Genomic DNA, 71,844 nt, shown 5'->3' on the forward strand with positions numbered 1-71,844 from the left:
GTGGTAGTGGTAGTAGTAGTCATAGCAGCAGTAGTAGTAATACTTGTACCTATCTTAATATTTCCAAAACGCTGCATCCTGTGTGCTGTCTTACCTACAGATGAAGCAGCAAACGAGTCTGACCTGATTTTTCGTAGTCACGCAAGAACTCAGCAGATGGATGGGATTTTTTTTCCTTTCTTTTGTTTTTTTTTTTGGCATGGTGGATAAAAGAGCAGAGTATGCACGTGCAATTATTTATTTGGACTTGAAAATGAAATTAAATAGCTTACAATCGGTTCCAGCGTAAGCTCGTGCAAACAAATGAGGATCCAAGCGTTTGATGGGAGAGTTGTTACCAGAACCAGCACCGCTACACAAGCTGATGAACGGAGGCCAGGCAGGCAACACATGCGTAGAGGAGAGTGACGAAGGTATCTCTTTAATCACTGCCTATGATAGTAACATCTATGGTTCAGTAATACTTACAAATAAAGCAATAGATAAATAAATAAATAAATATTTGTGGGTCTAGCTGATGGATAAGTGTGTTTGTGCTGTAGTGCTGCTAGGCTGTGGACTGGCCTGGCTTAGGGAGCTCGTCATAGCAAACTGCAGCCTTCTCTTTTCAAAATGCTCTGCAGAGCAAATTCCTATAGGCCGGCCTGTATAGGCACACATGCACACATGGGTGATACGCGTCCTGGGTCTTGCTATTTCTTCTTCATGTTATTGTTCTTTTACTGTTCGTTCGGTAACACTTACAATAACTACACAAAATGAAGCATTAGTTAAGAATTAGTAACTACTGAATTCATCCTTTGTAAAGCAAGACGGGCACCAATGGTTAGTGAGCGTGTTAATAGATGGTTTATAAATGCTTATTAATACTGCAATTCATGATTAGTTCATGCACAAATGTACATCTAAATGGTTTTGTTGATCGCGTACTTACACTTTCTAAAGGATCTTATGATCCTTTAGACTTTTGTGGGTCTCAAGGTGCTGCTGGCCTTTCAGTAGTCCTCACTGTAGATGAGCTCATACAAAATACTTAACTAACAACTACCTGGATTAATCATGAATTGCGGCATTACTATGTATTTATAAACATCTATTAACACACCCATGCCTGGCTTCCCACCCACAGACAACAGCCCATTGTGTCTGTAATGGCCACGGTGAGTCAGGACCTCGGTTTAACGTCTCGTCCCAAGGACAGCATCTCCTACAGCACAGTGTCCCCCTCACTGCACTGGGGATTTTTGTACTTTATTAGGACCAGAGAGAAGACTGCCTCCTACTGGCCCACCAACACCACTCCCAGCAACGACTCCATTTTCCCAGGAAGTCTCCCATCCAAGTACTAGCCAAGCCCACACCTGCTTAGCTTTCATCACACAGCAGAATCAGGGCGCGTGTTGGTATGGCTGCTGACCTTCTACCTCATATCATTATTGATAGTAGTGTTAGTTGTTGTAGAAGTCAGTAACATACTGTCATGTCCTGTTTGCAGACTATAGTTATAAAGTTTCATCAAAGTCTGCGGGCAAAAAATGTGGGTCTGGCCCGTAGGCGGAGGAACATGTTGAACGGGAGTGAATTCACCGGAGGTGGTTTGGAGCCACAAACTCATCGGGATTTAATCTCGGGAGTCCGGTGGCTCTCTCCGGTTCCTAACGGGAAGTGTGTCTGGCGAACAAAAGAAGACTGAAGGGTTTCTGATGAACCGATTGATGGTTCGGTGTTTCAAGTCTGGGAGACGCACATTTGAAATGCATAGCGTAGTCAGACTTTAAACAGGGCAAAAATGAGCTGCGTACATTTGATGATCCGGGGATCAGTTGTGAAGGTTTATTTATTTATTTTAGAGTGAGAAACCTCAAATTAGAGTTTCAGCCCCGGGTCTGTCCTTACCGTGTGAGTTTGCAGCTTCTGGTGGTGGTATGGTACGGTATCCAGAGATATGGAGTTTCACGGTTTTGACTTATTCATGAAGCGCAAGTTAAAGGCCTCGAACAAGAATCAAATAAATTATGGAACGTCTTTGTTTTCTCTCCTCAGAGGTCTCCTGAAAATATGAAGCGTGAGTTGGAGGCGTCCCCAGATAATGGAGAGTTTGATTCACTAAGCAACGATCCCCAAACTCCAACAGCTTGGCGGGGAAACGCTGAAGGATTTCTAACTAATCTGGACACGGTACAGAGGAACACGGCACTTTCAAAATAGTCCTGCTGCTCCAGACATACGAGCAAGCTCTCAGCTGTGCAATGCAGAATGACTGGATGCTAGTCGGCTGTAGTCCGCAACAGTCCACCATGTAGGCCTGTTTGTGCTACCAGCTCTGATACTGTTGTCTGAGTACTCTGATTGATGTAAGACACGCTGGACTGGTGAACACCTGACATCATGGCACGCCTCACCGTGTGTGTAGGCTTGTGGGGGCAAGGAAAGTAAACCCAGGGGGCTTGAAAACGAGAGAGATGGACAGACGGACAGAGAACAAGAGACAGACAAGACAAAGACAGAGAGGGACAGCCAGAGACACACAAAGAGAGAGAGATAGACAGACAGACAGACAGACAAAGAGAGAGAGATAGAGACAGGCAGAGACAGACGGACAGAGAGAGACAGACAGACAGACAGACAGACAGACAGACAAAGAGAGAGAGATAGAGACAGGCAGAGACAGACGGACAGAGAGAGACAGACAGACAGACAGACAGACAGACAGACAAAGAGAGAGAGATAGAGACAGGCAGAGACAGACGGACAGAGAGAGAGAGACAGACAGACAGACAGACAAAGAGAGAGAGATAGAGACAGGCAGAGACAGACGGACAGAGAGAGACAGACAGAGACAGACAGACAGAGAGAGCGAGAGAGACACAGACAGACAGACAGACAAAGAGAGACAGACAGGCAGGCAGGCAGGCAGGCAGACAGACAGACAGAGAGAGACAGAGAGACAGACAGGCAGGCAGACAGACATGCAGACAGGCAGGCAGACAGACAGAGAGAGACAGAGACACAGACAGGCAGGCAGACAGACAGAGAGAGACAGAGAGACAGAGAGACAGACAGAGAGACAGACAGACAGACAGACAGACAGACAGACAGACAGACAGACAGACAGGCAGGCAGGCAGGCAGGCAGACAGACAGAGACAGACATGCAGACAGGCAGGCAGACAGACAGAGACAGACAGACAGATAGGCAGGCAGACAGACAGAGAGAGAGACAGACAGAGAGAGACAGAGAGAGACAGAGAGAGACAGAGACAGACAGACAGACAGACAGGCAGGCAGACAGACAGAGAGATGTTTGTGCTTATGGCCACATTATGAAAATGAAGGCTCTTTTGGTTGATTCTGACAATGACAATGTTTTCAGATTGGTAAGTCGTGGGGATCAGCCTGATCCGAGGGATCGGGGGCTCTGCTGCAGGAGTCGGTGGGTTTTTGCTGGAGGTGAGAGGATTCTGACTTACTGAAAAGCAACATTTATCATGGTGCTCATTTTGTTACGCGCTGGATGGGAGAGTCTCTCTATCGTGTCTAATAAAGGTTACAGGCATATTAAAGTTTATTGCAGTTTCTATTGAATCTGGTCAGCGGGAGCAATGATGATGATTTAGACAGGCATGGCGGAGCGTTTGCTCTCCCATAGAGCACCACGGATACTCCACGATGGCTCAAATGGGGTGTGATGGGGAGGGGACGGGGTATTTTATAGACTTGAGTGGCCATCCACATTTTCAATCCTAACCCTTGGATTTATTTGAGATAAGCACGGCGGCAGTTATTCGTTTGGCTGACTATCGAGCCTAGTTAAATTATCATTGATAATTTGCCGGGAATCATCGCTGAAGATTGATTCAGAATCCCGCCCCGCCGACACGAGCGACTCATAACTTTTTGCAGCCTCCCACATATTGGCCTGTGTTTTGTCCAACAGCGTTCCTGCTCCGAGACGGCGTGGAGGTTATCATGGGTTTGGCTGAAGGGCGTGCGTTGAATATCCCCGGGGAAGCCATGACTAATGAGGACCTGTTGGCCCAGGGAGATGAAAGGTCAGGATCTGCCTGGTTCATCACGAGGTTTCCACCCACGGCGTTTTGAAAATTGATTTCTTTACCATGCTATGGCTCGTCGCAGGTTTAAAGACGAGGGGATTTCAAAGGAGATGGATCTGGAGCCATCAAAACCTTGGCGCAGGTTATGAGCATCGCAACGCCACAATCCTCGCTTTGAATCTGCCGTAGAAATTATAGAACAGACACATCTGAGGCATGTGTAAGTCTACTTGTTCGTTCCCTTCGGTCATTTGTGCCTTGATGCATTTAACATTACAGAGGCTGAAGATAACCCACCTGACACCATATGCTTTCGACTTTCAAATGAGGTTTGGACTGCCAAGGCGGAAACCGCTCTCCCTGAAATGGAAATTGTGGATTCTCTCGACGCGTTCAGTTTGCGGAAAAAACACTGAGGTGAAGGTATTTCAAGGGCTTAACCGATAATGATCGGCTGTTTCCCTCCTCAAAGCTTACATATGATAATCACTCCTCGCAAAAAAAAAAAATGTGGCCTAGGATTAGCTGTGAATGCACTGTGTGCAAGCTCACGTCATTTCCACGCAGTCCTGTCCTGTCCCTGATGACGGCATGTACATCCAGCTGGAATTGGTCCCCGGGCGCCGAAAGAAAGGGCTGCCCACTGCTCCCGGTTTCCCCTGGAGGAAGGACAGACAGCAGAATGGGGAAAATGCAGAGGGAACGTTTCTTCAGCCACCACTGCCTGCATGAATGTGTGTGTCAGCTGTAAGAAGAATAAAGTCTCTCCTCGAGGTATTTTGCTTGTATAACCTCCCTTTGGGTCTGCTGTTGTAGCAGAGCTCCATGGTGATGAATGTTTTGTTGCAGTAGCCCACTTATCAGGTTACCCCGCTTCCCCCTACACCAGACCTTGTTATTCCAGATGACATCTGAGCCAGTATGGCTGTAGTTATATTTCTCCCACTCATTATTAAGTTTCCTTTATTAATCCCCTCGGGGAAATTCATTTACTGCAAATTAACCCATCCTAGCTGTGATCAGTGTAGCTAGGAGCAGTGGGCTGCCGCCTTCATGCGGCGCCCGGGGGGACCAACTCCGCTTCTTTCCCCGTTGCCTCGGTCAGGGGCACAGACAGGAGTATAAACCCTCACATGCATGTTTCTTTTTATGGCGGGGGAAACCGCAGCACCCGCAGAAAACCCACCGCAGACATGAGGAGAACATGCAAACTCCGCACAAAGGACAACCTGGGATGAACCCCCCCCTCAAGGTTGGACAACCCCGGGGTTTGAACCCAGGACCTTTTCGCTGTGAGATGACAGCGCTAACCACTGGGCCACCGTGCCGCCCAAACGCAGGCTCATGTAGGCTTGTGTATCGCATTAGGAGTCTAAGCCTGAGGAGGACACTTAACTATAAGTTTGCACTGACCGAGAGTCGAGCCCAGGTCTCCTGCGCTAAAGACAGTGTTGCTGTACATCCCAGTTAACAGCAACATCAGAAAGAAGGAGCATGAAAAGACAGACAAATACCAAGGGCTGAAGGAGGAAGTGGAACAGATGTGGAAGGTGAAGTGCAAAACGGTCCCAGTGGTAATAATAGGAGCACGAGGGGCTGTGACCCCCCCCCCCCCCCGAACTGGGAGAGTGGCTCCAGCAGATTCCAGGAACAACACCTGAGGTCTCTGTTCAGAAGAGTGCAGTCCTAGGGACAGCTAAGATACTGCACAGAACCCTCACACTCCCAGGCCTCTGGTAGAGGACCCGAGCTTGAGGAACACACACATACTACCAGCCCCCGGCGGGGGGGGGGGTATCTCTGTGTGCGTGTGTGTATGTGTGTGCATGTTTGTGTGTGTATATATATCCATCCATCCATCCATTATCTAAACCGCTTATCCTGCTCTCTTCATGGGGATGCTGGAGCCTATCCCAGCAGTCATTGGGCGGCAGGCCGGGAGACACCTCGGACAGGCCGCCACGCCATCACACAGGGCCGACGTACACACAGACACACATCCACACACATTCATACCTAGGGACAATTTTAGTATGGCTGATTCACCTGACCTAAATGTCTTTGGACTGTGGGAGGAAACTGTAGCTCCCGGAGGAAACCCACGCAGACACGGGGAGAACATGCAAACTCCACAGAGGACGAACTGGGACGACCTCCAAGGTTGGACTACCCCGGGGATCGAACCCAGGACCTTCTTGCTGTGAGGCGACCGCGCTAACCACTGCACCACCGTGCCATGTGTGTGCGTGTGTGTATATATATATATATATATATATATATATATATATATATATATATATGTATGCTCAGATTTGTTGGGACCTTACAGCTCACTGAAATAGTGCTTCATTCCCCCTGAAAAGTGATGAAATTAAAAGCTATTTTGTCATGTACACTTGCACGCCTTTGGTACATCATAGAATAAAGCAAAGAAGCTGTGAAAAGAGACGAGTTATTGCTTACTCTACAAAGATATTGCGAAATGGCATGGACACATTTGCTGATACCCCTTCGAACAGATAATAAATGATTGGATTATGGTGATATTTCAAACTAATTAGTTTCTTTAATTAGTATCGCACACGTCTCCAACCTTGTAATCAGTCAGTGTGCCTATTTAAATGGAGGAAAGTCGTCACTGTGCTGTTTGGCATCACGGTCTGCACCACTCTGAACACGGAGCACAGAAAGCAAAGGAGAGAGTGTGAGGAGATCAGAACGAAAATACTAGACGGGCGTGGTAAAGGTAAAGGCTACGAGACCATCTCCAAGCAGCTGAATGATCCTGTTATATCAGCTGCAAATATCATTAAGACGTTTAAGGTCCATAGAACTGTAGCCAACCTCCCCGGGCGCCACCGCAAGAGAAAAAACCCGACCCCGGACTGAACTGAAGGGTAGTGTGAATGGTAGCAAAAGCACCAAGAATAACTGCCAGCGAGATACGAGCTGAACTCCACGGTGAAGCCACGTCAGTTTCTGATCGCACCATGTGCTGCTTTTTGAGCCAAAGTGAGGTCCATGGATGAAGACCCAGGAGGACCCCACCTTTGAAAGAAAAACATAAAAGAAGTCAGACTGGGAGAATGTCCTTTTCGACAGGCGAGTCAAAACTGGGGCTTTTTGGCAAGTCACATCAGCTCTATGTTCACAGAGGGAAAAAAAATGAAGCTTTCACAGAAAAGAGCACCATACCTACAGTGAAACAGGGAGGAGGCTCGGCTATGTTCGGGGGCTGCTTTGCTATGCCTGGCACAGGGTGCCTTGAATCTGTGCAGGGCACAACGAAATCTCAAGAATATCAAGGCGTTCTGCAGCGAAACGTACTGCCCAGTGTCAGTCGCAGGTCATGGGTCCTCCAACAGGATGATGACCCAAAACACACAGCTAAAAGCACCCAAGAATGGATGACAACAAAACATCAGACTATTCTGAAGTGGCCTTCTATGAGTCCTGATCTGAATCCTGCTAAACATCTATGGAAAGAGCTGCAACTTGCAGTCTGGAGAAAGCTAGCTGCAGCAGTTTGCTCAGGAAGTGGGCCAGAATACCTGTTAACGGGTGCAGAAGTCTCACCGAGAGCCACAGAAAACGTTTGATTGCAGCGATTGCCTCTAAAGGTTGTGCAGCAAAATATCCGGCTAAGGGGTCCCATCATTTCTGTCCATACCATTTTCATTTGTTTTAGTATTTTACAATATTATGCTGAACAAAAAAAAAATCAAAAGCAAAGTCTGATTTCTATGAAACATGGAATAAATAATGGTGGATGCCAATTACTTTCGTCCGTTTCAAGTTATTTCAGAGTAAAATGTGCGTTCTTCGTTTTTTGTGGAGGGGTACCAACAAATTTCTCTCTCTCTGTAATTTCACAAATGGCCATTCATAAGTAACCTTAATATTGAAACTATCCATGAGATAGACTTTCTATTATATTTGTTGTGCATATGGAAGATTTCTCCCTTGTCATCCCGGAAAACAATAATTTTGAACCGAGCATCCAGACAGTCTTCAGTTCCCGGGGCAAGGCTACCTGTTCCCACCGACACGGTCTCATTTGGCATGGTCGCTTCACTGTGACACATGTCATAACATACACATGCGTTCGAAAAGGATCTTTTTTTAAGGGTTTTCATTTTTTGTTTATTAGGAAAAGCAGCATGGTGGCACAGTGGTTAGCGCGGTCGCCTCACAGCAAGAAGGTTCGAGCCCCGGGGTAGTCCAACCTTGGGGGCCGTCCTCTGTGTGGAGTTTGCATGTTCTCCCCATGTCTGCGTGGGTTTCCTCCGGGTGCTCCGGTTTCCTCCCACAGTCCAAAGACATGCAGGTCAGGTGAATCAGCTGTACTAAATTGTCCCTAGGTGTGAATGTGTCAGCCCTGTGATGGATTGGCGACCTGTCCCGCCTGCCGCCCAGTGACTGCTGGGATAGGCTCCAGCATCCCGTGACCCCGATTGGGATACGCAGCTTGGATAATGGATGGATGGATGGTAAAAGGTCGATGCTAGATCCAACGGGGTGTAGGCACAGAAGTAGATGTGACTGGTTGTTGGTTAGGGTTTAAACTTTTTGAATTTCCATTGTTAGCAAGTGTTAACGTTAGCTATCGTTACAGTAAGATCTAGCAATGTTAAGGTCAGTTGTAAGCTAGCTAGCTAAATGTTTCAGTGCGCATCGTTTGTTTCAAATCAGTGTGCTTTGAGGTTCTGCGCTGTCTATTGGCCGATGCAACAGCCAATCACGGCTACTTCCGTGCCTACACCCCATTGGATCTAGCATCAACCATAGTAAAAGCAAATAAAAGCGCTGGAAAGAGAGAAGCTAAAGAAGCAGGAAGATGCTTTAAGGGTCTTATAAATATCCCTGACTTCCTGTTTCCCTAACAAGCAGCTTCTCTCTCTCACTGTGTGTTGGGTTGAACCTGACCCCGCTGGGAGGCTCCTGCTTCGGTGACATGGCAGCTCTGAAAAAGCATCGGGACTGGTTGGACCAGGGACCCCACGTTCACGCTTCCTCCTACCAGCTGCTCCGTTTGACCCTGAACCCCAAACACCAAAATCCACGTCCAAACCCAGGGCCACATCCACCTCACTTTCACCTCTTGCATGCAGTGTCGTAGGAGCCGGGATCAAACTGGGTTCCCCTGCCTTACGGTTCCACAGTTACTGAACAACGACAATGGGAGAAATAGGGCACGTAAACAGCAAATTATAAAAAGTACAGAATCTGAAACCGATGAAAAATATTTGCCCGTGACCTTGTTTCTACAATGAAAATGAGCCAATCACTGAGGAAGAAATTCCCTTCGAGACGGGTATGACCGAAGCAGTCTCTCATCAGCTAGTAAGTCAGCAGCTTGCCTTCTCGTGGAAATCTACACGAGTGTAGAAGACCGAAGACTGTTGATGAAATTGGAAATTTACCTTTGTGGACTCAAAATGTGAGAAACTGTAAACCTCATCGTTTTTGTACGCAGGAGCGAGTTCTGATTAAATCATTGTCACGGTAAAAAGGTCATAGAGCATGTCGTTTTCTCTGTCATGTTCATCGTCACAATGAGCTGTGGCACCAACTGTACTGATATTTGCTTTACTTAAAGTGTACGCTTTGCCGTCACAGCTGATTAAGGCCAAAGGTTGGATGCTACCACCAGCGCCAGAAACGATCCAGACGCGTACGGCAGAAGAGGGCAGAGATCAACCGCTTTGCTCTTGAGTGTCCGGTCTCTGGTGACCTATCATAAGAGTGTCAGTCCATGGAAGGTCATGCCCCAGTTAAGCCTCACCTCACAGATGGAGCGATGGAGATGGCTGATGGAAAACCAGCAGCCTGCCAAGCGGACCCCCTGGGGGGCCTGTGTGGCCATTTCATTCAACAGATTGTGCCCTTGAATGACAATTTCTCATTTGCAACTGCCTAAAACAGCTCACGGTATTCATTCAGCAAACTTGAATTCAATACCAAATTTGTATTAGATAACATATCGTTGGCTGTGTGGGTAAAAAGAAAATGATGACAGATATCCACTATCTTTTTTTTGTTTGTTTGTTTTTTTAATCAGAATGTTCATAAATAGTTTAACTATTCACATAATTTTACAGTGAGGACGCTAAAGCATCTTCTGACCGAATCATAGTGACCTTATGGAATTACCATTGATGAACATAACCATAGATCATGTCTCATATTCATATGCGGTGCAAAAATGCTTAAGGCCCAATAGTTTGCCAGGCTGATAGTATATTAGTTCTAAAGCATCCTAGATACAAAAGAAAAGGTATAAAACATAAGATTTCACGGTCTTTTATGTACACGTATTCAACAATATGACAAAAACATTCATGAGGGGTGTGAGGAAGAATCTTTAGGGAAATCGACCGACAGGTAAAGGACAGCAGTTTGGAATTTCCTGCTCGTAGGGAAGGAAAAGCCTGTTAAACCTGAGAGCCCTGTAGCACAAGCCATCTTACAAATCTATTTTGCAGAGAAAAGGCTTAAACTAGAGTTACATATTGTGCAGCATGCCCCCCCCCCGCCCCCTTGAAATCCATTAAGGGAATCTAGGCATCCAAATGACAGGCCCTTATTGCCCATTTGCTACCTGGCTGATGAACAACCCTTAGTGCCTCTATTAGCCTGCCTCAAGTGTCCTTGTCAGAGCACTCCTGCATGATTCACCCCGTTTTCGCTCTAACCTCACTTAGTATGCAAACTCTTTATATTCAGAATGTTATGATGTTAAGGGAAAATCCAATTATTATCTAAAAACCAACCCTCGTCCAAGTGGATCACTCCTATGAGAAAGTAAGCCCCGCCGATACATAACCCGCAATTTAAGTCAAACAAGTTGATCAAACTCAGTACCGAAAGAAGTCACCTCCACCTCCCAGTTTGCTTTGGACTGCAAGATGCACCGCTGAACCTCTGCACGCCTGTAACTCTTTGAGCTTTTGTTGGGGAATCTTTGGCCTTGTGTGTGGGCTTTTGCCATTGACAGCGCTCCCAGACAATCCTCCGGTCATCTCTCCCGTGGCTGTGCTCAGAAATCCCGATTCAAGACGGGAGTCACAGCATCGCTCTGCGATCCAGAGGGTGTGCACCGACCATCACTACACATGTCTGCAGGTTACTTATTCACAGACAGTAGCAGGTTGATCTGAAAACAGGGCAGCAGAACATAAGGGTTATTCGTGTTTAGCCAGCGTGTCTGTTTCTCAAATGAGGTTTGGTGCATCTTAAATCTGTTAGACGCCTTCTGGGTGCGCTCTGACACTCCGGCTCACCTGCTCCATGGAGGGGCAGGCAATAATTTGAAGGTCTTCGCCGCTGTATTCCTCCTGAAGCAAGGCATGCAGTCTCTGGAATACCTGCTGGATGTTATTCTGGGGAAAAAAGGCATCCTGTTACTGACTGCTGGAAGGGAATTAATACTACATTTCCATCTGGCCTAAGTCCCTTCCCTTGCTTGTTTCCATGTCAACCGCAGTAGTTTGTCTCTCTCTCTCTCGCTCTCTCTCTCACACACACTCAGGCTCGCTTTACCCAGCACTTTGATGAGCAGTATGTAGGAAAGCACAAAGATTTCACTATCAGTTAATGTCAGCTGAAAATATATTGGTGATAACAAACATGCTGTGTTATCATCATGGCAGTATCAAGGCTTTAAGAATGACGTGGGAATAGATTGACTCAGATGATCTGTACTCCACCCTTGTACTTCCTGCCACCCACCCGAACAGGCTTGAAAAGAATGAATTCTGTGTCTTTGTTAGCCAAGTACAAGGACATGCTCTGTAATGTGCTTGGCAGTTTGCTCTTCATCACCCGGTATGTCGCCATCACTATATCGTTGATCTTTGCTGAAAAGGGGAATGGGGAGGAAAAAATTATCAGTGGCATACCTTCTAGCACATGCTACAGAGGCTGCAATGAATTGTGATGCCAATGGCAATTCCTGAAATAAATCTTACCTGGCTGTGCCCATGGCTGCTGGGAAAGATTGTATGTGGGGCCGCCTTGGATGGCCATAGTTTTCAGAGCAGCCACCTTGAGTGTAGACACAGCCACAGTGCAGATGAAAAATTCAGCTGAATTGTTTGAAGGTCATCCATGCAAATAAGTACAACAACAATCTTTGGAGGACAAGGGAGTGTTCCAACTGTAGTCTCAGATCTGAGAATCGGAGCCTATCACTTGATTTGACAATGGTGCAACCAACAGAGCCAATCCAAAAATATGCTTTTGTATCAGACAAAGGATAGCATTTGTCCCAGAAAACTGAAAACACTGCACTATATAGAAAGAACGACTGACAACAAAATGCGGCAGCAGAACTATTGAATGATGAGCTGCAAAACTGAAATTGGTGGAGAATGCAGTGGGCTATCACACACACGCACAAACACACACACAATACAACTTGATGGATCTGGATTCCTATGTTAAATGGCGAACTTTGTACCTTTTCGTTTTGTCAGTATAATACTGTGACCTTCTGTGATCAGTGGACAGGCAAACAAAGGTTTTAAAAGGTAGAAAAGAAAGAAGAAAAAAAAAATACCGAAGGTCAGGATGTGCAGTCAGTGCCTAAGGCTAAGTCTGCCTGTTCTCTCTAACAGTTACCTTGGTGAGTAGCTCCTCAATGTTACCCACAAATATCTGTGTCTGCTGCTGGATGAACTGCTCACAGCTGAGCTTCAGGTGCCGGTCCACATCCTTCTTAGAGTCAATGTAGTGCTCCTTTATCTCTGGTGTTCCCTGGGGGCCACAGGGGAACAAAAAAGATTTAGTTCCATCGACTGGTGTGTCCCCCCCGGCAGGGCGCTATCAAAGCAACTAAAATGTATATGAAATATATATATTTCTGAAGAAAAAAGAACTCTACCTCTAACAGGAATTCAAGTATGGCGTTGTGACTGTTCAGTCGGAAGAATTTTGGAACAGCCTTGGGGTTTAGGATTTTGAAGGCAGCATCTGAACACAGAGCAGTGATTAGGCCTCCGTTGGAATAGAATTAGACTGCCCTCTAGTGCCGCAAGTTATACATGACCTTGACCATGGTGTGACGAGGGCATTCATGAGCATGTCTGCCCTCTGAGCCGTCAGTTAATATACATTACAGTGTTAGATTACATTGTTATTTCCACATTAATTGTTTCCATTGGTGCATGTGATGGCCACAAGTTCCTTAATGGCCACAAGAATATAATAACTGGCTTTATGGAACACAACAACACCCTCTTCTCTGCCTTTAATTATCTCACCTCGAGTCTTCTTCAGGTCCAGCGAGATTTCTTTGATGGCAAAATCGGTATGGAAGGGAGCAATCTGCTCACGCATTATCAGCAGGTGTTTGATCAGGAAGAGTTGCCCATCTATTTGTGTCTACAGAAGATGAAACCACACTGTTAAATCCACTGCAGGCAGCCATCAGCAAAGGGCATCCGCTGGCTAAGCGAGTCACATAGAATACATAAAAGCATAGGTTTGAGATGATGAAGGATAAGCTGGATAACTGCTAATTAAACAAAGCTGCAGTGGGACAAGTCACTGCAGGGAAAAGGTGGTTGGCAACATTTATTGCTCACATAGCGACTAAAACATGGGGATAAAAAGACATTTTCAATGTGGGGTGGAAACATTCAGAGAAATTGGTGTTGCTATATTAATCTAAAGTGTTGGTTTGAAATGTGCAAGTTACCACAGATGGCACTTTTGATGGTGGGAAAAACGGATTAATAAAGGACGGTCTGTTGGGTGTTGTGATATAGAACCATCAATCTAAAAGTCTGAATCACATCTGCCTAAAGTAAGAGACCTCTTGTTGAAAGCGTTTAAATAAAATACAACCTATTCTCATGGACAAATCTTCTTCGGCTGCTCCCATTAGGGGTTGACACAGCGAATCACCCGTTTCCATCTCTTCCTGTCCTCTGCATGTTCCTCTGTCACGGCAACCACGCATGTCCTCCCTCACCACATCCATAAAACCTCCTCTTTTGTCTTCCTCTTCAGCATCATTCTCCCAATATACCCAGCATCTCTCCTCTGCACATGTCCAAACCATCTCAATCTTGCATCTCTTGCTTGGTCTCCAAACTGTCCAACCTGAGCTGTCCCTCTGATATACTCATTCCTAATCCTGTCCTTCGTCACTCCCAATGAAAATCTTAGCATCTTCAACTCTGCCACCTCCAGCTCCACCTCCTATCTTTTCATCAGTGCCACTATCTCCAAACCATATAACATAGCTGGTCTCACTACCATCTTGTAAACCTTCTTTTTAACTCTTGCTGGTACCCTTCTGTCACAAATCACTCCTGATACTCTTCTCCACCCCCTCCACCCTGCCTGCACTCTCTTCTTCATCTCTCTTCCACACTCCCCGTTACTTTGAATGGTTCACCCCAAATATTTGATGAACTCATCCACTTTCGCCACCTCTACTCCTTTTCTTCATCATTCCACTGCCTGCCTCTAGTTCACACATATGTATTCCATCTTACTCCTACTCACTTTCATTCCTCTTCTCTCCAGTGCATACCTCCACCTCTCCAGGCTCTCCTCAACCTGCACCCTACTCTCGCTACAGATCACAATGTCATCCGCGAACATCATCGTCCATGGAGACGCCTGCCTGATCTCGTCCGTCAACCTGTCCATCACCACTGCAAACAAGAAAGGGCCCCGAGCCAATCCTTGATGTAATCCCACCTCCACCTTGAATGCATCCATCATTCCTACCTCGCACCCCACCACTGTCACACTGCCCTCAGACATATCCTGCACCACTCCTACATACTTCTCTGCCACTCCCGACTTCCTCATACAATACCACACCTCCTCTCTCGGCACCCTGTCATATGCTTTCTCTAAATCCACAAAGACACAACGTAACTCCTTCTGACCTTCTCTATACTTCTCCATCAACATTCTCAAAGCAAACATCACATCTGTGGTGCTATTTCATGGCATGAACCCATACTACTACTACTACTACTACTACTACTACTTTCGGCTGCTCCCGTTAGGGGTCGCCACAGCGGATGATCCAATGTGGCATGAACCCATACTGCTGCCCGCTAATCATCACCTCTTCTCTCATGCTAGCTTCCACTACTCTTTTCCATATCTTCAAGCTGTGGCTGATCAACTTTTATACCTCTACAGCTTTGCACATCACCCTTATTACTGAAAATCGGTACCAGTATACTTCTTCTCCACTCCTCAGGCGTCGTCTCAGTTTCCAAGATTTGTGTTAAACAATCTAGTTTAAAACTCCACTGCCATCTCTCCTAAACACCTCCATGCTACCACAGGTATGTTATCTGGGCCTTTCCACTCTTCATCCTCTTTATAGCAGCCCTCACTTCCTCCTTGCTAATCCACCGCACTTCCTGATTCACTATCCCCACATCATCCAACCTTCTCTCTCTCATTTTCTTCAGTCATCAGCCCTTCAAAGTACTCCTTCCACCTTCTCAGCACACTCTCCTCGCTTGTCAGCACACTTCCACCTCTATCCTTCCTCACCCTAACCTGCTGCACATCCTTCCCAGCTTGCTTCCTCTGTCTAGCCAATTGGTACAAGTCCTTTTCTCTTTCCTTAGCGTCTAACCTCTCATACAACTTGTCATACGCCTTTTCCTTTGCCTTCGCCACCTCTCTCTTCGCTTTATGCCACATCTCCTTGTACTCCTGTCTACTTTCTTCACCTCTCTGACTATCCCACTTCTCCTTTGCCAAACTCTTCCTCCACAGACTTTCCTGTACTTTCTCATTCCACCACCAAGACTCATTGTCTTCCTTCCTCTGTTCAGATGACACACCAAGTACGTTCCTAGCTGTCTCCCTCACTATTTCTGCAGTGGTTGCTCAGCCATCTGGCAACTCTTCACTACCACCCACTGCCTGTCTTCCTTCTTCAACTTCCACCATTTGATCCTTGGCTCTGTCTTCACTCTCTTCCTCTTGATCTCCACAGTCATCCTACTGACCACCATCCGATGCTGCCTAGCTGCGTTCTCCCCTGTCACTACCTTGCAGTCTATTCTTATGGACAAATACTGATCCTATTTACTGTATCACAAGAAAAGATACTTTGCCAGCTGCTTTCAAGCTCTGAAAAAAAAAGGAAAAAAAAAGCAGTGCTGTACTCTAAAACAACTGTGCCAACCTTGTTTTTAAGGATGATATCAGAAGCTTTAAGCAGGGACTGGATGCAGGCAGATAAGGCTTCTTGAGACAAACCCTGGAAGACTGCTCTCTGGGGAAAAAAACCCAAACCACAGCATGTAAAACAGCGGAATAAGAGACGCTGTCTTGGGGCGACAATATAACAAATCACAAATGCAGTTGTAGACAGTGGCATGCCAACACTCACATCTATACACCTGTATAGCTTTGACAGGCAGACCAGTGTCCGCCTGACAGTAGGGTACCACATGCCGTGCAGATCAGCAGGAGAGATGGATGTCTGCAGGCGTGACGCCTCTACAATCCCTGTATTTACGGTGCAAAGGAGGAAGAGCACGTCGGTCAACTGGAAACCTTTTGGTCACCCCCGCACCGAAAATAGCGAGGAAACACGTTCAGAATATGGAAACGCAAAACCTTACCAGTGTGGCTGTTTCTCCTGGCATCCGAATCCTCGAGCTGCACATCTGAGAACGCAGACTCCTGTGACGCTGTCTTCGTTTGCTCTTCCTTCAAGCTCTGTGCAATTCTCTATTGCAAAAAATAAAGAAAAAATAAAGTAATGCTTTGCAAAAATGTCACTCAAACTACAGGTATGAAAATTACTTTTCCCTTCTTTTTCACTGCCAAACTCAAAAATTAATAAACACACCTTTACTTACCTTAAACACAATATATAAAAGAGAAAAAATGAAACTGCCTAAAGGCCTTTACACACCGGGGCATTTTTTCGTGTGATTAATTCGTATGTCAATATATTTTTCCAAACTGTCGTTTTTGTCATGAGTATTTTCACACAGAACATGGATATTATGTGGCGGAAAAGCTACGTAACAAGATCGATCTTTCTGAGTTTTCACACCACGAATAAAGGCATCAACCAATCAGGTTGAGCGGAACGGACGTCACAGCACAACTCCTAATGACAATGGCAGACCGGTTGATTGCGTTTCTTGTCATCCTGTATTGTATGACAAAGGACACAAAAATATAAAGACAGCGAACTCAAGGACAACGTTCGGAGAAGCAGTGCTGAACATGTATGCTGTCAGGACAGTGAGCAGCTCATGCAGTTTACTTATGGGTGTAGTGGAGCTGGTAGCAAGGCAACCTGCCCTTGCCGACCCAGAGCCGGTCACGGCACACCGCAACGGAGGAAGTGTGCCCAGCAGGGGGTCCTCCCCATGACCCCGAAGGGAAGAGGAGGAGATCCCTACGCACCGCCGTACCTGCCTGAACCCGCCAGGTTGAGTCCCTACGAATTTGCAACAGAAAGCTGGGTTTCTATCGCAAATTCGTATCGCTGCTGGTATGAATAGTTTTGATGTGAAATATTCGCAGATGATTACTTCGCATCTTCGTGTCATTGATTTGACATGTCCCCAGTGTGTCAAGGCCTTTAGTTAATTGCAGTGTGTGCAGATACAACCAAATAATTTTTTTCAAGCTTAACCTATTATTAAAGCTATGTTAGGTGACGAATAACAGACAGATGAGGATCCCTAATATACTCACATCACCTTGTATCAGTTCATTCAGCTTATTCATAACTTACACAAATTGTTAATGAGAAAGTTTTGAGGTTAATGTATGTCAAGTTAGGGATGGAGTAGGTTGGTTACACAATCCAAGATATACCCTGAACCAAGATCATAAGTCTGCCAACAGAGATATTGTATTTGCAGTGATTTTTTTTTGGATTTTTAAAAAAAAAGTACATTGCATATCCCTTTCAGTACAAAAGATTCACCTCCATCATCTCCAGTTTCTCTGGGTAAGCAAGGTCCCCTGGAGCCGGGTTGTAGCCAGTGATATCCGTCTGAATGTAAATGTGAGTCCTGTAGACAAGCCTCTCCTGGACATCCTCAAGCATCTGCTTCACTACTGCGTCAAAGGCCCCCAACTGTCCAGCTACCAAGTGCGCACACACACGCACACGCACACATACACACACACACACACGCACACACAATTTAGATCAGGGGTTCTCAAACTTACTACTCAAAGGTCCGCATCTGATTTTTTTTCCCCAGTTCAGCGGTCTGGAACAATTGGCGATAACAAAATAACATTTAATCAACTCACCTGTAACTTTTAAGCAACATACATTCAAGTTCAAGACAGCCAAGATAGTCAAAATATATCCGAGCCTCGTGGCAGAAATGGCATTGTTTGCCTGCAATCAGTTGTTGAACCTATGCACAAAAGGTGCCATCAAAGTGCCAGCCAGAGACACTAATCAAGCTGCTGCTGGTGATGGGATGTTCTGTGAAGACCTGCCCTACGCTGCCTGATTGGCTCGCACTAGTTTCTTGAGATGGGTCTGGCGGCGGACTGAGGACGCCCCCAACTCCTCCAACCCCTCCCAAACAGTCATACTCTCCACTGGTAGAGTAGGTGCTCATCATCTATACTGTTGTTTCTATCCCTAACCCTCTAAGCCCCTAATCTAACCTCTAACCTAACCTTTGGGAGGTGGCGGGAGGTGTTGGAGGATATGGGGAGGAGTTGGAGGTATCCTCAGTCTGTCGCAAGACTCTGTCGAGTTTCTCTCTTCTCCTCTGTGTTTCAACGAGGGCGGGGCTCAGCCCCTCCTCACTCACTCAGTCACTCACACACACACACACACACACACACACGCAAACAAACACACAGGTGGGTCAATAGGCAGAACGTCAAAATGAAATATTCATTCAAAAATTCACACACAAGACTTAGTATGAAACTCAACCAATTTAGGAAATACAACACCAGTCTTCCTTCCTTATGTTTTCCAGCATCTTCCCATACTCGGGTACTTTTCTTGTTGGGTCCATATCATTTTGATGTATATGGATGTCTGAGATGTTGGTGAAGATGGTGTAGAAATGGTGAACAAAGTTAACCTCACAACCAGAAACAGGTTTTAACTGGCTGGCTGGCTAGAAGAGTCTGGCTAAGATGGTGATCCATTGACAAAAATGTAAGCCCAACTACAATACTGGAGATGCTCTATGGCGAAAGGTTGTAAACTGCCCAGTACAACAGAACCGGTTGTAGCGGGCAGTTCTTCTCCAAGTTACATGAACTCAGAATGGAAAAGAAAATAGCATACCATTGTTATGAACGTGGTCCTCCAGCATCTCATTCTTGAGGATGCCACAGAGCTCAGACAGGGTCTCAAGGTGGATGACATGGATGATTAGCGGTCGGAGGACATCATACAGGGACAGACACAACCTTTCCAGCAGCTCGCTGTTAGGGTCAAAAATCAATTTAGTTCTCTTTCTTCCCTTTGCCACTTATAAAACGACAATTTGAAAACTTGTGTTCACTTTTAAAGCAGAGAAAAAATGAATAGGATTTTCTGAAAAAAAAGTCTGGTAAGCTGGATTTTCTTTATATATATATACACTCACCGGCCACTTTATTAGGCACACCTGTCCAACTGCTCGTTAACGCAAATTTCTAATCAGCCAATCACATGGCAGCAACTCAATGCATTTAGGCATGTAGACATGGTCAAGACGATCTGCTGCAGTTCAAACCGAGCATCAGAATGGGGAAGAAAGGTGATTTAAGTGACTTTGAACGTGGCATGGTTGTTGGTGCCAGACGGGCTGGTCTGAGTATTTCAGAAACTGCTGATCTACTGGGATTTTCATGGACAACCATCTCTAGGGTTTACAGAGAATGGTCCGAAAAAGAGAAAATATCCAGTGAGCGGCAGTTCTGTGGGCGAAAATGCCTTGTTGATGCCAGAGGTCAGAGGAGAATGGCCAGACTGGTTCGAGCTGACAGAAAGGCAACAGTAACTCAAATAACCACTCATTACAACCGAGGTATGCAGAAGAGCATATCTGAACGCACAACACGTCGAACCTTGAGGCAGATGGGCTACAGCAGCAGAAGACCACACCGGGTGCCACGCCTGTCAGCTAAGAACAGGAAACTGAGGCTACAATTCGCACAGGCTCACCAAAATTGGACAATAGAGGATTGGAAAAACGTTGCCTGGTCTGATGAGTCTCGATTTCTGCTGTGACATTCGGATGGTAGGGTCAGAATTTGGCGTCAACAACATGAAAGCATGGATCCATCCTGCCTTGTATCAACGGTTCAGGCTGGTGGTGGTGGTGTAATGGTGTGGGGGATATTTTCTTGGCACACTTTGGGCCCCTTAGTACCAATTGAGCATCGTGTCAACGCCACAGCCTACCTGAGTATTGTTGCTGACCATGTCCATCCCTTTATGACCACAGTGTTCTCATCTTCTGACGGCTACTTCCAGCAGGATAACGCGCCATGTCATAAAGCTCGAATCATCTCAGACTGGTTTCTTGAACATGACAATGAGTTCACTGTACTCAAATGGCCTCCACAGTCACCAGATCTCAATCCAATAGAGCACCTTTGGGATGTGGTGGACCGGGAGATTCGCATCATGGATGTGCAGCCGACAAATCTGCAGCAAATGCGTGATGCTATCATGTCAATATGGACCAAACTCTCTGAGGAATGTTTCCAGTACCTTGTTGAATCAATGCCACGAAGAATTAAGGCAGTTCTGAAGGCAAAAGGGGGTCCAACCCGGTACTAGCAAGGTGTACCAAATAAAGTGGCCAGTGAGTGTATATATATATATATATATATATATTTGCACTGTTATACAAAATAGCAACAACATGTTACAAAATGTGTATTTGAAAATCGTGCATCAAAACAACTCTTAAGTATGTGTGACACAATATAGTACTTAGCATGTGTTGCAAGACAGGTTCTTAGTGTATTTAATAGCCATATGTTTGTGTAGTTTGATCGTGCGAGGACTGAAGTGAGTTCAACTCACTCTAGCTTTGGTGTAGGTTTTGAGAAGAACTCATTATAGAGCTGGTGTTCATCCTGGCAGACGTGAACCATGAAGGCACAGCCGCTGCGCACCTGTGGGAAGCCACACAGAATTAGCCCCATAGATCAGCACAAAATAAATGGCTCACATTGAAATAAACATACAGACGAGCAGCTGCATAATCATGATCTTCTATACGAGGCAGGTTTGAGGCTATTTCAGCAACATACAGCATAAAGCTTTTGCAGGCTAGCTGCACATCAGTTACATATGTCAAAAATTCAGAAGACAAGGGGCGTCCGGGTGGCATGGCGGTCTATTCCGTTGCCTACCAACACGGGGATCGCAGATTCGAATCCCTGTGTTACCTCTGGCTTGGTCGGGCATCCCTACAGACACAATTGGCCGTGTCTGTGGGTGGGAAGCCAGATGTGGGTGTGTGTCCTGGCCGCTGCACTAGCGCCTCCTCCGGTCAGTCGGGGCGCCTGTTTGGGGAGGGAGGGGGAACTGGGGGGTGGAATAGTGTGATCCTCCCACGTGCTACGTCCCCCTGGCGAAACTCCTCACTGTCAGGTGAAAAGAAGTGGCTGGCGACTCCACATGTATCAGAGGAGGCATGTGGTAGTCTGCAGCCCTCCCCGGCTTGGCAGAGGGGGTGGAGCAGCGACTGCGGATGGCTCGGAAGAGTGGGGTAATTGCCCAATTGGGGAGAAAAGTAAAAAATAAAAATTTCAGAAGACGGAAAAATTTGGATGGTTTTTTTGCTGGCTGGAATGTCACCAGGGCTTTGCCCAAACAGGCGGTTCTAGTCTAGTTCTAGTTAGAGCTGGCCATGTCTTACCAGTGCACAGTGATCTTTGCTGTTTTGACTGGTCAGGTCAGTGATGGTGGAAGTGATACTGGGACTTAGGAGCTGCTCTCTCTGGTCCAGGTAGCACTGGTGGATCTCATCTAGCAGCTGATGGTATCTGGTCACACAAAATTTTGCAGTACAGCGCGAAGTTGAGATAACCAAATTTAGTGCATGTGCAATACAAAAGTTATGTAATACGGAAGGCTGGTATTGGTGTGCAGAGATCTCAGTACTTACTCCGGAATCTTCTCCGCTCGCTGCTCTACCTGCTCAATCAGTGACTGAAAAAAAAAATTATATATAAAATGATGTATATTGGGCTTGTAACTCATTTAAATGGAAGAAAAACGATCAATTAAACATTAAACTCACTCTGACTTTGGGTGCAGCTGCTCTGTATTTCACGTAATAAAGTGTAAATGCATTGTCAGCATTAGCCAAGCCCAGCGGATCCTGTGAAAAACATTAAGTGTTGCCTCAACAACAGTCCACGAGAGACAGAGGAGACATGTTTCTATTGAAGACAAAGCTACTCGTCATGTAAGGTGAATTGTGACTCCAGAAGGCGGCGGTGCTTTAGTCTTACCCTTTTTGTTAACTGGCTTGTGAGATTTTGCATAGTGTTCACAACGTGGCTCTTCATGAAGTGCATAGCTTTGGAAAGACATTGTTTAAACTTAGCCAGATAAACAGGATAGTCCTTGAAGTTGGGCTGCAATCGGTAAGGATAAACAAGTGTGAAACAGTTTATCAATCATAGTAGTTTAGGTGGCGCAGAACGTTACAGCAGTCATAAATACTACAGCACACCGACTACTATACAGGTGTAGTGCAGGCGTGTAATAACTGTCATTAATATACTGCATTTTGTTTTCATTGATGTATCAGAAATTGACAAAATGAGCTTAAAACATGGTGAAATCGCTTTTAATTTCAATCCCTTTCAAAACTGTTAAAATGGGTTATAATGCGAGTTATGCAGCAATACAAAACACGGCAGTCATACATTCAAACACAACATGGTATCTGCACATATTGGCAACATTGGCAATAGAAAGTGCACTACTTACATGAGAAGAAACATACTCAATGCAGTCATCCAGCTTTGACAGCATTGGTATAAAGCCTTCGCTATTGACAGACAGGGTGGGGGAATTCAGCTTCTACAAACACAATGGCAGAAAGGAGAGACCGACATGACATTCTTTTTATTTACTTTGGTTCTGAACCAAGACAATTAAAGAACCTCTGTTCCCATGTCCCCTCTCAAACCTAATAAACTCCAAATTAAATATAATTTGTGGTATAATCTCTTCCAAATTGTTAAAACTACCAAAGAAACTCTATTAACTAACCATCAAACATACTTTTCTACTAAACGTTCTTTATAAACTAGTAATCCACTAACGCAAAGAATACTAAGAAGACTTTACAGAAGACCAAAAAAAAAAAAAAAAAAAAGCATTTAGGGTACTAAAATTGGATTTTTTTATGTATTTGGAAAAGTTACCAGTGGGGAGCTTGGAATGTGTAATTTCCTGTTGGCAGTAAGTCTCAAAATTGTTGTATTAAGAAGTACAAGTGTCTTTGTATTGTATTCAATAAACGCTGACAGAGGAGAAAGCAATAGAGATGGCGCTGTGTTTGCTTTTAAATTATATTAAATTTTAAATTATATTATATATTAAATTTTAAATTATGTAACTGAATAACATTTTATGAAAGAAGAAGAAAAACAAGGAGAAGGAGGAAGAAGAAGAGGAAGGAAGAAGAAGGAGGAGGAAGAAGAAGGAAGACGGGGGAAGAAGGGGAAGGAAGAAGAAGACGGAGAAGGAGGAAGAAGAAGAAAAAGGAAGAGGAAGAAGAAGGAGAAGGAAGAAGAAGAAGACGACGACGACTATTTGGAGAGAACTGAATTGGAACAGAAAACATTCATGTGTATGACATACAGGTATAGATAATATCTGTTTTATATCTCATCAGTGACTGTGCCCTGAGACACTACTGTTAATTAAAATCTTGTTTCAAATTTTGTTTGCATCTAGTTTTCGTTTGGTAAAATTACAACTTAAAATCATTGAAATTACACAATTTAACAAAATAATTTGAAATACACATATTTAGTTTGCAAAGGAAACAGACAAGGAAAGGTAATGGATGAAAAAAGAAGAAACAGCATACCGTATTTATGTTTTCCAACTCATTAAAATATGACAGTTTCTGCTGTATGCTCTCTGCCAGGTCAACAAGCTCTGACTGCAAAAACAAGACAATAATAATAATAACGAAATAAGCAGGGACAATTTAATTTCTGTCAAATAGGCCTTTTGAAAGGCTCATATTAAAAATGTATCATATTATTATGATCCAGGGAGAACATGAACAGCTTTCTCAGAAAGTAAGAGACCAGAGAATTGAGATGGGACCCTGTGTCATCATCAAGATGTAAAGTCAAAGTACAGTACAGATGTACAGTAGTTGACTATGTGGACCAATAGAAGGCTTGTTTGTACTTTTTAGATTCAAAGGAGCCTCACTATAGGGTCGTGCTCAGACGTACAAAATATTCTATCTCACATCCACCACAAGAGCCACCTGGGTGTGGTCATAATCATCATTACAACTTCAGCCATTTTATTCACTAGCAAGCATTTTCAAATTTTACATCTCAGTGAAAATCCAAGTATAGGATTAATGTTGTCTTGTTTCTCAGAGGTGTTCATGGTGCCAAATACTGGATTTCCCGATCCCGCACCACAGGAATAACACTTAATAAATAAACCACACTCCAATTTGAATAATTGTTACTGTCAACCAATTGCAAAAGGGTAATATTTTTTATTATGTACAAAAAACTCACAGGCATGCGAAGAGAACATGTCACTTACCTGTTCTTTCAGGAGTTGTTCACAAGCCTCATGAAGGGTCCCTGTCTTATTGGACACAAACAGGTACTGCTTCTGAAGGGAGTCCAAGTGTTCAAGTGCTGAATTGACATCTTTCAGAATAGCATCACATTGCTCCTGGTAGCAATTAAGACTGTCTCTGGTTTTCCTGAAGGAGAAGTAAACTTGTTATCGTGCAATTTTACTGGTAACAAGCGCAATTATAGAACACAACAAACCGTGAATTTACTTTAATACAAATGCACCTATAGGCTCAAAACAATCATACATCCAATAAATATGATATTCATACGAGACAGGCTGGGGAAGTAAACACTTAAAAATAATATTACCTGTATTTTGCTCCCTCATCTTGGTCCATTTTTGTCTGGAGCTTGGCAAACCAAGAAAAAAACTGACAAACAAAGAGATGAGAAAACATAATCATGCATCAGACCAGCTACAGCACATGGATGGCTAGACTTCATGGTCTTTATATCGGTAAAGTAGGGCACCTGTTGTGCTGTCTCTATTCTGTCGCTCTCCATTTCCAGCATCTGAAAGCCCTTGAGCAGAACGTCCTCTGTTGAGTCAGGCACAGTTGTTGCGAACGGGGACTGCAGAGAACGTGATGACAGGCTGCACAAGTCCTCAATGGGCAACTGAAAAACAAAATAAAAATTTTAAACTTTGATTGCTCTAGCTCCAAAATTTTCTCTCACCTGGTCCCAAAATGGTGAAACAAACTCCTGGTCTCTATCAGACCTACTGACTCGCTCACATTTCATCTTCTAGGCTGACCTCATTCCTTAAATGGTCTATAAGCAAGACTCGTAAACTGTCTAGCAGCACTTTGTAGCCACTATGAATCATCCAGTACTACTACTGATGCCAGCCATTATCATTGTGACCTTATTTAGCTGCCACTATTATTTAAGCCTACTATTGTGCACTCCTTAGTCCTGCATATGACGTTTTATGGTCTTATGATGACAATATGTCCGATATGTGGTAAGGAAAATCTACTTTGTACTTTGATTCTCTTATTCACTGCTTCTTGACAATCTACGGCACACATACAGTGAATACACACGATATTATATGCACTCTGGCTATGATATCATTAATATTTAACTGGTACTACTTATTATAATTACAATAATAATACTGATAACACTTCATATAGTTCTACTATGATAATTACCATTTGGCTGATGTACTGCTACTGCTACGACACATAGTATTGCTATATATACCTCTTCAAGAACTACTACCCTGTTACTTGTTCCTTGCACTTATTGTATTCATTAATTTAAAAAAAACTTTCTTGCACTTTTACTTTAGCACTGGTTTTGCTCTTAGATGCTTGTTTAGATGCACTTATGACCTCTGATGACTAGTAATTCTCCTGATCTCCTACGTTAAATGATGCTCTTATTGTAAGTCGCTTTTGATAAAAACGTCGGCTAAATTACTGTAATGTAATGTAATATACTATGTAGCAGATGTACTAGCAGGTTGGACGGCTTGGAGACAAAGCAAGAGAGGCAAGATTGAGATGGCTTGGACATGTGGGGAGGAGAGATGCTGGGTTTACTGGGAGACGGGTGCTGAATATGGAGCTGACAGGGAAGAGGAGAAGAGGAAGGCCAAAGAGGAGGTTTATGGATGTGGTGAGGGAGGACATGCAGGTGGCAGGTGTGACAGAGGAAGATGCAGAGGACAGGAAGAGATGGAAATGGACGATCCGCTGTGGCGACCCCGAACAAGAGCAGCCGAAAGCAGTAGTAGCAGCAGCAGATGTACTACCAATACTCTTCTTCATATAATACTACAATGATATGATTACTATGTGGAAAATGCAATACTATTTCATATAGTTCTGCTCAGTGCATGATATGATTACTATGTAGCGCTTTATGACGCCAGTTGGTAACACTTGAATTTATCTGCTAATCGCTGACTCATGAAAATCGTTTTGGATATAAGCATCTGCCAAATGAATAAAGTGTACATTTGAGACCATATACACCTCTTTATTCTATAGGCACCGAGTACTTCAGTTTGTCAGTTCTCTATGTTTTGTATATTCTCTACAGTTTTTTGCTTTACATTCTTGTAAAGAAAAAAAGTGTGAAGTTTGGAATTTCCCTCGGGATCAATCAAGTATCTATCTATCTATCTATCTATCTATCTATCTATCTATCTATCTATCTATCTATCTATCTGTCTGTCTGTCTGTCTGTCTGTCTATCTATCTATCCACCTGTTTGTCTATCTATCTATCTATCTATCTATCTATCTATCTATCTATCTATCTATCTATCTATCTATCTATCTGTCTGCCTATCCATCTATCTTGACGTGGCGGAGTGCAGTGACACTAGGCAACCTCTATCAAACTTGCCGATAGATAGATAGACATTACCAGCCAGCGAAGAAATATTGCTTTCTTTCAGCACCAAGTCCAACACCACATGAACTATTGTCCATTTCGTCGAGTTTCACTGTCTACCCTGCAGTCAGGCGGCTGTCAGCCAGTATAAAAGTAGCATCCTCGTTAGCTTGCTAGCAGGTTTCAGCGTCCTATCTCTCACCTCTGAGGGAATGGGGAGCGTTTCAGCGGCAGCCCGGACTTCGAACACCGAGTCCGTTTGTCTCTCCGTCAGCGGGGCCATGGCGTCGGTGCGGCGGTCCCATAACGAAAGTTTCTCCCGTGTTTCTTTGTCCGTCAGATCCAAAAGCGACTGTTCCGCGGAGGCCATCGTCTTCTGGACACCAGCAACAACGTCAGCAACGACGGAGCGCCACTTCCTGTTCCGGGAAGTGGGCGGGGCTTAGTCGAAGTAACGTTCGCACTGTCGCGCGGCTCCGCCGATGTTCAAAATCGATCGAACTGCCAGTCAATCAGTCGATCAATCAGACTTTATAGAGCACGTTTTGTACAGTGAAATACAATGCGATGCACGTTTACATTAAAAAAGAAATAAAAAGAAGGCAATGACAAAAAGAAGGAAAGACAACAAAGCTAAATAAATAAATCATATAAAACCTTTATAAAATATTGACAGAAATATCGAAGGAGATAAGAAAGAACTAAATAATAGAATGACCTATGAATCAAAATGAGACTGACTGAATTAGATCAGACAGAACTCATAATCAATCAACAAGATTACACGGGTGGCGCAGTTTCATTAACGTAACCGGTTATTTTCTTGCCCGGTGCGGGATTCGATATGAGGTGTACCGCACCACATGGCGACATCACTAACCGCTCGGCTAAAGGGTCAGACCCGTTAACTAGGGGGCTAACGTGTCTTAGTAGTGTCGCGGTTTTTCTATAGCCCGGATAACTATGGATGGAGGCGGGGACTTTTAGGTGCGACAAACCGGGCTTCACCACCGTTAGCTAGATGGCTGCGCCAATGCTAGGGCTAGCCTGCTAGTTAGCTAGTTAGCCGTGTGCTAATGGGTTAGCAAGCTCACCTCGGGACCAGGGCTGGTGATGGAACAGGGCGGCTGAGCTCTAGGCGGGGGGTGACAGTCTACGATATGGTTACTAAACAGTTCTGGCGCTTTGCCTCTCCCGCGGTGTCTAATATAGTTGCGTCTGTGACAGCGCGAGCTAACCTGTGATTGGCCTCTAGCTGCACGTGCCCAGTGCAACAGTCCAAGTACATCCCCAGGCATTTCCCACTACACTGCCCCCCTCCAGCACTGTTGAGTCCCTTCAACATAAATGAACAACAGACTACAAAGATCAGTCTGATTAATCTAACACGATAAACGGGACAGAACACCCGCGAAATGAACTAGGCCCGGAACAAAGGGCGTCAAACAAATGTGGGTGGTCGCTATCCATACTGGACTCTTGTGACTAGCCTAGTAACCCCCAAGTCAACTAGTCACGTCCGTCAAAGTTAGTCTAGGAGCCAGGCGGGCCTCCGGACTGGCCGGCCCCGTCTGGTGGTGTACGGGAGATGGGACTCAGCGGCGTCGGCTTCGTCTCCTTCTGGGTCAGGGGCGTTGGACTGCCCGCCCGGAGCACAGGCTGCTGTCCCACGACGTTGGGTGATTGTCGACTCGCCTGAAGAGTAGCTGGCAGCAGTGTGTTGGAGCGGCTGGAACCGAGCCGGGGAGCCTGGTGTGCTGGGTCCTCCATCGTCGTTTGCGTGGAACAGGTCCTCCAGCCGGAGATCAAGGTCTTCATCGATCTCCTCCTGCTCTGTCACTCCTTCGTACTCCTCTGTTCTCTGCGCCCCCAGCTCCTCCATGTCAGCAGCGGGAGGACCTCCTTCAGGTGTTTCCTGCGGCCCTATGGCTGGTGCTGGAGCAGACACCAGAGCATTGCGCCTGTCATCTGTGCCCCAGATCTTCACCAGGCAGTCATCTGAGCCCGTGAAAATGCGTCGCCCGGTGCGGTCGAAGGTGACACAGTAGACAGAGGAGAGATGTCCCAGAATCCTCTTGTGCATCTTCATGTGCTGGTAGACAGCTGTAGGCAGTAGCTGGCGTAGACGGTAGGAGCCATTGAGCCGACGCCCATTGCTCGTCTCCACGATATTGGGTGGACTCCCATAGATAATAGGAGGCTCTGGGGGTCGTCCACAGTGCAGAGCAGCCAGCGCTGAGCCCTTCCATACAACATGCTTGCAGCTCTTGTTGGTACGCAGGAGGTTCTGCCTGCCGGCTCCCAGGATGCTGTGGAGACCAGGCACGCTGGCAGGAACCTCTTTCTCCAGCAGTGGACATACTCGAGAACACACTTGGAGTAGGTGGTCTGGGCTGATGTGCCTGTGCAACTTCACCTTGTTAATGTTGTCGATGCCACTGGCCAGGGTCTTGAGCTCGGGGGTGCTCATGCTGTCTCCTACCGGCGGAGGACTTGGAGAGCTATCGCGACGCCGCTCGTCTTCCCATGCTACTCGCCGGATTCTCCCTTTTCCTTCAACCTCTCGCCCCAGCGTCGCTTTTAAGTCATACTCGCGTGCCTCAACCTTCCTGATTGCTTCAGCTAGTGTTTTGGGTTCTGCCCCCAGGACTTCATACGCGATGTTTTGGTTCTTCAGCCCGCGCAGAAAGGCTTCTGCAGCGTAGGCCTCCTGCAGTGTAACACCAACCTGCGGGTATGCCAGTGTGACAAGTCTCCTCACTTCCTCGCCAAACTCATAGAGGGTCATCTCTCTGGCCTGCTTAACCTCGCTGAGTTTACGGCGCGCAGTTCCCTCAGGCAGCTCTTTACCGTAGCAGCGGCGTAACTGGGTGATGAGCGCGTGGTAGTCATCTTTTATCGGAGCCGGCTGCGCGATGACAAAAGACATGGCATTGTCCCTCAGTCGGAGATACAAGGCGTCCAAACAGGTCTCGTCGGTCCAGCCCCTCTTTCTCGCCATCCGTTCGAATGGTCCAACGAAACTATCCCGGTCGCCCTTACCATCAAAAGTGGCGAGGAGCTTGATGTCATTTTCGTGTCCTCGGTCGGGACCTTGTGAGCTTCGGTTGCCGCTCCGACTTTGAAGGTCTCCTGTCTGGCTCTGTTGACCTCTAGAGGAACCTGCCTGCCCTCCAACGCTGTCATCCAGCAGGTTTCGGCCGCCGTTGCTGTCCAGGGACATTTGGCCACCCTGCATCCCGTCGGGGGGTGGTACTGCAGTCGCTCCATTTTTTCCACCATGACCGATCGGAGTGCTGGTAAGTGGTGCGGGCTCACTGGGTCCATTTCCTGTATAGCGCAGGGCTGCTGGGGCCGCTTTGCTGCTCGGCCTGGCTGGCGTCTCCTCGTTGCGCCGGTCGCTCAAGTTAGCCACTGCGGCCATAGCTGCTGGCAACAGGTGATCAGCGCCGTCTCGCTGTCTGGCCCCTGGGTTCTCCCGGGCCGGGATGAACTGCGAGAGTAGGCTCATGTCTTGCACCGTTCTGCTAGTTCGTTCTCCGAGCACAGCCCCTGCCGACCCTACACCACTATCGCTTTGAGGGCTACTAGGAGAAACCCCTTGCTTCACTACTTGAGCGATGGGCGACAAACCGGGAGGCTCACCTTGGATATCTGAACGATGACGGGCCCAATCGGTGCGCTGAATGGGAGGTGTGGGGGGACGAGATCGCTTAGCCACCGCTTCCGCTAGTCCATCGATACGCGCTGTGAGGGCCTCCATCTGCATCTCTATCTGGCGTTGCATCTTAACCTGGGTCTGGCGTTCCATGTTTTCCATCTGGCGTTGCATCTGAACCTGGGTCTGGTTCATGGTTTCCATCTGCGCCAGGAGGAGCTTCATCCAGGCGTGCTCTCCGGGGTCTTCTGTCCCCACACCAGCACCATCCAGACTCAACTCAGACTGTTCTTTTACGTTTTCTTTGTCCTGTGACATTTTTATTTTTCCACTGATTTACGTGACTGCTGAAGAAATTACAGTGCTTCACAAAATGGCTGACTCACTCAGTTGCTAGCTAGCTATAGCAATGCCGCCAAAAAGCTGCTAAATGCTGCTTTGAAATGCTGCAGAATGTCAATGCTAATTAGCTAGCGCCACTGGACGTCCTTTTGTGCACTTTCAGGGTGAAACTCGGTGAAAAACAATATCCTCACAGTGTGAATGGCGTTGAGAAACTAATGAGTCTTTTTATTCACTTTTTCGTTTGGGTTCCACTTCATAAAGAAGTTTCTTATTCTCTTTTTTCGTTGGGGTTCTACTTCACGAAGAAGTACAAAATGGCTTCTTGCTAGCTGGGTTAGCTCACAGTGTGCAGGCTGAATTATGCCGCCATGCGAGCGGGGCAGGATCCTCCGGTGTTGAGATTATGGCGAATCCCAACCTTTTATCCCACTTCTGACACCACTTGTCGCGGTTTTTCTATAGCCCGGATAACTATGGATGGAGGCGGGGACTTTTAGGTGCGACAAACCGGGCTTCACCACCGTTAGCTAGATGGCTGCGCCAATGCTAGGGCTAGCCTGCTAGTTAGCTAGTTAGCCGTGTGCTAATGGGCTAGCAAGCTCACCTCGGGACCAGGGCTGGTGATGGAACAGGGCGGCTGAGCTCTAGGCGGGGCGGGAGATGGATGGCTGCTCTCCGGGGTGCGTGTCTCTCTCTCTCTCTCTCTCTGTACTCTGGCTCCGGTGTGACCGGGTGAATGTCTCTCTCAGTCTCTCTGGGGAAGCTCTCGGGGGTAGTCAGCTAGCTACAGGTACCGAGGCAGTCTGCTGCTAACACTACCACTGCTAGCCACCGTATCTACTGTCCAGCCCAGGATACGCTAGGTTTCCCTGCTCTATCCCACGCTAAGGTGACAGTCTACGATATGGTTACTAAACAGTTCTGGCGCGTTGTCTCTCCCGCGGTGTCTAATATAGTTGCGTCTGTGACAGCGCGAGCTAACCTGTGATTGGTCCTCTAGCTGCACGTGCCCAGTGCAACAGTCCAAGTACATCCCCAGGCATTTCCCACTACAGTAGTTTACAGTCGTCACTCTCTCCCGGAAGCGCGCCCTCGCCCTCGTTATTCCCGCGCTCCGAAGAGACTTCTGAGGATCTGCACACTTCCGGATCCCACCGCTGCGACCAATGTAACTGGTTATTTTCTTGCCCGGTGCGGGATTCGATACGGAGCGTACTGCACCACATGGCGACATCACTAACCGCTCGGCTAAAGGCTCAGACCCGTTAGCTAAGGGGCTAACGTGTCTTATTAGTAGTTTACAGTAGTAATCCAGTCCAAGTATCTCCAGAAGAGTAGTTTACAGTTGCATATCCACCCCAGTACAGATATTACCTTCAGATGTCTTTACTTTTCTTTTTTTTTTGTTGGCAGTGATTTAGACAACTTTACAGTTTGACAGATTCTTACAAGGGAAATATGGAAAATCCACAAAAACAAAATGATGACGGATAAAGCAAAGAAGTGATGCTAAGGGACATTTTAAGCAGCATCCGGCCATTGCTCCGTGCTTTTGAAACACCCACACTTGGTATTTTCACTACCCGAGTGTATTTTCTGTTCTGCTTCTTGTTTGTCTGATTTCTGAGGATCAGGGTGGATTTTCTGGCTCAGGACTTGAAACAGGCAGGCTTGCGCATGTTTACCTTTGGGGGGGATTTTGTTCATGTGTGAATCTCAGCCTGGGCGGTCACGAGTGGTAAAATATACAAACCTCTGAGTACCACTTCCCTTTAATCACTTCCAATTTTTTAATTATTTGGTTCTTAAACAATGTGAATTTTACGCCCGGTGTGTGCACATCTTCACTTTGACCTTTTGTAACCCACTCACATTTCTTGCATGGGTAAGGATTTCTTATTAATGTTACTTGATGACTCTTTTGCACAACTGTTACTTCCTACTTATCACATTCTACCACCGTGCAACAAAGCGCCTGTTGACCAGTCCACCATTGAGGCAGTTCTAGATGTTACAAGATTTTCTTTTTTAGGATTTTTTAAATAATCTTTTTATTGCATTTTTGCACAGAGCAAAAATGTAAACGTGCCTGTGAGTTTTACCCCATGAAAACCAAACCCACCAACCAATAACCCACTCTCAACCCAGCCAACTGCACCCTAAATTGAAGAAGCATTTTTTTCAAAAATTCTTACAAGAGTGTTAAATGTTTCTGTTGTCATATCTCATGTGTTCTGATCTTATTCTGTTTGTATCTATCTATCTATCTATCTATCTATCTATCTATCTATCTATCTATCTATCTATCTATCTATCTATACACACCAATCTATCTATCTATACACACCACACAACCTGCCTAATATTGTGGAAGTCCCCCTCGTGCTACCAAAACTGACCCATCGAGGCGTGGACTCCACAAGACCCCTGAAGGCGTCCTCTGGTATCTGCCACCAAGACGTTAGCAGCAGATCCTTTAAGTCCTGTAAGTTGCCAAGCGGGGCCTCCATGGATCGGACTTGTTTTTCCAGCCCATCCCACAGATGCTCGACCGGATTGAGATCTGGGGAATTCGGAGGTCAGGGCAACACCTTGAACTCTGTCATGTTCCTCAAACCATTCCTGAACAATTCTTCCTGTGTGGCAGGGCGCATTATCCTGCTGAAAGAGGCCACTGCCGTCAGGGAATACCGTTGACATGAAGGGGTGCACCTGGTCTGCAACAATGTTTAGGTAGGTGGTCCGTGTCAGTAACATCCAAATGAATGCCGGGACCCAAGGTTTCCCAGCAGAACACTGCCCAGAGCATCACACTGCCTCCGCCGGCTTGCCATCTCCCCACAGTGCATCCTGGTGCCATCTCTCCCTCGGGTAAACGACACACACACCCACCCGGTCGTCCACATGATGTAAAAGAAAACATGACTCATCAAACCAGGCCCCCTTCTTCCATTGCTGCATGGTCCAGTTCTGATGCTCACGTGCCCATCGTAGGTGCTTTTGGTGGTGGACAGGGGTCATCATGGGCACTCTGACCGGTCTGCAGCTACACAGCCCCATACACAGCAAGCAGTGATGCACTGTGTTCTGACACCTGTCTGTCATAGCCAGCATTGACTTTTTCAGCAGTTTGAGCTACACTAGCTCGTCTGTGGGATCGGACCAGACAGGCTAGCCTTCACTCCCCACGCACATCAACGAGCCTTGGGCGTCCGTGACCCTGTCGCCGGTTGTCCTTCCTTGGACCATTTTTTGGTAGGTGCTGACCACTGAATACTGGGAACACCCCACGAGACCTGCCGTTTTGGAGATGCTCTGACCCGGTTGTCTAGCCATCACAATTTGGCCCTTGTCAAAGTCGCTCAGATTGCCCATTTTTCCTGCTCCCAGCACGCCAACTTCAAGAACCGACTGTTCACTTCCCGTCTAATACATCCCGCCCCTTGACAGGCGCCATCGCAATGAGATAATCCGTGTTATTCACTTACCTGTCAGTGGTTTTAATGTTCTGGCTGATCGGTGTATGCATGTCTCCATCTATCTTCCACAATTTATACACATGCATGTGTATGATCATCAAGGATTTAGGAGTATTACACAAAGTTTTATTGAGTTTAGATCATCCATCACATCGCTTGCTCTCTGTTACTTGGTGTACTTTTAAATCTCCTGTAGAACAGCTGAACTGTAGACGACCACGAGACCATCTGCTCTGGGTTCCTGTTATTTAGTGCCTCTGAGTGATGTCTCACCTCCTCACCTCTCAACTCCTCTCCATCATTACCTCCTCACCTCTCAACTCCTCTCCATCATTACCTCCTCCCCGAGTCAGGTCATGTTACATTATGCAGCAAGGAAGTTTCAAAAAAAAAGAAAAGTAGTCGAACAGGTTAATAGTACAGTAATCTCACCGTAGGATACCTTATGTATCTTCCCAAATCCCAGAATATCTTCCCAAATAATGGGAGCGGCACGGTGGTACAGTGGTTGGCGCGGGGTCGCCTCACAGCAAGAAGGTCCTGGGTTCGAGCCCCGGGGTAGTCCAACCTTGGGGGTCGTCCCGGGTCGTCCTCTGTGTGGAGTTTGCATGTTCTCCCCGTGTCTGTGTGGGTTTCCTCCGGGTGAGCCGGTTTCCTCCCACAGTCCAAAGACATGTAGGTCAGGTGAATGGGCCGTACTAAATTGTCCCTAGGTGTGAATCTGTGGGCCCTGTGATGCCCTGGCGACCTGTCCAGGGTGTCTCCCCGCCTGCCGCCCAATGGCTGCTGGGATAGGCTCCAGCATCCCCGCGACCCTGAGAGCAGGGTAAACGGGTCGGATAATGGATGGATGGATCTTCCTCAAATCTTCCAGGACTTCTGTTGTTTGCACGCTAACATGTTAATGCTAACAACGTGACCATCACCGTCAAGTATGATTTAAACTATATATACCACTACATATATGTATATATACTGGAGGCCAAGGTCAAAGTATTGAGAGATATGAAATCCATCCATCCATGATCCAAACCGCATATCCTGCTCTGGGGGGATGCTGGAGCCTGTCCCAGCAGTCACCGGGTGCTCCGGTTTCCTCCCACAGTCCAAAGACATGTAAGTCAGGCGAATTGGCCGTACTAAATGTGTGAATGTGTGTGTGTGTGTGTGTGTGTGTGTGTGTGTGAGCCCTGTGATGGCCAGGCGGCCTGTCCAGGGTGTCTCCCCGCCCGCCGCCCAATGACTGCTGGGACCGCTGAGATATGAAATTGACGTCAAAAACACAGCACCACTAGGTGGGGCCCTGGGGTGTGGACGGCTTGGCCTGCCAATATGCAGCTTTTCATTACAACTGCACATATTTGTAAAATACAGTCATGCTTTCGAGATAAACAGTCTGACCAAAGGGATTAGGTCAGCGGCGCTGGTGATAAACGCCTTACTGTGTCAGACCGCAGGCTGTGATTGGCTGCTGCTTTCACGGAGGATTACATGTTTTACGGCGGTCCAACCAAACGTGGACTATCGCGCACCAGGGACGGAACGAGGAGTCTCTCCGTACTCCGAGTGGATTTTGCTCCACTTAACCCCGACGTTCCCACACATCTGACAGGTTGGCGACTCCACGAGGAGCCTCCATCAGACACAGCAGCGAAAGACTCAGCGCGGGGTAATTACAGTTGCTTCTTGCAGTTTAGCGGTGCAGCAGCTCAAGCCGCACAAATTGGATTACAGTTTTAAAGAGTGTTAAATTTGTACATGGCCGACACTGCGTGAAGACTCCGTAATGGCCATCCTTTCACATGAAGGCCACACAACGGAATAAGCGTCCGGTGACCTTCGACGAAGACGTCTGGCTACAGAATTCGCAGTTTATCCATTTGCAGGAAGCGATGATCTCCTTCATGTGTGATGCTGCGCCCCCAAGGCGTTTAAACCGACGCCGTGTTGGCTTGGATACAAAGCTTGTTGCTCCACACATTGATGATGATGATGATGGTGTGATGATGATAAATACTTTGGGAATTTTTATTTACTAGATTTCCATTTAGGGCGGCACGGTGGCGCAGTGGTTAGCGCGGTCGCCTCACAGCAAGGAGGTCCTGGGTTCGAGCCCCGGGGTAGTCCAATCATGGGGGTCGTCCCAGGTCGTCATCTGTGTGGAGTTTGCATGTTCTCCCCGTGTCTGCGTGGTTTCCTCCGGGGGCTCCGGTTTCCTCCCACAGTCCAAAGACATGTAGGTCAGGTGGATCAGCCGTACTAGATTGTCCCTAGGTATGAATGTGTGTGTGTGTGTGTGTGTGTGGGCCCTGTGTGATGGCCTGGCGGCCTGTCCAGGTAGCATAGCGGTCTATTCTGTTGCCAACCAACATGGGGATCACCTGTCCAGGGGGGGGGACTGGGGGAATAGCGTGATCCTCCCATGCGCTACGCCCCCCTGGTGAAACTCCTCACTGTCGGGTGAAAAGAAGCGGCTGGTGACTCCACATGTATGGGAGGAGGCCTGTGGTAGTCTGCAGCCCTCCCCGGATCGGCAGAGGGGGCGGAGCAGCGATCGGGGCGTCTTGGAAGAGTGGGGTAATTGGCCAGGTACAATTGGGGGAAAAAAAAGGGGGGGGGGGGGAGCCAAAACAAAAAAACAATTAACAGCACAGCTATAATTATGCAATTAAAACCCCAACTGTGTAGCACTTTGTGTAGTACGCCACATAAAGCCATAATTATGAACCCCAGAATTGCTAAAACACAAGTGGTCTGGACCGTTTCTATGTGGTCCCCCGACCACAGAGGAAGGGGCTCTGGTGACGTTACATGAGAACGGCATCGCCGGTGCACTTCAGCTGTCATGATCCATGTCTCCGGGGTGTCTGACGGGGAGGTCATGGCGAGTTCAGCTTTTTTTTTTCCTCCATTTTTTTCCCTTCTTCTTTGTGGTCTACTTTCACTGAAAGGCAGCCCTGCGGTATTCAAGCCATGTTACTCAAGCACAAAGGAGATGTCAGAGCAAATTGTGTCAAAACGCAAACATTGTCGGGAGCACGGCACCGGAGTCGGCCTCCGAGACCGCTCGTGCTCTTCTCACACGGCGGCGTCTCATTTTTAGGTGTGCCATCAAGCTCGGTATTTATAGACCGCCGCTTGAATGTGTTTCTTCAAACAAGGAAGTCAAACTGACAGTCAAACAAAAGTCACTTTATTTACATTCTGCACACAGAGATACTGGAGTGTGGGAATGGCGGCGCAGCACTGAGCTGGGAACGAGGTGTGTTCGTCTTCCACCTCTTTCTCCCTGCCTTGTGTTGTGTGTGTGAGGCCAGAGTGAAACTCGTCTTCTAGATGCCTGCTGAATTCTATCTACACGAGAAGACGTGTTTACAATTAACACACGGAATAATTCTTTTAACGTTTTGATTTCAAATTTACACCCCCCCCCTCCCTCCCTCCCCGATCGTATCCGACCAATTGCCCCACTCTTCCCAGCCGTCCCGGTCTCTGCTCCGCCCCCCTCTGCCGATCCGGGGAGGGCTGCAGACTACCACATGCCTCCTCCGCAAGGCTCGGCGTTTTCGGTCTTTACTGATTTTCAGCGAAAAGTACCCCCAATTTTTTAAAAGGAGCAGATCAGTTTAAACTGATTTTCACCCGGATTTTATGTTTCCACGGACCCAAAAGTTGTTCCTGTTTGTGTGAGGTTATGTGACGGTGTCCTCTTGTGGGCCTTGCTCCTCCGATACACGTGGAGTCACCAGCTGCTTCTTTTCACCTGACGGTGAGGAGTTTCGCCAGGGGGACGTAGCGCGTGGGAGGATCACGCTATTCCCCCCCCCGTACAGGCGCCACAACTGACCAGAGGAGGCGCTAGTGCAGCGACCAGGACACATACCCACATCCGGCTTCCCGCCCGCAGACACGGCCAATTGTGTCTGTAGGGGACGCCCGACCAAGCCGGAGGTAACACGGGGATTCGAACCACCGATCCCTGTGTTGGTAGGCGACGGAATAGACCGCTACGCTACCTGGATGCCGCCAAATTTAAATTTTTTAAATAATTAAAATGATGTCGAATCTATCATTGTGCTTTCTTTCCCTGAACAGATGACAAGGAAACATTTGCAGCACAACATGTGTGGCCCGGCCCAGTAAGACATGTGTGACCCGGCCCAGTAAGACATGTGTGACCCGGCCCGGTGAGACATGTGTGACCCGGCCCAGTAAGACATGTGTGACCCGGCCCGGTGAGACATGTGTGACCCGGCCCAGTAAGACATGTGTGACCCGGCCCAGTAAGACATGTGTGACCCGGCCCGGTGAGACATGTGTGACCCGGCCCAGTAAGCTCAGCGGTGGCAGGATCTGTGTGCTGAAAGTGCTACGACTTAAACAAAATGTTTGCAAAACATCTGAAAATACAATCTATAAATAATCTTTTTGTTACATATATATATTTTATATATATATATATACCCCTAGAAATAGTCAACTTATCTAATAACCTTCAAGAAACTAAAAAGGGCAGCGGACTTAAGTCACCACCAGCGTCACGATAAGCCAAATGCCAATACCATCACTTGGACCGAACTGTTCCTAGTCACCCTGTTAACAACACATGCGTAAAAAGATGCATAAAAATAAGACAATCTTGGGCCTGCATGAAAATAACGCAATACATTTCAAAATATTAACCATGTTTTTTTTTGTTGTTGTTTAAATCAAACCCTAATAACACTAACCAGCTGAGTACAATACATGAATGTGCAAAGCAAAAAATACATCTATGCATTTTTTTTGTTTGTGTTTTGTTTTTTTGCATTAATTCAACAATCAACTTTTCGCTCGGTTAGAAAAGACAGGCCTGAGAAGGCTGCTGAGCCCCTTCTGTCCTGCAGCCCAGCTGTTGTTCTGATCCTGTCTCCTGCACAGTCTGTGCAGTGGTCACACTGGTCCGGTTCTGGCTGTACAGTGACTATCCAGCAAGACAAGTTTCTTCAATTGTGGTAGTCGGTCCCCTCTAAGTGATCCGGGATGGGCAGTCCCGTGAGGATTGTTAAACACTTGTTCCACACGTTGAACACAGCACAGACAGGCTGGGCGAAGGCAATGTCAAAGGTGTACAGGTGCTGGGACCCAACGGCGTCATAGAAGGACAGAGACCCGGAGTCGTAGTCCAACAACACCCCGACACGTCGCAGGTGTGGGGAGGGCTCGATGGGCATCTCCTTGCTGTTGTGACGTACCACCCAAGAGTTGTTGCAGCGAGACAGCACCCAGGAGGCCGAGTTTTTGCCTACCCATTCATGCTTCGGCGCCGACTTATACGCAATCCCCACTGCAAACCTGAACAGCATTGGAAAGAGGCGGTTCAGTTTACAAACATTTTCTGGTATTGCAAATCTGAGACAAATCGTTGAAACATCAACACACCAGAAAGAAAACAGAAAGACCCAGGTGGGTAAAATATCAATGTCCTTACCAAGTGCTTCCTCCAATCAGAGCTTCCCAGTAATGGCGGCCACTGTCAATGTACACGTTCCCTGTGACCCCGTAGCTGCTCTGGCTGGTGAAGCGGTCCTGGGTGTGACTCTTCTTGGACGACGTCTCGTCCCTTTCCACCGTCAGATTGTCATGGGACACCTTCAGCTTTCGGTGAGCGGATTTTGGGTCCAACTTGAATGGCTGACCTGCGAAGAGAGGACATTTTGTTCGTGTTGTTCTTTGGGGTGATAATTAACCACATCTCAGTATCGCCATAGAGATGTTGAACATGACATACTGTTGGTTTTTAGCTTCCCGGGTTCACTGCTGCGGTTTCCAGCCTGGTTAATGGCCTTGACTATGAACATGTACTTGGTTCCGCACTGGAGTCCATGCACCGTGTAGTGGTTTTGCTTGATGTTTGGTACGATCATCCAGCTATCAGCCGAGTTACACAAACCTGCAACCCAGACAGACACAAACGGTTATTGCAGAGGGTCCCCGTGGCTGCAATCGGTGAAATCTATTCCGCCGAGTAGGGGGTTCCTTGTGTGTTTCAGATCAATACCTCTGTATATACTGTTACACTTCCATGTCAACGGTTAAATTTTAGATTTTAATGCGTGATTTTAGTTTAAATTTAAGTTTATTTTTCTCCAGCCAGTGCATAATGTAAATTTTTAGTTTATCTATCCATCCATCCATTGTCTGAACCGCTTATCCTGCTCTCAGGATAAGCCTCTTAAAGTGGAGCCAATCCCAGCAGTCATTGGGCAGCAGGCGGGGAGACACCCTGGACAGGCCGCCACGCCATCACAGGGCAGTTTATTTTCAGTTTTTAATTTCTCATGCTGGACTGAAATAGTGTAATTTTATAATCTAAAATTCTTGTTAATTTTAAGATATGTCAGTTCTTCTTTTTTTTTTGACCCCCCCCCCTTTTTTTTTTTTCTCTCCCCAATTGTATGCGGCCAATTACCCGCCTCTTCCGAGCCGTCCCGGTCGCTGCTCCGTCCCCTCTGCCGATCCGGGGAGGGCTGCAGACTACCACATGCCTCCTCCCATACATGTGGAGTCGCCAGCCGCTTCTTTTCACCTGACAGTGAGGAGTTTCACCAGGGGGATGTAGCGCGTGGGAGGATCATGCTATTCCCCCCAGTTCCCACTCCCCCCTGAACAGGCGCCTTGACTGACCAGGGGAGGCGCTGGTGCAGCAACCAGGACACATACCCACATCCGGCTTCCCACCCGCAGACACGGCCAGTTGTGTCTGTAGGGGCGCCCGACCAAGCCGGAGGTAACACGGGGATTCGAACCGGAGAGCCCCGTGTTGGTAGGCAACGGAATAGACCGCTACGCCACCTGGATAGCCATGAACTTTTCTGAGGTTGAACTGATGCCTCAGCATTTCATTGCCAGCAATGCCTTCCACGGGGTATTGTTGTGCATTTGACAAATAAAAGAACTTGAACTTGGGATGATAAAGAGTAAGTGTATATATTGCATCAACCTCTTTTTGGTGCTATCTTTGTGCTATCTTTGGGGAATGCATCACCCTTCAGCCACAACCAAGTGCAATGGCTCCACCACTGCACCATAACATGCTTGAGCACCGAGGCAGAAGAGGGAAATTGCTTGATTGAGCATGCCGTGACCTTGTTAAGGGGCTCTTTTAAAACAGTCTGCCATTCACTGACACTCATCTACACTGACTCAACCTTTACACTACTGCCTTGCTCTGCCCTAGATGAGTCTGTGCAACACCACCCCACCCAAAAAAAAAAAAAGAAAAAAAAAAGAGAGAGAAACATCTCATTAATCACAAAGAGGTAAGAGAGCAGAGTTCAGCTCCCTTCCTGTCAGGATAAATACATGATTTCATCGGGACAACTAAGCCCTGAAACCATGTAAGCCTTCAAAAGATAATCCCTTTCTAACTCGTCCCTCATGATCGCTGATGTTTTTCACAACAAACAATTCCGCCCACGAAGGCAGCTGCATATACAACTCACTGACAACGTTGGCATGGCTGGTGAAGATGGCGTACTGAAGCTCATACGACACGACGCAGAACTCGTCGTCCGATGTCCAGTGAACAGTAATGGTGTCGTACGAAGCTGTGCACAGCTCCTCGCGGATAACTGGTGGGTTCGGTGCTGCAATGGGAAAACCAGAGTCAGAAGTCATTTTAAACTGTAATCAAAGTCGAGTTCGTTGGATCTAGAAGTGGGCAGAAAGGAAATAAACAGAGATAACCACAATCGTTTGCAGACACCATGCCTTGCATTTCTGATGACAGCATTATGTCCTGTAATTGAATTTGTTTCCAGTCCCCCAGGCTATCAGGCGGCCACAGAACCCATGCAGAGCTAAAAACACTGCACACTATGTCCTCCAAAACCTGAGCAATCAAATCCTTTTTTAATTTATCTGTAAACGAAACCAAAATTGTTGCTTTAAGTGGGGGTTTTTCTGAGCCGTTATTGTTCCTCCCACTTAAAAATGACCAAGCTGTAGTGAAAACTTAAGCATTCTTGTGGCCACCCTTGTTTTAGAAATTCATGGTGCCCTAAGTCTGTTTGGATAAAAATGCTTTCTTTATGGAACCTCTCATCTCAGTCTCACGAGGCAGTCGCACCGAAAGTGACAACATGTCCGAGACAAGTTTTATGATAAAACAGTGACAAGTTGAAGCGTTTAACCCCCATACCTGTGAGGTAATCCAAGTTTTCTAACATTTTCTTCTCCCTGGTGAAGTCTAGAGCAAAGGTATCAAAGGTGTCATTCAGGTTGATCTCGGGTAGCAGGATCTGAGAGGAGGCTGTTGCCATGGCCACTCTGTAATTGCAAGAGTTCATTATGAGATATTGGCAGATCGCATTAGGATTAATCTTTTGGAAGACACTGTCGAGTAAATCACCGCAGTTGCTCCCTCACCTCTCACAGATGCTTTTGGCCGTCTGCAGGAAACGGGCATGGTCTGTTTCCTTTAGGGTGTGGTCTGCCTGCGTGATGAGGGAGGAGGACCTCTCGATGCACTGTTTGCAACCGGCTATCTGCTGGGCTAGTTTCCTCAGCCGCACAGACTGAAAAGATAAAAGGACACATTGAACCAGTTATTGGACGCAAACGTCTCGTGACAAGGCAGACCTTGCGGGATGGAAATGTGAAAAGAAAAAAAAAAAAGATGAAGAAAGGCACACACATTTATCTATTTGTCAATTTTATTTGGCAGCACTGTCGTGTTTGCAAACTACAAAGCGATTCAAAAAGACACGTGAGCTTAGGTTTCCTGCAAGGGTTTCTTGATTAAAGCTGATTCCCCCTGAGTTTTCCACTGACCTAAGCCTTACAGACAGACAGAGAGAGAGAGAGAGAGAGAGAGAGAGAGAGTTAATGTATTTCTCCTCCTGTCTCCTATTTCTCCTCCTCCTGACTTTTCCATGGCAACCGATTGTTTCCCTTGGGAGAGAACCTGCCCCCATTGGCCCCGAGGCAGAATGCAGCCTCTTAACCTGACAAGAGGCACGGGGCGAGGAAGGAAGCAGTCCTCCTCCACAGAGGGGGGGTTGCAGGAAGCAGGGCTGATCTTACTCTGACACTGAACATGGCACAGCCTGCCACAGCCTCGCTAATGGCATCTAATGTGGGGGGTGGAGGGTGGGGGTGGAGACGGGAAATGGTTTAAGAGGCAAAGCGCATTCACTTCTAATGCGCGGTCACAGTGCCGAAACCATTCCATTACCGCGAGGGAGCACGCTGGTGCTGCTGAGCGGAGGCCAAAACAAACCAGGTAGCGCTACACTGTGACGAGTCTTTAGAGACGGAGAGCCAATAACACCGATATCATGAAACGAAAATACCAAAGCAAATAAAATGATGTATCGTAACATTTTTGTGCGCTTGTGTGTGTGTGTGTGTATTTCAATATAAACAGCGTTAGTGATGCTGAGCAGAGGCCAAAAGAAACCACTTAGCTCTATATTTTGCCGAGTCTTTAGAGACAGTGAACCATTAACAATCAAATCATAAAAAACAAAAAACAAAAAAAACTGAAGCAAAAAAGAAAAAAGATGTAACTTTACAAATGTGCCTATTTATGTACGTAATTAAATATTAAAGCTGAAATCCAAAAATTCTGCCCATTAATAAATCATTGTTTTTCCACCTGGATTGTGGAGTCAGGATGCATAATACTAAGTGGCATCTTTGCCATGGTTGGAGACACTCTCCAGTCTCTGTGTGCAACTGCTGAAATGTTTTGACCGGGTCCGACGGAACACCGGAGCAGCAGCAACACGCACGAGTTGAAACGAACTCCAGCAGGAAAACAGACGGAAAGACGATGCCGACACGGTTACGCTTCTGTCGGACAGACAAACAGTGTTGCAGTAGGGAATTGTCCCCATATAGCCTGATGTAGTTTGCAATACGCTAGACTGCCTGTTGGCTTCAGTCCAAGGTTGCTGTTTGTTAGGAGGGTAGGAACTGCTCACTGGGCAGATGCCGCGACAATGGCTGCTTCACCTTGTTTGTGGTCCAAGAACATCAGACAAATAGGGCTATTTCTCTGGCTCCTACATCCAACTACATCAAAACACTGTTCTACTGTAATATTGATCACCCGTCTAACAAAACTGCCAAATGGACGCCATGTTTCAAATGGACAGAATAACGAGGGAAGTCACAGATTACAGCTCAATGCTATTGCTACAGTGCAATAGAACATGGTCAATTCTCTAAGCACTGAGATCAGAAGGAAAGGGTGAGGGAGTGAGTATTTGCTAACAGGTAGCTTGGTTTTTCCACCTAGGATTTACTACAGCAACAGGACAATGTATATTGTTCAAATGAAATGACTCACTTTATCTCCCGGTCGCTGCTCCACCCCCTCTGCCGATCCGGGGAGGGCTGCAGACTACCACATGCCTCCTCCCATACATGTGGAGTCACCAGCCGCTTCCTTTCACCTGACAGCGAGGAGTTTCACCAGGGGGACGTAGCGCGTGGGAGGATCACGCTATTCCCTCCAGTCCCCCCGAACAGGTCCCCCGACCGACCAGGGGAGGCGCTAGTGCAGCAACCAGGACACATACCCACATCCGGCTTCCCACCCGCAGACACGGCCAATTGTGTCTGTAGGGATGCCCGACCAAACCGGCCATCCCCATGTTGGTAGGCAACGGAATAGACCGCCACACCACCCGGAAGCCCCTCAATTTATCATTATTTAAGTGAAAGTAAACAACCGCAAATGCTAAAAAGTGAATGTGGCTTGTTAAACATGTTGCGTATTCCCATATTGTTGGCGTTGTTAGCTAACGTAGAAGAAACAGCAAACGATACAACACCTTTCCCTCCTTGATCTTGGTAGCGATTATTTGCCTCCTCTGCTGTATGATGTCAACCAGCAGATCACATTCTTCCAGCAGCTTGTTTTCTTGCCTTGATGCGTTTACCTGGGGAACACACGGTGATAGCTGAGAGAACGGGTAATTGACTGGTCGTTCAGTGATGGATTTGATTTGACAGCGGAGCATACTCCATATTTCACATTCAGTTAAGCAGATGAGGCGGATGCATGTCTTCTTGAATGCATAATTGAACAATTTGTGCAAGCCTCAGGTGTCACTGGAAACATCGGCTCAACATAGAGGATAATCACCACATTTTGCACAGTGAACCTCAGGTGGGTAATCACCTGAGTTTCTTGATAGCGAATTTTGCTCACGGCTATGGTCTTCCCCACACTAAGAGATACCATGACAGTTTAAATTTGGCAAAAGATTTTTTTTTGGGGGGGGGGGATGACACTCAGCAAATTAATACAGATGATTTCATTTATATGACATTGTTAAGTGATCCTAAAAGAAACCAAATGGTATCAACTGCCGGATGATTTATCCTACCAGCTGCTTGAACTCGTTACCATAGCGACTAAATTTCAGAATGGATGCCATTTTTTGTCTTTTTGTTTTTTTCCCCTGTATGAGAAGTGTATGGAAACGCTGGATGAGAACAAATTTCTATTTTTCCTGATAATCCTTGGATTTCATCATGTGGCCGCCCTTGTGGGCCTACCTGATAACTGTGTGGGTTCATCATAGACTTCATACTGTATGCTCATTTGCACGTCTCCTGAACACACAAAATACTGGTTCCACTCTCCATGATTTATCTTAGGCAAGCATATGATTATTAACAACTGCATGCTGCTACTAAGGTTGACTAAATAAAAATCTATTTTGAAATGCTGTGTTATCCAAACAGTTGTAGTGATTAACCACTGACTTGACTGTAAAAATTCATAAAATATAGTGGCAATATTCAACAATTCCCCCCCACCTTTCTCCCCAATTACCCCACTCTTCTGAGCCGTGTCGTTGCTGCTCCACCCCCTCCGCCGATCCGGGGAGGGCTGCAGACTACCACATGCCTCCTCCCATACATGTGGAGTCGCCAGCCGCTTCTTTTCACCTGACAGTGAGGAGTTTCACCAGGGGGACGTAGTGCGTGGGAGGATCACGCTATTCCCCCCAGTTCCCCCTCCTCCCTGAACAGGCGTCCCGGCCGACCAGGGGAGGCGCTAGTGCAGCCACCAGGACCCATACCCACATCCGGCTTCCCACGCCCGGACACGGCCAATTGTGTCTGTAGGGACGCCCGACCAAGCCGGAGGTAACACATGGATTCGAACCGACGATCCCCGTGTTGGTAGGCAACAGAATAGACCACTATGCTACCGGATGCCCCCTCCTTGATTTATCTTGTGTAAGCATACGGTTATTAACAATGGAATAATTAGCCGCTACTAAGGTTGACTAAATACATTTTGAAATGCCATGTTGTCCAAACAGTTGTAGTGATTAATCACTGACTTGGTTGTAGCAAATCCTAATATATAGGGGCAATATTCAAAGAATTGCCTTTAAACAGGCTGCCAATGAAACAATAAATGACATAGACGCTTCGAGGGAACCCGTCATCTGTGAGGGTCCAGATAAGCGTTCTCACCTCCACGTGTTGGCAGGTCTGGATGAGTTTGCCCATTAGAGTTTCCAGCTCATTGGTCCTCTTGATCAGGCTGCCGAGGTTGGAATCCAAGGCTTGCTGCAGAAACAGAATTGAAACACAATATTTCACTGCACGTTATCCCTCGACAAACTGTAAACCGCTGAATGCCTATCTGAACCCAAGTTAAGTGAACTGGATCACCCGCACCATATTGTGTTCGGTGCGATGGGGGGAAGAGGTGGCATCGCTTAAAGACAACCCTGTCACTGTCTGGGGCTCGCCACACTTGGTCTCTGATCAGTCGGTAACCCTCCATCCAACACGTGCCAAGGCTCCCATCATGCCGCCTGCTGAGCCCGCAAAGCTTTAACAGAGCATCTGCCAGAGATTTGGGCAGTAAACCCTGGCTGTCTTAATCACCCACCACTGACTCAGACCAGAAGCTCATATTTAGAAATGTTTTTTTTTGTAATTGGGTGGCCAGATGTCTGGAAGCACAATACACATATATTTTGATATAAATGGTTACCTTGACATAAAGTTTCAGCATTCTAGATTTTAGATAAGGTTGTGAAACCAAGAGACGGGAGGATGATGCCGATATCGATGATTCGATATCCGAGAGGTAACGTCGATATAATCCTAGAAGGAACTGATGTTGGCATTTCAGTTACAAGAACCGCATCGCACAAAGAGCGACGTGACTCAACCTCATTAAATAAATGATACAGCGGCAGAATACAAACATGACCTTTGCATTAGACTAACCCCCCCTCCCCCCGGGAAAAAGAGTGAAATTCAGAACAAAACATCCCCCAATGCTATCTTTTTGAACGTCATGGCTCTTTTGAAATTCTCCGCCATCAAAACGAATAATGCACAAAGTCTGAATCCCACCAGTGAAGAAAGGAGCACACGGGGAAGAGGGAGTTGTTCAGAACAGAAGGCATCTCTGAAATCAGTTGCGCAAATAGCGGGGAGAAGCTTTTTCAGGTCAGACGTTCCACATTGCGGTTTCATAAGACATACACCGAAATAGAGGGAGGTTTTATTTAATGGCTCCCACAGAAATGATTTATTCATCTGGAGGTGGAGGTGAAGAAGGAAGCAATTTCAACAAGTTCAGTAGAGGGTGCGGGGTAGTGCCACGTCTAAAGACTTTCTGATTTCAGAAAAGACTGAAAAATGCTGCCGTGTGGCTCATGAGCCACAGAACCCACTCAAAATTAAATGGACAAAGGGGGCGTCCAACACAGGGATCGCCAGTTCAAATCCCCGTGTTGCCTCCGGCTTGGTCGGGCGTCCCTACAGACATGATTGGCCATGTCTGTGGGTGGAAAGCCGGATGTGGGTACATGTCCTGGTGGCTGCACTAGCGCCTCCTCTGGTCAGTCAGGGCGCCTATTCGGGGGGGAGGGGGAACTGAGGGGAACAGTGTGATCCTCCCACGCGCTACGTCCCCCTGGTGAAACGCCTCACTGTCAGGTGAAAAGAAGCAGCTGGCGACTCCACATGTATGGGAGGAGGCATGTGGTAGTCTGCAGCCCTTCCCGGATCGGCAGAGGGGGGTGGAGCAGCGACCGGGGCGGCTCGGAAAATAGGGTACTTCACCAAGTACAATTGGGGAGAGAAAGGGGGAAAAACTGTAAACCACAGGGTCTTCCTGCAGGACTGATATTCCAGTGTGCATTTGAGAGTGTGCTATATATACCTCCTGTAGCTGTGTCTCGGGTGAATAATGAATATCCGATGAATTATTTTGACAGCTACATTTACACTATGGAGGCGATGGATGCTGCATTACAGCACTACACCTAGCCAAAAGAGCAATGTGCTCTCATGCACGCTTTCGGCACAGTTAAATCCTAAAATCTCCTCCGAGATGGCATGCACCATGTGTAACAAAGCCAATGGCGCTTGCAGGATAAAATTACAACCCTTGACAATGGATAAAATTTCCAATGTTGACACAGGATAAAACCCTAAACGTTGACGGTGACCTGTCAGGTCTATGCGAGGAAGGAAGAGAAACTGGCCAAACCAAAGGTGTGGGACTAAGAGCATTCCAATTGGAGAGGAAGCCGCTATTCTTTCCTCTGTCCAGTTTTAAACGACTTTAGGAAAAAGGTTCTCCATTACAGAGAACTGTCTAAACATCTGAAAAGCATTAGTATTGGGGGAGAAACCATTCTTTAAACACACTGAGAGATCCAGTATGCCAAAAATGACAGCTGAAATAAACTCACAATGTCCCTTACTCTCTCTGTCCCCCCCCCCCCCCACCCCGGGCCTGTATCTAATTATGCATCTCTCTCGTTCCCTCTCACATTTGCAATCGATCTTTCTGTCCGACTTGATTAATCATGAGGTAATTACGGCGTAAACCGATGTAAACAGATATTTGCGATGCCTTTTGTTGATTCATAGCTGATTCTACATGGCTGACAGTGCGAGAGTCATCCGCTCATCTGGAAGTCCGTTGAAAGAGTTTGTGAATTAGCAACATCTTGAGAATAAAAAGCGCCTCAGACCCCCCCCCCCCCCCAGAAATGAACGCAAAACAGGACCATGCACAGGAACAGCCATCAAGACTACATTAAAGACTGGCCGACCATCTTTAAATCGGTGTATTCATCCATCTGTCGTGACTTCATAAAAAGCTAACAACAAAACTCAGGAGCAAGAAGGTCAAATAAAATGCCTGACACAGTGAAAATGATTTTGAGATTTACTCCGTGAAGTAAATCTGTCCCTGAAATGTTGAGTTGAAGAAATGATGCTGTGGGATCACCTGGTCTGTCTCCTGGTCTGCCTGAGCCTTCCTCTCACTGAGAAAGCGGCCGGGAGATCTCTGCACAACGACAGCATGATCAAACAAAGGAAACAGGTTAAGAGCGATGCTCTGACCTCAACTGCCAAAGCGCTCCAATCTAAAATCACTGCAAACCATGTTTCACCACAAACAGGCATTTGCCAGGCATCCTTATTGTGAGAGAAGGGAACAAGCAAAAAAAAAAGAAAAAAAGGGGGGGGTTAAATGTCATTTTCAGTGCAGCATACCTCCATTTGTGAGTCATGCAGAAACAGTAGTTGTATTTGCAAAAACAAAGAAGGTCCAAAAAGCAAGTAATGCCCTACTTCAGTCTCGTGCACTGGGTGCCATGCAATTTTTCAGAAAGCACCTCGTGAATATATTTGGGCGCACTAAACGGAGTCCCGCCAAGGAGGCAACTTCAGTGTAATGAGTTAAAGATATACTCCTAAATGAAAAAAACCCCCCCGCAGTTTCCACGATCAGGAAATAAAAAGATCCCTTGTTTGCGCCGTGTTAAATGAATAAAAAGCTGAGGAGCAATTTCCATGAGAAAGGCTGAACAATGCAAGTCAGCTGCGTGGTTGCCTTGTAATTGACCATTAAAAAGTCCCATGAGGTTTCTGCGGCCGCGACAGAGTCCCATGGTGTGTGTTGGCTCGACGCTGACCCACAGAGACCCGGTCCCATTCTTCTGACAGGATCTCATTCAAGTCTTAAACTGAAGGAATGCGTAGCCACCTTTTTGTATGTTCCAGCTAACCGCGTCTTCTCTCAGCTCATAATAAATGTGTGCCCGTGTGTCAAAAGTGGACGGTTCTACTTAACTTAAGGACCTGAAAGCCGTCCATTACATTGCCGGTAATTACATTTCAAGACCTTCAAAGAAACGGTCTCCAACTAAGCTTCTAGTCCTATTGTACGCACGGTATGGTCTTGCTATATTGTTGTATTTCCTTTTAACGTGTGTTTAATACTGAAATATGCACCAAACTAAATTCTAATTAGACAATGGAGTCATTTGACTGCTACTCTACGTAAAGCTACTTCATTTAGGAGAAGTCAAGTGTCTATATTAACCTCATAAAGTACAACTATGTAATGGCTGTCGTATTGTGTCCATGTGGACCATGACGCTTTTGAATTGCAGATGACCCACTATTCACCCTTCTTCATTAAATTTGTTTGTTTGGACTGATTGCTATTCACGTTAATGAGAGCTTCACATAAGAGCCTGGATAAATTCATGACCCTGATTAGACGAAGCAAATGCAACAGTTGGGCCACATTTTGTCGTTGATTTTGTGCGAAAGGTTTAGGGTGCACGTCTAAATGCTATCAAACTCCTGAATTCACCAAAAACTGCGCTTGAAAACGTTGTTATTTTTCACACTTTTGCTACAACAGAACTAACCTGCAAATGTCATATAGATTTGCCACAGGCGATTTATTAAGCAAAAAGTGTTTCGACTGGATCTTTTTTATGAGTTCTCGCGTAATTCTGATCTGTTGTTGTGATTTAGTGACTGGTTGTGATTACTCTGAGCTCCACGCAAAAATCTCTGCAATGTGAAAATTAAACTAGGGCCAAATATCAAACCCAGCTGAGATATCTGACGCACTGTGAACACACTACCAAAAATATTATCAGCTTACACAGACTTTAAACACGGAGAAATATGAGAAAAATAGGTTTTCAGTCAATGCAGAGACTGGTGCGGGCACCAGCTTAACAGTTTATCAGAGTGAAGCATGAACCTCAGGCTGCTGAAGCACTCCTAGAGAGACCGCGCACAAATCACCTCTTACTGTACCTTAAGTTTCTCATATCTGTCGCTGAGGGCTGACACTTGGTGGTCCCGGTGACGGCCAACCAGCTTACACAGGGCACAGATCAACTGTTCGTCTGTCACACAGTACATGTTGATCTTCTCGTCCTCGTGCTCCAGACACATCAGCCCTCGCAGGTGGGCGTCCGGCAGGGGCTCGATGAGACGGTGGCCCGTGAAGGGCTTCTTGTTGGGGTGGGTGGCCTTGAGGCATTCGTCGCAGTAGGACACCTCACAGGTGACGCACGTCTTGATGGCGTCCTGCGGCGGGTCCTGCTCGCAGAACTGGCACTGCACCCGGTCGCCGGGGGAGGTCATGGCTTTGCTGTCGGGGGTCGTCGTCGTCGTCGTCGTCCGCTCGCGGCGGGTCTCGTTGGGGGAGTTGGGCCCGCTTAAAGAAGCCTTCTGGTAGCGGTCGATGATGTTCTGCAGGGTGACGTTGCGTTTGAGTCCCTCTAGGCCCCTCTGGTTGAGGGCAATGACATAGCGGCAGGTGGGGCACTGAAATGCGTTGATGGACTGTATGGGCTCGCTGGGAGTGCAGTGGGAGATGAGGATACGGTGGGCGCAGTTAAAACACAGGCTGTGTGCACAGGGCAAGAGCAGTGGGTCCACGAAGAGCTCCAGACAAATTGGGCAGGTCAGCTCCGACTCCAGTGTTTCCATCTTCAGGCGAAACAAAGCGGCGTTGTCGGCGAAATCCAGGGAAGCTGATCAGCTATCTGTAAAGATGACACAAAAATGATTTAGAAAAGGGGGCGGGGGGGGGTTATGAAAGGGAATACAACGCAGGGGGTTGTCAACTTCCTCTGAATAGGAATTGATGAGAATGCCCCGCGATGTGTCTAGCGTCTTGTAGGAAACTAAAGCCGACTTTGATTTTCCTGAGGGAATAAAAGGAGAGAACACAACAGGCATCGGTGACGCTCTCTCTCCCCCTCTTTATAATCAGGTGTGGTGAAATAAAAATGCATGAAGAAAAAAAAAGAAAAATTCGCAGCTCAAATCCTTTCACGTGCCCCGTAAGTGAAAGGGGCATCCCCAGATCACGGCGGTGCAAAAGAAAAAAAAGAAACAAAAAACAGAATCGACTTCGAGAAAGCTCAAATACAAAGTGTAAATCGGCAGTAACTGGCACGAGGCACATTTTCATGCAAAATCAGGGACATACACTCAAGTACCTGCTCCTCCATGTTTATTATCTACACGGTCTGTCGGGGGCTTTTTTTTTTTTTTTTTTTTGATGACACAACTCCCCAAAAATCTCACAGTGACTCCTTTTACGCCGAGCCCAAGAGTGGCCCGAGCCTGTCATAATGCGTTTCGTACTGTAGTGTTCTGCACAGGCCGGTAGGCCGGCGAGGGCTGACAGCTCAGTGGAGCCGAAGTAGATTGACCCGGCCTGCTCATTGCCGGGGCTCCACACTCTCCTGGACAGTACGCCTTTTGTTCCCAGCTGGTCCGACACCCCGGCTGCGAACCGACGCGCCGTCTCCCCCTACCGCCAGTCATTTATCTGGGCCGCGCCGGGCACAAGCAGCCCTTTTTGAAGTTGTGAGGACGCGGCGATTACCTCCGGGCTGCAGACCTGGGCTCGTTCCCCTCTACTCTATGCAAACCCGCGGAGGCGCTCAGCGATCCCGCTCGTCCGCGCAACACAAGAGACAATTGTTGCACTTGCCTGCCGCGTCTGTGATGCATCTGTGGGCCTTTGTTCCGACACTGCTGTGTTCTTACCCGACACCGAACACGGCGTAGGTGCCTGCAAGTTATTAACAGGGATCCAAACAAAAACAAAAAAAAACCCCCCTTTCCCTCAGCTTTTGCAAGCAATTGCTTTGTTAATGCGAGCAAAATATGTCGGGTAACATGAAACGCTTTGAATTAGTTTCAAGGTTTTCTCTCTCTCCCCCCACCCCCCCCCTTCTCTTATTGATTTGCTCGTTTCAGATTTTCAACCATTTTAGTTCGGTAGATCTGCTGTGCTGCGAACTTGGCAGGTACTGCGAGAAGCCGTTAGGATATCCGACTGGTACGCTTTCTTGAAAAACAGCAAACTGCCCTCTAAACTCAGCCACGCGTGTACGAGTAGGCACGAGTAGTCGGCAGTAAACGCGGGCGAACTCGTTTCTAGAGCAAAAAAAACAACAAAACAAAACAAAAACTGAGGCACACGAAGGCCTGGCTGGAGTAGGTTTGAGCGTCAGACTGGATCTGTTCGATTATTTTTCTCTTCTCTTTTTGACCTCTTCTATAACTAACACACAAATGGCAGGCCACATTTTTTTTTTCCAACAATGAGTCACTCTGTGATAGTTTTGCACAGGATTTTATCTGGGGTAAGTCATTAGGGTTTCACTAAGGCAGGCAGGCAGGCAGGCAGGCAGGCAGGCAGGCAGGCAGGCAGGCAGGCAGAGGTACAGTTCCCAAGTACAGAAGGAATAAAGGGCTTTGTATGAAGAGCACAATGCAAAATTACAAAGGAGGCTAATCCCAAGATCTGATGTCACCATTCACTGTTTAAAAGCCCCGGGAGTTACACAAAGCGTGCAGAACAGCACTGCGATAGCTAGCCACCGCAAACAGCTGCGGCACCTTACGCACACACCCAAGCGGTCCACTCCGAGCACCAGTTTACTTTACCCACCGATGGATTTCGCCCCGCTTTGCGCTGCTGTGACATTTCGGCTGAGGGGGAGCTCTTGACCCGCATCATGAAAGCATATTAATGACAACAAACGCCGAGCCCGTGAACGCCGGCGCGCTGTGCGGACAGGGGGATCCAGTCGGCACGGGTCTTCATAACGCAATAATCCTGCACCCAGAGCTGTCACACAGATTGAGCAAGAGGCAGGAGCAAACACAACAGGAAAAGCTGACCGACAATTCCAGGAAAGCCAGCTCCACCTACAGTAGGAGAGAGCGGGCCAGTACTGGAAGTAGTGTCAGAGGGAGAATGAGGAGAAAAGAGAGGAGGGGGTAGAGAGAGAGAGAGAGAGAGAGGGAGAGAGAGAGGGAGAGAGAGATGTGGTGAGAGAGCGCCTGGACATAAGCAGCAGAGTTCTGCAGAGCCACATGCAGGTATGTGTCCCCTCGACCCTTCCCATTCAACGAGAGCCGAGAGCCACAGCGCCGGGATCAGTTTCCAGCCTCATTCTGCGGCCGTTCGTCTGAATATCTGGTGGCACAATGCAGCCCTGTGTGGCGATGCCTCTTCCCGCAGCTCGAGAAGGGAGCGAGCCCGGCTGGCAGCAGGGCTCATCTAGAACAGGGGAGGGAGCCAGCTCTGACCCGCGATGCACAGATTACGCCACAATCTGTCGTCTGTCCCTCTACAGGCCCAAAAGTGTCTGCTGATTTTTAGGCCAGTTTCCATCACTCACTCCAAACACTGAAAATGCTAACCGAGCTGACTTTGTTTGAAAACCAAAACCATGCAGATGAGGATCAACACTGTATAAAGTCACATCCAAGCCACATCCAAGTCTCTTTCCCTTCTCACTCTCGCGCCGGAGCCGCAGATACCATCTGTTTACCATGCGCTTTCACTTCCATCCACATCCCGCTGTGCCGTGTTTGAGTGCTCCTGTCACTCAAGAGAGCCTTCAGAATGAACATCCTCTCCGACAGATATTAAACACTGCAGATATGAAACACATTCCCCGCGTTCAGACAAAGCAGCGGGTAAGCGCTCCATTGCTTGGTGGATGAGCACTGGAAAGTGAATTGGCCTCCTCTAGACCGCTTCTAAGGCCCCCAGCCGGGAAGGAATGCCCGCCGTAGTGTGAGGGGAACCGCGCGGGGGGGGGGGGGGGGGGCGTCAGCAGCGGCGCACTTTTGATCAGAACCACAAAGGAAGACCTATAGGACGAACCAGAGAGGTTCCCGATTCGCGCCAATACATAACATATCCTCTCTGGTCCTTCAAATGAGAACAGCACGTATGGTGAACGGCACAAGTCCGACGTTCCCCGTCAAACTGTGCCGATCATTTTGCATCGGAGTTGATTTACCAGAACCCGAATCGTGTTTATTGGTCACGTAGGTTTGCACAAATACGGAATTTGACTTGGGTTTCGTGGCTCTCTCTGTGTACTTAACATAGAATAATAACACCACAACACAACGATCTAGAATCAGATAGAATAGAGTACTCTTTATTTGGCATTTTGTACAGACATACAAATGAAATGTACTCTCTGCACTTACCCCATCCTACCTGTGCAGCACCCGGGGACCAACTCCAGTTATTTCTCCCTATTGCCTTGCTCAGAGGCACAGCCAGGAGTACTAACCCTAACGTGCACGTCTTTTTGATGGTGGGAGGAAACCCACACAGACACGGGAAGAACATGCAAACCCCATACAGAAAAGGACCCGGGACGGCCTGGGGTTCGAACCCAGGACCTTCTCGCTGTGAGGCAACAGCGCTGACCACTGGGTCACCGAGCCGCCCGGTCTTCAGATATAAACACACAGATTGACTCGATACAGGCGAAATAAGAGGTGATGAAGTGCGGTGGTGCAGAGAATATATCAAGAGATGCTGAAATAGATGTTGGCAGGGAACTTACATCGTAATTTACATTTATATTGGGCAAAATTCAACTTGGTGATCTACCATCAAAATGGCAACCTTCTGTGTACCTACACACAGTACAGTGAACAAAAAACAGTATTTACTTTAAAATACTAGGTTTGGGTCATCTACCTGGTCAGCAAGGGCTCCAAGTGTCCAGTTTATTATTCGTCCTCCACGGTGCAAACAAGATTTAGAAGGCCTCCTAACTTAGCATACAAATCCACCTACGGTATATTTGCACGCCAATATTTCTAGCACAGACGTAACGGTGAGGACGACATGTTTCCTCTCGGTAAATTCACTGTGAGCTTCTTTGTAGTGTTGTTTACACTTGTTTATTGAACAGAGGCGAATAAATGAATTTGGGGAGGTTGGAAAGGTGTCCTGACTTCACTAAAGCCACCTTAAGTCTGGGGCTTGTAAGTACAAGTACCGGTGTATCGTACTGAAAATTGGGATGATGATGATGAGGATGAGCAAGTAATTAGTCATTTAGACATGAAAAAAAAAAAAAACCCCAACATTGTCAAAGATAGGGAGACAATTTCCCATTTAAGCACTCTAATCCTTTTCGTCGCAGTCTTTTATCAACCTTAATGATGGCCGTAGTCCATGTATTCGTCATTTGAGGGAGAGAGTTCGCTCGTTCTCTTCTTTCCCGGGGCAGACACCTAACATGTTTATCTGTAATCCTGTCTTCACAGCGTAGCTGTGACCAATGTGTGGCCTGTTGCTGCTCCCTAGAGCCGCCAGCTCGATGCCGCAGCCCACTCGCACCTAACGTGATTTACAGCTGTGGCAGGCAGCACAGCCCACATGATCAGACAGGTCCTGATCTGCCTGATCTGCAGCCACACATCCCCCTGTGATTATCAGCAGGAGCCTGATCCTGACCCACATTCACGTAGAGGGGCATTGTGGATTCCCGGCAAGTTAACGACAAATGTAAATATTCCCGTTTAATTTTCGATTTAGACCTAATCCGCTAACTGGCACACTGTAGAAACACATGTCCGTTCCTTTTTATGACATCTTGTGGGCACAGCGGTTTCATAATGAAACCGGCGTGGAGGCAAAATGCAGGACTTAAAGCGGACAAACAAACAGGACTGGTAATCGGCCACTACCTTCGGATTTGCCATTACATTGATATTTTAGAGCCAATTTGATACATATTGCAACATTTCAAGTATTATATTATAAATACCGTGCTCGAATATTGGGTTTGGTAAGGCTCCATCCCCTTATCTACGGGAAAATGTGGAAACTGCAACAGTGCAAAGCAACTCCATGACAAAATGCATTGACTTTAAGCCCCGTGTGTTGTAAAAGCTTAAAACATTCGTGCGTTTCCCTGAGTAAACATTCAAACAATTCAAATAGTCAGAGATGTAGAGATCATCACGTTAAACCCCACCACACCACCTGTTCGTTGTGCTTCGGCGCTGTGATCGAGGAGATTCTGCAATATTAAAAAGCCTTACAGCTTCAGTCCCGCCGCCCTGAGCAACGGAGCCAGAGAGCTTCTGCAATGAAACCGGGTGTTCTTAACATGTAGCGCGTTGCATCGATTAGCTTCCTTCATAGCAATCTACAGCATGTATGATGCACATCCCTAACGCAATTAAAGTTTAGCCAAACTGGTGTAACGGGAACAGACAGCCCCATCACGTTCTGTCTGTTTCCCCCTTTCACTGTGCCGGGCCGGACTGTGCAGCCGAGATCATCCGGGTCAGTAACCCGAACCGCCGAACCCCTTCCCTCTCTTGAGACTTGGCAGGTGGCACCATCAGGAGAAAATAAACTGTACAGCAACTGTAGATAGTAGCTGGAGAAACTAGACTTCCCCTCTCTCTCCCGAAGCATGTCTTATAGATTGACTTTCCTAGGACACGTTATGTAGATGTCCTGATAAAAGACACGTCTCTGTCGGTGACGGAAGTGTGCTGATGAGAATATCAAAAGAACTTTAAAAACATCCTTGAACATTAAGGATTCAAAAAAAAGCCTTCAAGTCTTCAAAAAAGGCCCCAAGCAGCAGCGCTGGCAGGCAGAGGGTTCAAACAGGATATTCATGACGCACGGCGAGTCGAAGCGGCTCAAGAGTGACATCTAGTGGCCAAAAACGAAAAACCATATTGCCAACTGGGTATTGAGAAAATTGCGATTCCTGACGACCGCTTCCCCCCCAAAATAAAAGCAGTTTGCATGCTTCAAATTGTCCAAATACCTGAACATGGAAGCAGGGGCATGCCCTCTGCTAAATAACAAAAAAAAAGGGCGCGGGCAAAATATTTCACACCTACCATGATCTGCAAGGGCGTGGGACCTCCTCACACCTTTTGCTGCACAATCTCTTTACATGGCTGTTGCAGGAAGTGTGCAAGTCACTCAGTATTCAGTCTCCATGAACATCTCATATGATTTGAATCACAGCCGGTGTGCGTGTGGAGTTTCCGACGAGGTCGTTTCCTTTGCTTTACTTGCACAACGCCGGTGAATCTCACCATCAGCGTTCCACAGAGCAAGTCCCCACAAATCATTCACTTGCAACCCACATGATGGTTTCTTTTTTAACCATTCGCTGCTCCCCTGTGACGACAGCTTGATGTGTTCTCACCGGACCAGTGATCACAGCAGCTCTGGTCTGGCAGGGTGGCATCTGACATTCCTCTTCAACAGGGATGGGGACAAGTTACTTATTAATAAAGGGAAGCCCCTGATTCAACAGGGAGTCTCAGCATAGCTGCTTTGAAATGCTGAGTTGCTGGGGGGGGAGGGGGTTGTCTCCAAAATTCATATATACTGTCTCAAAGTACATGCACATATATATATATATATATATATATATATATATATATATATATATACTGCATGAACACAGACCGATGCATCACCTTCACAGAGAGGTAAACGCGATCTGTGGGTTGTGAGATTATCAGCTCCCGAAAAGGAAGGCGGCTTTTATTTCCCTCGGCTCAACCACACCGACTCCCAGTTTCACCGACGGTCATTAAAAAGTTTCAGCGGTAATGGACATTTCCAGAGAAGATGACAGAGTAATTGTGACGGAGTAACTACAGCCCGTTTGTACGTCCACGCAACCATAACGTTGACATTTCCACATTTCCCCGTCTGTTCTCTTCTGCAACGCGCAGGCGGCTTTTATTTCCCCCCCCCCGGCTCGCCAGCTGAACTCCGAGTTTGACTAACAGTCATTAAAAAGTTTCTAACAATAATGGACACCTCCAGAGAAGATGACACGCTAATTGTGACAGAATAACCACAGCCTGTCACCCGTACCGTTGGCATTTCCACCCTGTTCTGCAACGAGTGCGCCCGTGTGATGAACCGACATCTCGTTTAACTTTTTTTTTTTACAACCCCCCCCCCCCCAAAAAAATGAGAGTTTTGTGTTACGAGGTGCACAGAGGCTGCTCTACAGAGGCACCTTGACATGCATGCCTTACATATGCCATTTTAACCTATCGCGAAAAAAACAACTATGATTACCCTGTATCATTTACACCGCCATTAAGAAAACAAACTAATAAATAACAGTGGGAATGAAAACAGGCTTCGCTCTATTTCCTAATCCCCCCTACCTACCTCTCAGCATTATTTTGCTCTCTGCATAATAGGATCCATGAGCAAAGCACAGCAAAACAACCTCAGCCTTTGAACAAGAGTCCTGCCCGGAGGCTTAGAAACTTTGGGTGAGTCAATGTTTTGCCGGCTAAACATGGAGACAAGTACTACAAAAACATTTGCTGTGCACACACTCGCTCCTCCAACTTTTTCTGTCTAGCCAGCGTTCTTCTCTCTTACCTGCCACATGATTACTTCCATAAACGGGCAGAGAGGGAAGAGAGAGCCGCCTTTTTAGTTTGGTCAGTGCTGGTACTGGGTGTGCAGGAGGCTGATCGACTGCAATGGTCCGGGCTGAGCAGAGGGACTCTTCTTCACGTGATTCCCTCTCCCCGGTGTGGTCTCCCGATATGAGCTTTCTGACCCTCCAACCTTGTCCTCTTTAGCTTGCTGAAAATCAGCCGGAGGGTTGAAACTGTCCACCCTTTCTCTCCTTTCACAGTGAATTGGATTGAGCCCATCTAGCCACAGGGGCTGCAAACTGTTACAATAGCCAATCATACGGAGGGGGCAGGACTTGGGCTGGGTAGGTCTATCGAACAACAGACTATCAACATGTGGAGAGTTGCAATCGCTCTCCAAAAAGCCTTTTGGTCGTGGAGAGGTAAACATCTCACAGCACATCTCTCTACGGGAATGAAACCCAACCTTAAATCTAACCATCACACATTCCTTTAAGGCTTCGATGGAAAATGGGAAACTGACGTCAGCCAAGGGTAACAACTTCAGGCAAATTATTTAACTACTATTTTCATTATTTTAGAGCATGCACTTCCCAAATATGATTGCAGGTGAGCAGTACAGGTAAACCCCCCTAATATAATGTGACACAAATCTGATAGTTACAATTCTCATGACTGTCATTTCTGTTAAACCTACAGAGACCAGGTGACGCCTGAATGCCCGGAGATCCATTTGCGATGAAACGGCGTCAACGGCGTTGTTCTGTCAGCACCGTTTACAGCGCTGAACGGAAAAACAAAAAGCTACGCTCAGCCTGAGATTTAGACACTGATGTTGTAGTATACACCTGCTGGTTAAGTCTTTTTATGTGCTTGGCCTGTCACGGCTGCAACTTCCCTTCCTCAAACTTGCTGCTATCCGTCTTGTTGTTGCACAATTTGGCAGCTATAATAAAGGCGTAAAAACGCCATCTTTCCCATTGACGTCCTATCCAAAGGAAACAATCGACAACAATCGCAACCCCACAAGCGCTCACGAGTTTGATATTCATGGCTCAGCTATTGTTTTTAAATATGCCAGCTGCAGACGGTATCAAAAGGGAAAGTTGCTTGCGTGCAAATCTTCAGGACCGAAGCTTTAACAGAAAACAGACAATTTTTTTTCTTCCTTTGCTCGCACATCTCAACGTACAAGCCGCAGTGCACCTGAAACTAATGCGGATTTATTTTACTGTGCACAGACACTTCACCAGCACAGACGCTCGCCAAACAGACGCACATCTGGCCGAGGAATTCATTAAACGTTACTCGCAATGCACATTCTTTGCTATAAAGATAAACTTGGTTCGACTAATTTATTGATTCCTCCACCAGGAAACTGGAACAGCCTCTCTAACCACGAGGCCGCTCTGCCCATTCCACGAACCGGCTTGCTGAAGGCGGGCGTTTGGCCCATGTCAAATATGAAACTTAATGCAACCGAGTGAAACGGTGCATAGCCAGACACAGTAATCAATGGTGTCATTATGCCGTCCAGAATGTGACAAGCGAGACCTCCTGTGAGAGTCAACGGCACAGAACAAACAGGCACAGGGACAAACAAGCGGCATCAAAAGACCAACAAATGTGTTTGCTAATGTAAATTCTGTTTTCCCCTGGTGACAATCATGTTCTCGGGGGGCAGAAAACAACTTCTTCCAAACACATGCGCTGATCTTTAATTTTCATCCAACACCAGAGAGGGAAAAAGAAAAAAAAACATTTTGCAGAGCCATTGCAACCCTTTTTGTTTTTCCATCTGAATGCTTTGATTTACATGGAAACACACAGAAACCTATTGTGATGGGAAGGGAAGCTGACTTGTATGTCGAAAGTTGCCTCAGCCTGTTGGCATGCATTCACCACTCTGCGGCCTTGTGAGAAAATATTGGCTCTGCAAACATCTGCAGCCTGACGAGTCTGGCAGCCGAGCAACAATGCCATCATATCACTAAAGCTTGATCAATCCTGAGCTGTCGGTGGAGTCAACCCTGTTCGTTTAATTACGAAGCATGAAGTTTGCACGGGCCATTACCTGACATAACCTCTGTCAGCGGGATCTGATTCTGGCATCATATTGTTAAGAAAATGTTTATCTTATGTGGTAAAACGGCAGAATTTTAGTCTGGTAATGGGACCTCAGTATGGCATGAAATGATTTGGATTTTGCAATCACCCAGAATGAGTCCCTGCAAGAAAATGTGTTTCGATTCAACCTGGGCTCGGTAAAATATCAGAAAAGAATGTGCGCACAGTGGCAATGGTGGTTTCGAAAGTGTGATGGGGGCGATAGTGAAATATACTGGGTAAAATCAGAGTAATAATAGTAGTAGGAGGTTGCGCATAACACGCAGTCTGAAACGCAGTTTGAAAGTCAGTTTCAGTGTTTTAGACAACTACAAAAAAGGGCTCTTACTGTTTATTTTAAGCACTGAACTGCACAAAACAGATCAATGCTATGCGCTTTCCGGATGAATTTACCACCAGACAAACCAAACCTTATGATGAACACTTACAAAAGCAATTAAAAGATGACAGGTGGAATATTGCACTGCAAAAGCACATTTATGCAGCTCATGCAAGTCTGCAATGCACATCACGACTTATCGATATCCTGGACTTGGCTTCATCATTTACTACTTTGTAAAACAGGACATTTTGATTTTTGGCATAATTTTCCGTTCCCAGTATGTCTGGAGATATTCAATAAAACGGAATAACAGAAGCGATGTTGATTTTAGCCCACCGTACATCTCTCAACGCATATTAATGACAGCATCAAAAATTACATCCTTTTGCATGCAAATAGGGTCGTTGTTTTTTTAACACAAGTTCAGCTCAGGCTGCAACAAACACTTCAAATCACGGGTCAAGCATCAGAAATACACACACACACACACACATCAACAATGAGATCATCCCTTACCACGATCTGTCAGCCAGTCAGTCCTGCACAGTCTGCCCGACGGACGAAAATAGAACTAACGGCTCGGAAGGAGTTTTTGGAAAAACAAAAAAACAAAAACAAACAAACAAACAAAAACAACAAAAGAGAAACCCCGGCTTGCTTCAGCAGCCTCTCCTTCTCTCCCACTATCTGCCTGATCTCTGCTGCTTCCCCTTGTCTTCACTGCTATCTCTGAAATTCTCGTCACACAGCCACCTCTGCTCCGAGGGAAGCCAAGTCTGCTCCAAATGGCTCAAGCAGGCACCGACTTCTCAGGCTTTTCCGCTTTGTTTTGTGTGGTTGGCTGGGATCATTAACTTAGTCCCATGAGAACACAGGAGGTAAATACCCCCCCCCCCGCCTCGCGCTCTCGCTAACTCTCTAATTCTCTCTCTCTCTCTTTCTCTCTCTCTCTCTCTGCCTTTCTGTAGGAGGCTGTCAATCAGACCTGATGGTACGGAGGTAGAGGGGGGCGCTTTTAGCTGCCAGGGAGACACCCCTGATTAGTCATCAGGGGAGCAAAGGTGCACTGCGTGACATGTGTGGGGGCGCTGGGATAGATGAGGCCATGGAGGCGCTCAGCTGAGCTCACTTGAACGTTCATAATGGACTTTTACGCGTCCCCACTTATTTGCATAACATCAGAGAGGAAGAAATAAAGTCATGCGAATGGCTTGAATAATCCGAGCCGACGTAGTAAAGCTCCAGGTAAAGCAAGCGAATTACACATCAAGCGTGCTTGATGAGCATGAAGCAAAATGGGTGCTTTTTTTTTTTTGCTTTTTTTTTTTTTGGTCATCATGTTGAATGATGCCAACGTCAAGTTTTCAGCTTCATTTCTGTGGCCAGCCTGTACAGTTTGTGCGCTCAGTGGGGCAGAGGGAGGAAAGCATAAAGCTTCCGTTGCCATGGTGCTGTGCAAAAGCTCCACGGCGCATCTTGGCACTCCAGCCAAATGCCACTCTAATCTTTTCATGGCCGGTCCTTCAGCTCTCTCTTCACAGCCTGTTTGTTTCTCCGTCACAGCTTCTGTTGGCTGTCACTCTACAGATCCTCCCGATATTCACCGAGCACTTAAAAAAAAAAAGGAAAAGAAGAAAGAAGCCAAGTGCTAAAAGGCGCCGTGAACAAGGCAAGGAGACTTCAAAAAAAAAAAAAAAAAAAAAGAGGGGGGGGGGTTCCTGAGAAGGGTCATGCTGCTCTCACTGACTCTGATTAAACCATTAGAGCTGACAAGTTGGCATACAGTACGGAAAAACTACAGACAAGCTAAGTGTGGCATCTAGTGCATTTCTCATGCCCGTCTCACTCTGCACACAGTACCGTGGAACAACTACACACAATTGTAGGTTTTATGCATGGCACAGCGTGCATAAATTGCCCTTGTCTGAGAAAAGTATATGGGATACACTAGCGAGCACAAAAAAACACATGCACACACACACACACACACATGTGTCAATGCGAGACTAATCCTGCATTTACACAAAATAAGGAACATGGTGTTCAATATGTTTCTTTATTACAACTACACTGCACACGTTACTAGCAATTTTCACTTCTTTTTTTTTTAATCTCTGAACAGTCTTCATTGGAAAAAAAGATGGGCAGGGGAATAGAAAGGGGCGGGGCACTTTCATACAAAGATTGATTTCCATTCGTCAAATAAAGCAAACATTAGTCAGTCACAAGGTCATTTTAGGCCGGTGCTTTTCATGACAGCTTAATACACAGAGGTCAAACACAAAGTCACACCCTGTCTGGCCTGTAGTACTAACCGTAACGTGGAAAACTGTTTTCTTTCTTTTTTCTTTTTTATGTGAACCATTGCAAAAGAACATGTCTGGGCTGTGGTTTTACAGACTGTCTCCACCTCACCCACTGAAAACCCAACCTGATCCTTTATGCAGCTTTACAAGGCTGCTGCTGCTGCTACTTTCTGAGAGAAGGGGGGGGGGGGGAGAGAAAAAGTGTAAAATAGAGTCATTTTTGTCCATATCGCCAACCTCGCAGGTTTAGGTTTAATCGATCGAACAAGTCTCCTAAGATTATAATCATCATAATCTACAGTTAGAGATAGTTGCCGTCTACCCCTCTATGAAAACGTGACCCCGGTATCAAGAGTAAACTTGGTCCACAAATTGCACTTAAAATCTGTCAGTTAATGCAACCCAAAGGTTGGAATAACGACGACACAAACTAAGTTTCATAATTCTATCTGCATTGTCCTCTATCAGAAAGTGGCAGTCAATAAGCGAATGCTATTCTGAATGTAATCCTCTGAATATAATCCTATTACTATACAGGAAAACTACGTCTGGAAACCAAGTTGTATTATACATACATCCCTTATCAATAACCAACAGCACATACTACGCTGCAGGAGACAATTACTCTAAACAAATGAATATTCATTCATACTTAATAAGGTCACTTGTGGCCAGAAGCAACCCTCCTTGCATTGGCACATCAAACTGCATTAATTAGAAAGGGAAGTGAAAAGGCCCAAGAAAGCCTCCACCCCACCATCCCCGGAGGAGAAGATAAGGCGTCTGCAATACAACGAGCTCTGAGATCAGATGTTACGTAGGCTAAACGTCCAACCACATGGGTAAGTATAGTAAGAAACAGGATTTGTCACAGACACTTACACCAGCAGAGATCCACCAACGCGCTACGAGGGGTAATGACTGATATTGGTGCACAACCATTATAGGTGCTGAATCAACACTGTCCTAAATTCCAGTCTCGGGTGTCCAGTTTCTGCAGTGATCCCCAGTGTGATCTCTCCGCACCACTGACTAGAATTCTGCCTTTCATCCAGAAAAACAAAAACAAAACATAAACTGTGGAAGTGAAATTAAAGAGTAAAAAATCAGCCGTATTATGCAAGCAAGTCCAGAAGTATTTTGGAAAGCTTTCAGTTGGATCTCGGCAAACACGGATGAGTCACATTTAATTAGCACAGCCAAACACTGGACAAAAACAACCTGGCAGGGAAAGGCTCAAACAACAGATCCCAAGAAACTTTATCCACACAATCCAGGAGGCACAGAAGAAGCGGCCGACCTTACTCACATGCTGCGGTCCGGGGTGGTACTCTCGAAAATCAGAGGGAAGGTGGCGCTCCTATTGACGTCTCGGCAGCACATGTACAAGGCTTCCAAACAAAACATAGCATCCTGGTGAGTCTATTTTTCACCCTCCCCTCATCCCTCCTTCATTCCCTCGCTCCGAGGGCTCCCTGCCCCGCCGCAGCCCCAACCCCAGCCCCAGCCGTATGCTCATGCAAGCATAAAACATGCCCAGGAAGCGTCACTTCCACTGGGTCATTTCATGGATGCTGCCTCCATTAATGCTGGGGCTGTGCTGTTGGGCCAGTCAACCCCCCCCCCCTCTGAGGTAGCGCTCTTGCCCCTGGCTCCCCGCATCGCCCCACCCCACCCTCTCTACCCATAAGACAAAGGGGTAGCAAATGGGGAGACAAAGGGGTGGGGGTGGGGGGGTCGGTAGGAACCTTGGGGACCACAATGTGATGAGTCCCTGGCTACATAACAAGGCTGGGAACAGATGGGGTCAGCCTCCAGGGCCCTGCTGCATCATTGCCTTAGAGACACAAGCCCCATACATCTTTACAATAGATGTTGTGCACGCACACACACACATACACACACACGGCTGCTCAGAAAAAAAAACAGTCATCATATCACGAACCACAAAAATGTGCAGGGTGACGCAAAAGAGAATTAATGTGAGGCGAGCCGTGATAGCTTTATGATGCCATGTCTATCAGGGTGCAGCCTTTAGTTTGGAGCGAGCTACACCGCCCATGCTGAATATTCATTACACGCAGCCACCCACGGTTTTCCGTGAAACGACCGTCTCGGCGAAAACAAACACAGATCTTAACGGCGCAAATGTCACTTCCACCATTTATTTACCTGGAGTGCTCCACAGAAGCTGCTCCTCATTTCGGCGGTGTGCGTTAGCGTTGAAAAGCGGGTGCAGGGCCCAGCCGTGGCAAAGGTTCAAGACTTTAATTACTTTTCCATCCTATCGGGAGGGGGGGGGATCTTCCCCCGAGGCAAGCGCGCGAAAAAGTCAGCCGAACTCCAACGTCAGCCCAATAAGCGAGTACAATAACAACATAAGCCAAATAGTGGTTTATTTGTCTTTCGCGTTCAGCAGGAAGATTATTAGACAAAGTTGAGGGGGGGCGGCATTTCCCTAAGATCCCAATTTCTCTCAGATATTATCGTTCGCTTGCGGAGCCGAGAGTTAAGCGGTAAGCGATTAGAGGACGTACTTCACAACACCGTACGAGCCGGAGCCCACGTTCGTTAGCCTGCTTTATGATCAGCTGGCATGACATAAGAACTGCGGTCAGCCCTGACCTGGAAATGATCTTTTCTTCTTCTCTTAGCATACTGCTGCTTTACTGGCTCTGTGGTTGTGGCCTCGCTAACAGAGCAGAAGCATCGGCGGCCAACCCGAAACAGCTATGATCTAGACATGCTAACCAGAGCTTTCAGAAAAGACCCCCCCCCCCCTTTTCTCCCCAGTTGTACCCGGCCAATTACCCCGCTCTTCCGAGCCGTCCCGGTCGCCGCTCCACCCCCTCTGCTGATCCGGGGAGGGCTGCAGACTACCACATGCCTCCTCCCATACACGTGGAGTCGCCAGCCGCCTCTTTTCACCTGACAGTGAGGAGTTTCACCAGGGGGAGGTAGCACATGGGAGCATCACGCTATCCCTCCCCCCCCCGAACAGGCACCCCCGACTCACCAGAGGAGGCGCTAGTGCAGCGACCCGGACACACACCCACATCCGGCTTCCCACCCGCAGACACGGCCAATTGTGTCTGCAGGGACGCCCGACCAAGCCGGAGGCGACACGGGGATTCGAACCGGCGATCCCCGTGTCGGTAGGCAACGGAATAGACCGCTACGCCACCCGGACGCCCCCTTATCTTAACGTGACGCTGTTACAGCCTAATTAAAAAATTATATGCAAAAAATCCCCCGCCAGAACAAAACGGGTTATTCCGGGATTTCTCTTTGGAGAGGGGCACTTTTCTTCGGTGGTATTGTTCTGAAAATATCCAACTCTGGGAAATTCAACTTAGGAAACTACATTTTAACAAGGTCGGGAGGTGATTTACTTTGCAGCCCAGTGAACTGGATTGCAGTGTGGAGCGGGTGGGGGAGAGTCCTATAGGAATTTGTTAGGAAGCAATTTATACACCGCTTTTTTTTTTTTTGTCGTTGTTTTGTTTTTGCTGTTTTTGTTTCGCTCAAGGTCGAAAACTGAACTGGAAAGCGCGGAGTCTGAATAGATAAAGAAACGAAAGTCAAAACATCCGTAAATCATCTGTCAACACAGCTTGCACGCCGTGGCCGGCGGCGACGCTGTGCAACGCCGCGCTGTTGGAGACGCACCTATTCGGACGAGTCGAATGAGCGAAGGAGTTCGGGGAAAGTAAGGTCATGCGTTATTGTTAGTCCCCCGCCACAGCCTCTAGCCTGAAAGTCTTCTCGGTTTTTTTTTTCCTGAAAAATGTATCGTTCTTTCTAAAAAAGCTGTGGCAAGAGCCCGCCACATTCTTTACTGCTTGGAGGAGGCTGTAATTGTTTCCAGCTTTAGAGGGATTCACTGGGTCTCTTAGAAAACTCGTTTTTATACCTTCATCAACAAGAAACGCATGAGAGCCCCCCCCCCCCCCCCTAAATCTTGACTTTGGTTATCAGATGGCATTATCTTAATTGCTGCTCTGGTACCTCTAGTTGTATATATTGAAAGGTGGGGGACCCCTCAATACATCCTATTACTCACAACTAACAGCGGTACTCAAAGATCCTGCAGCATCCGACTCAATGAGAGAGGTCAATCATTTTATATTCGTCGCTGTCTCGGCTACCCATCACATCGCGAGGCCGTTCCACCCTCTCACCGTCTGCAAGACTGAGATAGGGCATAAACAGGGGCTCGCAGGGGGGTGTTTGAACATCTGCTGTGTCCGGTGAGTTTGTCAGAGCCAAAGGCAGGAGGCCAGCTGTTAAGATTACTGCACTGTGGCTCCCTATCAAAACAACGATCTGCTCGGGGTCAAATCGCCGCATTTGAGACCGCCGCCGATTAGCGGCGGTCAAAGTCGCCGCCGAGAAGACGTGCCGCGTAAAGCGGGGGACCGGAGCGCGTCGGCCTTCACCGCGCTAACGGACGCCCGTCCAGGTTGAAGGACGGCCAGCGCAATCGGTCGCCTGTCTTTCCGTCCCCGCTTTGAGGTTTTATTGCTCCGGTTGCAGTGTGGCCCGGCACAATATCCTCCCTTTCATTTCATCTCCATGTCGGCCAAACATTCTTTCGAGGCAGTGTGGGACACATTCCTCAAACTTGGCTTCCGAGTGAGAATGGAGAATTTGGAATGGATTATACAGTTGCCTTTGCACAGACCGACGTCTCCGGGGGACTGCAGCAGCAGCAGAGGTATCGTCAACAGAGGAGGGATACTCAGCCGCTCTCGGTGTGGTCGCACACACGTGCACACTCGCATGCACACGCACGCACCGTTTCTCTACCGTTCCTATAAGGCCGAACATGGAGACTTAAGCAGCACAGGCTCTTACCCTGTCACAACAGCCGGGCCCAGAGAGCTCACAGCTGCTGACGGAGCTGGCAGTCTCCGACCTGTGATGGAGGCCGAATGGGTTTTTGTTTATCATTAGCGACGTGAGCATAACAGTAACAAGCTACCTAAGACATGGGTGCCGGAGGCTCATTTATAATTCACACTCTCTCTCTCTCTCTCGGGAGAGTGATAAGATATTCATAAGAAGCGTCTTCCCTGGGTCAGTTTATGCTACGAGAAAGAAGTGTGGAGCGGAATTCAGAAACAGGGGCACAAAAGATTAAGGCCGCGAGAAATTTTACTGTAGTTTGAGTCTCTTAAAGCTGAAGCAAGGACGGCATCTCGGAATCAGAGCACAACCAGATGCTTGCTGAGCGAAAGGGGAAAGAACTGAAAACCAAAATGAATTCACCAGAGCTCCTCTTCCACAGTTATTTGGCAGAATTACATGTTCTATCCTTTCATAGAATAACAAGGCATCCCTTCAGCGCCCCATTGAAAACAAAAGCTAAGAGGGAAGCAATGGGGCTTATTGAAAATTACAAGCTTTCTTGCGCAAATACACATAAAACGGAAAACCCCTCTCGTTCACGGAATTAAGGGGGAATTATTACCTATACGCAATACGGCTCAGTCGCCCAGAAACCGACGGCGTCGTTCAAGCCGTGTGGTATTCGGTGCTTTTTCTGAAATGTATTGCACTGGACCTGTCAGCAGATATGATGCATGTGCAAACAAGACTCGACTCGCTTTTTTAGAGACTACACATCCTGCTCCAGCTCCAAAAATTAACTTTCTCCCCCCGAGAGACCTAAACACACAACACCGCATATCTAATTCCCTTACACAGACAAGGCAGCACATTGTTCTAGTGTACGTTTATACACAGATGTGTGTGTGTGTGTGTGTGTGTGTATACAGGGTAGCACTAATGCTGACGTATGCACGCTAAGAATCCAAGTGTCACAATCAGTGTTCGTGAATAGAAACAAATCTAACAAGTCTTAAGACGTGACACCAGAGGCCCGATCTTACACAGAGGATTTACGCGATCAACAATCGCTTTTTCTAACTTGACACAATAGCGCCGGTACCCTCGGGATGGTAAAGTGAGACCGCGGAGCTGAATGTGGCAAGGATTAGCTTTGCAGTTGAGAGATTAAATTTTAAGATTTAGCACTGATTATACTCAACCCCCCCCCACCCCCCCATGTCAGATGTTTTCCTGTCTACGGCGCTTACCTGCTTCCCCATGGCTGCGGTGGTGAGCGCCTCTCCTCGGTGGACGGTTGGGCAACGCAAAACTTGATTGTCAGGCAGTCGATGGTTCCCTGGGAGGAAAACAGACAAGAGACAGGAGGTTGAAGGTGTTCTGTCTGTCTGTACACTCCCCTTTGCTGGGGTGTGTACACACACATACCTTATTGACACACACACGTGTACACACACGCACACACACACACACACACAGCTTCTCATCTGCTCGACAGGTTCACACAGGAGCACAAAGAACTGAGGAATACTTTACCTCAGGGATGCGAGTACTGTACAGAGAGTAGTTTACAGATAGGATTTATATTATCGCCATACATAACCTGTTACAGTGGTGCTTGACTTTTCCTGAGCTGCCAGTCTAAGCTATCCATCCCTATTCTACTGTCCCTGAAGAGCTGTCTGATTTGTCAGTGGGGCCAAAATCAAGTGCAACAGATGGATAACGAGAGAGAGGGGAAAAAAGTGTGGAAAACGGGTGCCTGAGGTAGAATCTGGTTGCCATGGATTGAAGGTCTGCGTCTGAAAATGGGAATGAATGGTCTCTCTCTGATGGTTTATTCCGCATGGCCTTGGGTGGCTCCATTTGTGTTGCCAAAGCCGAGAACGAGAGCAAGATAAATAAGGTCTCCAGCTTTAGGGCCGCAGCAGGCAGCAAGCAAGCAGCAAAGAATAAAAAAGAAAAAAAAACTTAGAAAAACCATTGCTATTAAACAAGTGAGAATTG

At 47.0% G+C, this 71,844-nt stretch overlaps 2 protein-coding genes across 5 annotated transcripts; both read right to left on the reverse strand.

The window, feature by feature from the left end:
* Window positions 1–10,099: 10,099 nt before the first annotated feature.
* On the reverse strand, window positions 10,100–27,591 carry cog3 (component of oligomeric golgi complex 3). Its single transcript, XM_056289464.1, has 23 exons — window positions 27,413–27,591; window positions 25,331–25,477; window positions 25,169–25,230; window positions 24,819–24,984; window positions 24,112–24,186; window positions 23,001–23,093; window positions 22,517–22,642; window positions 22,303–22,383; window positions 22,168–22,211; window positions 21,919–22,045; window positions 21,078–21,169; window positions 19,344–19,483; window positions 18,000–18,160; window positions 16,672–16,780; window positions 16,437–16,555; window positions 16,230–16,319; window positions 13,318–13,438; window positions 12,939–13,027; window positions 12,677–12,811; window positions 12,025–12,100; window positions 11,786–11,913; window positions 11,338–11,436; window positions 10,100–11,210 (listed from the first exon to the last, which is right to left on the reverse strand). Exons 1-23 carry the CDS (start codon window positions 27,578–27,580, stop codon window positions 11,181–11,183), a joined length of 2,478 nt encoding a protein of 825 aa, XP_056145439.1. The 5' UTR covers window positions 27,581–27,591; the 3' UTR covers window positions 10,100–11,180.
* Window positions 27,592–37,872: 10,281 nt separating this feature from the next.
* Window positions 37,873–60,463, reverse strand: mid1 (midline 1). Of its 4 annotated transcripts, XM_056289190.1 has the most exons (11): window positions 60,230–60,463; window positions 51,805–52,541; window positions 49,970–50,029; window positions 47,179–47,274; window positions 45,516–45,623; window positions 43,102–43,250; window positions 42,875–43,002; window positions 42,177–42,320; window positions 40,463–40,624; window positions 40,163–40,370; window positions 37,873–40,026 (listed from the first exon to the last, which is right to left on the reverse strand). In XM_056289190.1, exons 2-11 carry the CDS (start codon window positions 52,483–52,485, stop codon window positions 39,678–39,680), a joined length of 2,085 nt encoding a protein of 694 aa, XP_056145165.1. In that variant the 5' UTR covers window positions 52,486–52,541; window positions 60,230–60,463; the 3' UTR covers window positions 37,873–39,677. The 4 variants fall into 4 exon arrangements, with proteins under 4 accessions (XP_056145165.1, XP_056145162.1, XP_056145164.1 ...); XM_056289187.1 differs by lacking the exon at window positions 49,970–50,029; XM_056289189.1 differs by lacking the exons at window positions 49,970–50,029; window positions 60,230–60,463 and adding an exon at window positions 60,011–60,088.
* Between the last annotated feature and the right edge of the window lie 11,381 nt (window positions 60,464–71,844).

Source organism: Lampris incognitus, chromosome 11 (genome assembly GCF_029633865.1).
Source record: "Lampris incognitus isolate fLamInc1 chromosome 11, fLamInc1.hap2, whole genome shotgun sequence".
In the NCBI taxonomy this organism is placed as follows: Eukaryota; Metazoa; Chordata; class Actinopteri; order Lampriformes; family Lampridae; genus Lampris; species Lampris incognitus.

Excerpts from the sequence above, each read along its gene's own strand:
- mid1 (XM_056289190.1), bottom strand. The coding sequence starts at position 52,485 with ATGGAAACACTGGAGTCGGAGCTGACCTGCCCAATTTGTCTGGAGCTC. Across the intron at positions 47,275-49,969 it reads CAGACCAGGAGACAGACCAG|CAAGCCTTGGATTCCAACCT; the intron begins GTGATCCCACAG and ends CTGTTTCTGCAG. Across the intron at positions 43,251-45,515 it reads CCAAGATCAAGGAGGGAAAG|TCTGTGCGGCTGAGGAAACT; the intron begins GTGTTGTATCGT and ends TTATCTTTTCAG.
- cog3 (XM_056289464.1), bottom strand. The coding sequence starts at position 27,580 with ATGGCCTCCGCGGAACAGTCGCTTTTGGATCTGACGGACAAAGAAACA. Across the intron at positions 25,478-27,412 it reads CGCTCCCCATTCCCTCAGAG|TTGCCCATTGAGGACTTGTG; the intron begins GTGAGAGATAGG and ends TTTGTTTTTCAG. Across the intron at positions 22,046-22,167 it reads CGAGCGGAGAAGATTCCGGA|ATACCATCAGCTGCTAGATG; the intron begins GTAAGTACTGAG and ends TTGTGTGACCAG.